At 45.1% G+C, this 69,214-nt stretch overlaps 5 protein-coding genes across 5 annotated transcripts in view; 1 reads left to right on the top strand and 4 right to left on the bottom strand.

Moving 5' to 3' along the window:
• The window catches only part of KLHL8 (kelch like family member 8), a 20,986-nt gene extending 10,196 nt beyond the window's left edge, over positions 1 to 10,790 (bottom strand). Inside the window, exons 1-3 of the mRNA XM_066318011.1 lie at positions 10,759 to 10,790; positions 3,098 to 3,401; positions 1 to 454 (exon numbers count right to left, since the gene is read on the bottom strand). The exon at positions 1 to 454 is cut by the window's left edge and continues 95 nt beyond it. Coding sequence (XP_066174108.1) covers positions 1 to 454; positions 3,098 to 3,322 — 679 coding nt within the window. The 5' untranslated portion in view covers positions 3,323 to 3,401; positions 10,759 to 10,790. The remainder of the gene's footprint in view (positions 455 to 3,097; positions 3,402 to 10,758) is intronic.
• A 7,588-nt stretch (positions 10,791 to 18,378) lies between these two features.
• Positions 18,379 to 24,905, bottom strand: LOC136360618 (17-beta-hydroxysteroid dehydrogenase 13-like). The gene is made up of 7 exons (XM_066318012.1): positions 24,621 to 24,905; positions 22,332 to 22,439; positions 21,609 to 21,740; positions 20,871 to 20,977; positions 20,042 to 20,179; positions 19,673 to 19,789; positions 18,379 to 18,951 (listed from the first exon to the last, which is right to left on the bottom strand). The coding sequence occupies exons 1-7, from the start codon at positions 24,828 to 24,830 to the stop codon at positions 18,864 to 18,866; spliced, it is 900 nt and encodes a 299-aa protein (XP_066174109.1). The 5' UTR covers positions 24,831 to 24,905; the 3' UTR covers positions 18,379 to 18,863.
• Positions 24,906 to 28,298: 3,393 nt separating this feature from the next.
• Positions 28,299 to 37,722, bottom strand: LOC136360621 (estradiol 17-beta-dehydrogenase 11-like). Its single transcript, XM_066318014.1, has 7 exons — positions 37,468 to 37,722; positions 35,570 to 35,677; positions 34,847 to 34,978; positions 34,108 to 34,214; positions 30,351 to 30,488; positions 29,982 to 30,098; positions 28,299 to 29,012 (listed from the first exon to the last, which is right to left on the bottom strand). Exons 1-7 carry the CDS (start codon positions 37,675 to 37,677, stop codon positions 28,925 to 28,927), a joined length of 900 nt encoding a protein of 299 aa, XP_066174111.1. The 5' UTR covers positions 37,678 to 37,722; the 3' UTR covers positions 28,299 to 28,924.
• An 815-nt stretch (positions 37,723 to 38,537) lies between these two features.
• NUDT9 (nudix hydrolase 9) lies at positions 38,538 to 44,497 on the top strand. Its single transcript, XM_066318013.1, has 8 exons — positions 38,538 to 38,715; positions 39,353 to 39,589; positions 40,615 to 40,710; positions 41,229 to 41,315; positions 42,187 to 42,298; positions 42,467 to 42,613; positions 42,848 to 42,932; positions 43,881 to 44,497. Exons 1-8 carry the CDS (start codon positions 38,615 to 38,617, stop codon positions 44,054 to 44,056), a joined length of 1,041 nt encoding a protein of 346 aa, XP_066174110.1. The 5' UTR covers positions 38,538 to 38,614; the 3' UTR covers positions 44,057 to 44,497.
• A 2,106-nt stretch (positions 44,498 to 46,603) lies between these two features.
• SPARCL1 (SPARC like 1) lies at positions 46,604 to 56,118 on the bottom strand. Its single transcript, XM_066316849.1, has 10 exons — positions 56,065 to 56,118; positions 55,885 to 55,938; positions 52,267 to 53,433; positions 51,511 to 51,580; positions 50,740 to 50,867; positions 50,065 to 50,185; positions 49,182 to 49,318; positions 48,611 to 48,759; positions 47,544 to 47,692; positions 46,604 to 47,025 (listed from the first exon to the last, which is right to left on the bottom strand). Exons 1-10 carry the CDS (start codon positions 56,116 to 56,118, stop codon positions 46,997 to 46,999), a joined length of 2,058 nt encoding a protein of 685 aa, XP_066172946.1. The 3' UTR covers positions 46,604 to 46,996.
• Between the last annotated feature and the right edge of the window lie 13,096 nt (positions 56,119 to 69,214).

Here is a 69,214-nt window from a genome sequence, read left to right on the forward strand (position 1 = left end):
TATTCAGGTCACTGGAGGACAGGAGTTTATGGAGGTGCTGCGGTGACACGCTCACGAAGTCCTCGCACTCCATCACTTCTGTGAAATGCTCACAAGCAAACTGATCGGCCATGTCCATCAGGTCGATGCGGTTGTGGCTCTCGGCGAAGGCCCTGACTGCCAGGCAGTTGGAGGGGTGGAAGTGCAGCTTCATGTACTCACAGCAGGCCTTCGCCACCAGTTCCACCTGCAGGATGCAGGCGGCGTAGAGCAGGGGCTGCACGTTGTCCACCGTCAGCGTCAGCCGCGAGCAGTACGCGAACTTCACCAGGTCCTCGATGGCGTCGCCGTCAAAGTCCCGGATCTCGATCAGCTTCTGCTTGGCCTCAGCCATCTCCGAAAGAAACATGGCGCGGAAGTACGGGATGACGCAAGCCAGCACCAGTTTGTGGCAGGAGATTAGCTTGGAACCAACCTGAAAGAGGAGAGAACAAAACCCCCAATGTTTTATACTGGAATGTCAGTTTTGGCTGTGAAAGCAGGAACAGTGAAGCTGATTACTTCAGCTTCAGAATTCTAGACTCCATGTGTTTTGTCTGTGTTTTGTCCACACAAATTAACCCCATCTGTCCTGTACTTCTGACATTACATCCAAGTATCCCAAGGAATTCTAAGCTGTAGCTTGGCCATGAGAGTGGAGCAAAGCTGTCACAGAAGGAAACAACAGCACTTATGCACTGAACTTGCCTTTCTTTAGAACCCTTATGAAGCATCCTTCAAAATATCCTAGATTCACCTTGGAGACAGGAGGAGACTTCTAGACACTTGTTTTATATATACTCAGACACTTTAAGGGGGGGAATAGAAACACATTTTTAGACTATTTCAGATTTCTGGAGTTTTACTACTGTCAAGGAATTGATGTATTGAAGCAAATTTATGTAAAAAACTTAAAATAACAGCTATTTCAGGGCTTACCAGAAGTTACTAATCACTTCAATATTTCAGAGCTTTTACCCACAAATGACAGTGTACTCCCCATAAAGAAAAGGTATTTCTCAAAAATTCTGATCAGAAAACGTAAAATAAGCTTTTCACGTACAAAATTCTAGCATTCCACTACATTAAAAAAAATCACTTAAGTATTGAAGGTAAATGAACAATCTACTGTTTATTTGTGTTCCAAGAGTGCTTTCTTACAGCCTTTGTCACTCTGCACTAACATGAAGCGATGGCTGGCTGACATAAGCAGCCAGTTTCCCTGACAGACCCAAATTACTTGCTTATTTTCAGATGAAAGTGTTACAGAGAGCTGTGCTGCACTTAAAGCATAAAAAAAACCCTAAATTACACAGGATATTTTTGATTTTTTCTAGCTCTGATTCCATACTCAATTGCTCTATTTTTTCAAAGAGTATGATGAACAGAAGTATAACCCATCAGGTGAGCACTGAATTGAGTACAGAAAGCAAACACATAAGCAAGAGAATGCCAATTAAAAAAGAGGAAAAGATGGATGGTTCAGTGTGATTACCTCAGATCATCCCAGAAGGAACAATTCAGACTTACCAAATGAACAAAAAGCAAACCACCAGGAGAAAAGCAGATGGTATTGATCTGCCACTCTCCACCTTCTAACAGCCTTCTCAGGCTGTTCATATGACAGCAGCAGGAGAGTAGGTGAAATTCCAGGATTTAACTCCTTGGAGCAGAGGGAGTCTTCCTGTGTGCTCCCACGGCTTATCACTCTTACAGCATCAGCACTCCAACTAACCACAGTAGTGATACAGAAAGATGCTACCTTTCTGCTCTATCAGGGAAAGTTCTTACCTTTTTACTCTATTCTTACCCTCTTACACTTTTATTCTGCCCATCATCCCACTCTCTAATTAAACCTTTCTTTTGAATTAAGTGGCTTTACTATGTTACCCAAATCTGCTTAATTTTAAATTACAGAATGGTTTGGGTTGGAAGGGACCTTAAAGGTCATCTCATTCCACTCTCTGCCATGGGCAGGGACACCTTCCACCATGTTCTTGCTATTTTAAAAACAGAGTTCCCGTCTAGTTACTAACTATCATATTTTAAGAGCCAGCAGTTAAAACAATAATTGGCCTGAGGACAGCAATGCCAGAATTGCTCACTAACTCAGGTCACACACAAAAGCAAAAGATACGTTTAACTATGTTTATAAAGTAAGACTTTCTGCCTTTTTTTTTTTTTTTTTTTTTTGCAAGGGGAGGTGGAAAGAAAGGAAGGTAAAGAATCAGGCAACAAGAAAAGGGATGAGGAGGGTTGGTAACACCAGGGACATACATCTGTCAAGGATTTTCCCTGTTTATATCTAACAGTCAAAGTAGGTTAACAACTTCTAAAGACATCTGTCATTTGTTCTTGGCTTAGGAACTGTGTTTCATCATTATTCCTTAAATAACTATCTTGCACTAATAAGTTGTTTAGCTAAAAATACTTAATATTCAAAGGTGCTGACACCCACTTCTATGCATGCTAAGTACAAATTTATTGTGGTGAGGATATAATATACAGCTGAGTTACAAACAAAGCTTTAAAGCAATGCTATGCAAGAATCATAAAATTTGCTTCCTCTCTATTCTTTACTCTTTGATCAGCTATAGAACACAACTGTCTAGGTTTGTTTTTTTTTTTTTTTTTTTCTTTCTCTCTTTGAAGAATGCTGGAAGTTAGATTTGTTTCAGAAATCCTGTTTGCTGAGAAGAATCTAGCAAAACAACACAAAATGCAGACATGGAGGTAAATTTGGGGGTGAAAGTATATTGAGAACAAAGAGGCTACAAGGAGCTGGAATTGCACAGTAATTAGTGACCAACTGTGGGAACTTGCTGAGAAGGTAAGCTGGATGAGGTCAAAGCCATGTACTGCCTCTCTCAGATTGCCAATATTTTAAGTGTTCAAATTTCAGCTGTAAACTTCCTAAATAAGGAAAAAAATAGGAGCATCACTAGAGATGCCACAGATCCAAGAGGTACTCTGTGGCTTCCACATCCCTGCCAATATTCACAGCCACCTCCCAACACACTTATCTGCAGCTTAATCATTTTCAGACTGATACATGCAATGGATATGTGACAAGTATCACCTTCAGTGTAACATCACAGAGCTCTCCAGCTTCAAAGAAGTGAAGAAGAGAGCTGTGAAAATCCTTCCAAGCCTCATTTGCCTCAAACACGAAGACATCCTCATCCCCATCACTGTTGGAAGGCCGAGTTTGCTGCTGCTGCCTTCTTTTTCCTTTTACAAGATGTTTTGCCTGCTCAGGGACCATGGATTCTGAAGCCATTGGCTGTTTCTTCTCTCGCTGCATCAATCTTCGAAAACTCCTGCCAAGATAAAATCCAGCCCATTCAGGAGTTAGGTCCTAAAATTCAGTTCTGTTCATCTTCCTGTTTAAAAACAGACACAGAAAAAAAGAAAATAAGACATTAGGTAATGATAGTACATACCACTTTGATTATGTTACCATACTACCTATGATCTTATTTGGGGAAGGTGAGAGGAGAAGAGACAAAAAAAAAGAGACTCACAGCTAAGAATCCTATGTAGGTACCTTTAGGAAAAGCCATTATTTATTAACTTCTTGTCCACAACAACAACAACAACACGTCTTTTCATTCTTGATAAAGACATGAAAATAAAAGGCAAATATGCACCACAGAATCAGAGAATTGTTTGGGTTGGAAGGGACCTTAAAGATTATACAGTTCCAACCTTTCATTAGACCGAGTTGCTCAGAGCCCCACTCACCCTGGCCTTGAACACTTCCAGGGATGGGGCATCTGCAGCTTGTCTGGACATTTTCCAGTGTCTCACCACCCTCACAGCAAAGAACTTATTCCTAACATCTAATCTAAATCTCTTTTCATTGGAACTATTCCCATTCATCCTATGACCACTTGCCTGTGTCAAAAGTAGCTCTCCCTGGTTTTCATAAACCACCTTTAATGCTGGAAGGTACTCCAGAGTATAGTGAGAAGCATGTTCCTCTTACACTGACTACCTTTGGTTTCAGGGTTTTTTTAGTCAACTTATGATGCACTCATTCTTCATTCTATGCTGAGAGCTGATGACTGCTGTAATTCAGAGATTTCTGCTCATGGACTCTGGTGTCGGAGGAAGCAGACTGGCCAAAAGAACAAAAACCTCTTCTGCAATAAAAATTTAAGTCACATGTCTGGGAGCAGAACCAATTTTCCTTTGGGAGATTTTGAAAGCATCCATGCCTCTTACTAAATTTACAGATCCTCAAGCATCAGTACTGGAGAAAAAGAAGGAAGTGACCTGAGGCAACCATACTTGTTCCTGCTGCAGGTCACAGGGTTGCTGCCAGCTCCACATCCTGTGTGGTGACAGAGCTGATGGCTGCACTGGGCCAGGCAGCTTAAAGTGAGATCAAACAGGGAATATTTGCCTGTGATGCTTTAAGCGAGGTAAGTATTCTTCCTTTAAAAGGTAGGTAAGAGAAAGACCTTAATTCTTCCAAAACTACAAACTAGCTCAAAGACATTCTGGATCATGGGATCTTTATACAGTTTATGGCAATGAATACTTTTCTCTGCTGAAAACTTAGCTTCATTACACCAGGTTTGACAAATTACTTAGATATTTTTCTAGTTCATCGTATTTTGGTTCTGAAATTAATCCTCCATGACTGGGACTCATGTTTAACATGCCCTTGAAAGAGCTCACCGAGATCTGAAGCTGACACTGGGCTTCAGACACAATCTCCTGAGGTTATAAAAATTAACATAGACAAACAAGAGGGAAAAGACTGATGTTGAAATGCTGTACAGAGATGTTGAAAGGCATCATGTGTTATTCATTCACATGATAATGTAGGCAAAATATAGCATCTCTAGCCTACACTTGTAGGGAACTCATAGTTATTTTGGTCTTTGACTGACACTTGCTTCACAATTCCCTGCTCACTCACACCCAGCCATTGCTAGAGTAGAGATGCTGCTCTCACACAGAACTGCCACTGACTGCTAAATGAGAGTTCACAGCTCCCAAGTCATAAGGTTTTTCCATCTGACACATATGCTACATTTATCTTCCTGCTTTAACTGCAGCTGCACACAGACTTTCCTCATCTATTCTGTGTCTCAAGGTAAAAAAGGCTGATGTGTACATTTTACCTATTCTGGATATGCCATTGCAAACAGCAACATAAAACCCATGAGTCTTAAGAAAATATCAGTGCTGTTGGGGTGATTTTTTTTATGCTACAAATGAAGTAAGCAATAATACAAAAGCCAGACATAACTGCTTTTAAGCAATGCTCTTCATCCATATCTCATGCTCATAGCAAATAAAGGTCTTGGAGATGTTCTGAGCTTTTGCCTGTAAGAAAAGAAGTTGAGTGCATACTTGGATTTATATATCTGATACACAGTGAGTACCCACTTGATATTGTAGGGGAAGAAACTAGAAATGACACCAGAGGAGACGAATGGCATTACTCGGGCACACAGCCATAGATAAGAAAATCACATCTGTGAGGGAGTGCCCAATACTGTGATATCAAATATGTGTATGGGAACATGAGTACGAGTCAATTATTGTTCCTCAGGAAAAGAGAATGTTAAAAATTAAATGTTAAAAATTAACATATGTCATATAATGTTCAGAAATATTCAGACAGATACAGACTGACATATTTCAGCTTTTTTCTGATGAGACTTGGTAGCACATAGATTTTTATTCTTCCCCCAAAGTCATCAATTCAGGAGCATCTTGTTTCTGTCATACACCTAGGTCATGCAAATCTTTTTAGACATCTATCCCCAAATACTCCATTGGTCTTAATTACAGCACCTCACAATTTGAGTCTTCAAACCAATTGTCATCTGCTACAGAAAGTACCAGCTGTAGCCATGTTTCATTGGTAGAAAATACTGGCTTGGGCTTATCTTTAGTCATGAGCCTTTTCTGTTCTCAGATTTTAATTGAAAAAGAAATTTATTTTAGTAGCACTTGACTCAAGATACTAAGTTTTGAAAATCCAAAGATCATGAAGGTCAGTATACTTCAACTCCACAAACTAAGATTTACTCCGCAAATCAACAGTAATTCAATAACATTCAGCTACTTGAGGTTAGTTTAGTCCTGAGGATCTTTCCTCTCTAGAACAAAACACTGTCATGGCCATTCAGAACATCAATAACATGCTTCCTTTTTCACCTTGGCAATTCCAGCCTCCATAGTCTAATCTTTTGAAAACATAAAGGGTGTAAGTGACCATCACAGCAAGTGACTGCCTCTAAGGAAACTAAAGGAAGCGCCTCGTTCATAACACCATCTATCATTTCTTGTAAACAGTTACTTGACACTTTCCGTGAAGAAGTAGCCGTCTGAATAAAAAAACCCAGACAAACAAACTCCACACATGTTTACAGCTCACCATCGTTTGTCCAGAGCCAGTCAGCAATTTCCTTGCTCAAGGTAAATATTTAGAAATACTGATGATGTCTGCTGTTCTCGAGAGTGTCTCTGTTCCAGATCCCAAAGTCTGTGTTCTAGTCACCAAGGGACTGAGGATGCCCTCCTAGCTGTTCCTCAAACTTATAAAAGTAAGAAGGGGTGGGAGGCCAGAGCACAAACAGGCTATCTTACAACTGCTCTGATTCAGATAACATCTGAATTCAGTAACATCTCAAAGTGACACGATTTTGATTCACACATTCTAGCTAAATCTTCAACTGAATAAAGTGTAAAATTTCTCAAGTCACACTGAGTACTTATGTTCAGTAGAGACAAAATACCTCCATTTTGAAGCAATAAGGAATTGAAGACAATAGGCAGTGGTAGGACATGAATAACATTGCTCTGTTTCCCCCATCATGAAATCAAATCCCAGGAATCCTGGCTGACAAGCCAATCTGGATGTTGGAGTACACGGCCTCCTTTCCCCCCTGGAGAACCTCAGGAGATGGTGTCCCAGAAAGAAGGGATCATCCTTATTCTTCCTCTGACACATGAAGGAAGACACTTCAGTGATACAAAACAAACAAAACCACAAATGCCACTGTAACAAAACCTGGGCAGTGCTCAGATAAGAGGTACTATGATACTTGTAAATCCAATGCTCCTTATGATCAGTGGTACTGAGGCTGGAAAAAAGATGACAGAAGTGCAGGAGAAATCAAGATACAAATGAAGTTTCCCCAAGTATCCTGTATGTAATTCTGACTACCCAACCCCAAGATGAACAAAATCACATCATGATCTGTTCAAAGAAGGGGTGTTCAGCCTCCCTCGGGAGACAAAAAGGCCTTTTAATTGAAGGAGACAAGAAATTTGCCTTTGTACGTGTGGCTATGTAAAACTAACTCGTGCAACACAGGGCCTGGTGAGTCCCTGTGGGTAATGAAAGGCTCTCACTGCTGCCCACAAGACCAAAACAGCAGAGGCAGCAACAAGATTTTATCCAGTTTAATCGAGAGCAATTGCAGTTGTTGTCTTGTGTTGTGCTAAGAAAACTTGAAGGTTTGGAGAAAGGACAGCTGGCAGAGCTAAGGAAGACACAGAGGGAGAGAAGTGGGAAGGGCAGGAGGCAACTGCACTGCAAAGTGCAGACAAGCAGCAGCTTTGGCAGGGACTGTGCCAGCAGCTGTTTCACTGCTCAGTCTGGCTACAGCTGCACCATCGACAAGGAACACGGAGGGGAAAAGAGTGACAGACAAAACAGTGTAGAAAATCCTCAGTTCTCTCCCATTCTCCCTCCTCATCTTTATTAAATATGATGTGGAAACTTTATGCAAAACTGTTCAGATGCCCACACTAATTAGGTCAAATTAGACAAGGCTGGAAAACATGGGAACATTCGAACTACACACTGTATTACAACCCTAAGCCTACAGCACTTTTCAGCAAAAGTTATTTAACAGAAAGCAAAAAAAAAAAAAAAAAGTCAGAAACCACCCATCTAACTGGTTCAGCTTGTTTAAAACCACCAGGATTGCTTTTGCAGAAACACATAGAAAAGTTTCTTACACAACACTAAATATACAATTTCTAAATCCTTTCAGCATTTCCAAGGTTCTTTGCAGCAAAATGTGACATTATAGTTGTGTGTTACTTGTCACACAGGTAGCTCAGCAACAGTGAAATGGGTATAGCTGCCAGCATCTCTCATCTGTTTGCATAATGAAAACCCCATCACTGCTGCAGGCACACAAGCCCTGAATGAGGACTGCTCTTCCTTGGAAAAATGCAACAGAAAAGTTGTTTTGAAGAGCATGAAAAGCACAGTCAGATAAAATTTCATTTTGGAAATAATTCTTCCTGGCAGTTCCTTCATGCTGTTTTGAGACAGCTTCTTCGCAGCTCCCTTTGATTCAATGCTCAGTGAAGTTCTCCTGAGGTTTAATCCCAGTTTCCATGAAACACCAGAAAGGCCACCTGTCTCCTGGGACTTATTAAACGACAGGTTGACAATTTTGTTCTATTTTGCATCATAAAAAACAAACAAAAACCTCTTTTGCCATGATTTATTTATGCTTCATTTGCTTTTAGTTCAGAACAACCAGCAAGATCTCTCAGAAGTCACAAAACAGCAAAGCAGGGCTCTGCTTTGCAGATACAGGGGGAACTAAGGTGTGGTTTATTTACACAATGTAAACTTGGGAAGACCCAAAAAGCAGAACACGAAATAAAAACCACTGAAAAACAGTGCAGTGGGAGCACAGTGGAGTGCTGACGGATAGATACAAAAATTTAACTAGCCTACTACATTCACAAGAACAAAGAACAGTCCCTTATCAAGGAGAGGCACTATTGTCTCCTCTGACAGATGATATTAAAAATAAAAATAGTTTAATAGTCTCCACAGCAGCATTTAGTCCAGCCATTCCGGGGCAGTATTAACAGAGAGTAAAATTATTTCTTAGTCGTTTGACAGCTTTCTTTATCCTTGACACGTAAATCAAGGCATGGTACCCACCAGAGCATCCCAGAACTGTAGCCAAACAATGCACACACCATGCACACACCAGGCCCTTCCTCCCAGGACTCTCTGCCTTAGCTGCCAACCAACATCACATTCTCTCACTCAGAGCAGAGATTCACAAGACAAACGGCACAAACCATAAAGCGGCATGATCTTCCTTTTGTCCCAGAGCTGCAAGGCTCCTTCAAAATCTGAAATCAGGAGGTACCAGAGGTAACACAAGACAAAAAGGCTTCACAACCCAAGACCCTACAACCACTGCAGGAAATGATTATTACAAAATCTGTTTGGTGAAACCTGCTGGGGAAGACCTAAAGCACTGGCTGATGTGGTACTCTGCTGCCTTGCATCAATTTACTGGCAGCCATTACACAATGATCCTGTCTTCGTGTGACCACACTGATCACATTTGCCTTTACAAACAAACGGCCGACTAGAAAATTAGATGCCAGGCTACTGACATCCTACTGACAACTAATAAAATAAATGAGGTCATGAGCACACTGCAGAAACCCCAGGCATAACCTCACCATGTAACAACACAGTCACACATCTTTCACAGCACAAGAGGTTGCAAGACATTACAGGGGACTCACCTCACACTAACTCAAAAACTTCAGACCGCATTGCTTGAAGGTGGCTGAGCATTTTGCAACTTAACCTCCATTTCCAGCAAAGACATATGAGACGTGTCTGTTGTGGTTTTAATCTGACACCACTCGACGGGCTATTTTACTTCTTGTGGTGCTTCTCTACGGTGTGATTTGTTTCTTGACTATCCTTGCAGAACCCTTTGCAACCAGCACAGAAATCACAGAAAGCCAGGTTTCTCCGAGTTTTGTAACTTTTACAAGTGTAGGATATATAGGGATGACTTAGGCAAAGGAGGAAACACAGATACGCTTCCCAGTTGCCGATAAGCAATTGCCTCGAATTGGAGACGGCAAGGAGAAACCAACCCATGAAAGGAGGAAGGAACGCCAAGCAGGCAGTTTCAAGAGCTCGGGGAGCTGTGACACCCTAAATTCTTATTTATTTGAGAAGAAGCTAGGAACTCCTGAGGCTCTCTCCAGTAGCAATGGGCAATTTCATGCTGTTTTTTTTCTTAACAGAAATATTTGTTTTGGGGTAAGCTGACTACTCGTTATCCTTTGCAAGATGCCGACAGCGAGCCGGCTAAGGCACTCTCTTTGGCTCCGGTCTCCACACGGAGCATCCTGAAACGCGTGGAATCCCGGCTCAGTTAATTTGTAGTCAGCATTTATCTCCTTCTCGGCGATAAGGAGAGCGGGGCGGCTGCCGGGGCTCTCTCGGCAGCACAAGCCCCCGATGCCGAGCCCGGGCACGGTGCGGCCTCTGCGCCCTCCGAGCGCAGCCCAGCCCGGGAGCCATCGGCACCGACCCCACCTTCACTCCCCTCACACCGGCGCTCCTCCGGCTCCGTGCTGCGGCCGCGGGCGAGGAGGGAGCCGGGCCGGCCCCGCGGCCCTCCGGGAACGGCTCCGGGGTGCCCCGGGGGTAGGAGCCCACGGCGGCGCTGCGAGCCGGGGCAGACCGCGGCCCCGCCGCCCCCGGGACACCTGAGCGGAACCCGGGCGGGGGGCGCGTTACATAAGGGCGGGGGGGCCGCCATGGCGGCACGGGCGCGGTACGAGGGCGCGGCACGGCGGGGAAAGGGCGCGGAGCGGGATGGAGCCGTCGGGCCGCGGGGGAGGGAAGGGAGGAGTGAGGCCAGAGCCGGGGTGAGCCCCGCGCTGCCCGCCCGGTGCCCGCCCGCTGCCCGCCCCGCTCACCTGCGCTGCCGCTGCCGCCGCCGCGGGTCCGGCGGAGCGCCCGCCGCCCGGCAGGGGGCGCGCGGCGCGCATGCGCGGAGGGGCGGGGGCAAGGCGGGGGGCCGGCCGCGCTTCCCGCGCTCCCGCCGCTGGGATTCCCGCGGGGACGGGCTCCGGAGGCTGCCCTCGGCGGGCTGTCCCCGGCACAATCTACGGGCTCTGGGCGCATGAACGGGCCCACCTGCAGCGGGGAGCAGCAGCGGGCAGCGCAGCTCCCGAGAAACGTCATCACCCTGTCCCCCCGTTAGTGCAATCTCCGCTGGAATAATCTACCCCTGGTTGGGGAGAAGCCGTGTGAGGACTGGCTGAGGTCACTCGGTGTGTTCAGCCTGGAAAAGAGGAGCCTGAGCGGAGACTACGCTGCAGTCACAGCTTCCTCGTGAAGGGGAGCGGAGGGGCAGGCACTGAGCTCCTCACCGCCCTGAGCAGTGACAGGGCCCGAGGAAACACCCCGAAGCTGTTTCGGGAGAGGTTTAGGTTGGATGTTGTACCCCCAGAGGGTGGTTGGGCAACTGGAACAGGCTCCCCAGGGAAGCGGTCACAGCACCAAGCCCGACAGAGCTCAAGAAGCATCTGGACCATGCTCTCAGGCGCAGGGTGTGACTCTAAGGGATGTCCTGTGCAGGGCCAGGAGCTGGACTCCATGATCTTTGTGGGTCCCTTCCACATCAGCCTGTTCTGTGGCTCTTTGATTCTGTAATACAGATCAAAGTGATCCTGCTTCAGATTTTGGAGAAACTGCTGTCCATGAGTTCAGAGAGAAGGATATAATACAGGGAGGAAAAGGCTACCAGCTCCTTCCTCTCCACCTGTCCACCAGCTCTGGTCTCTACAGGAATATTTATATATATATATATATATATATACATATCTCATACGGAGAGATACATACAGCCTCTCCAGTGCAGGAATACTTTTCCCCAATCCACATTTCCCCCCTGGTTTGATTCAGTCTCTTTGTTAGTAGTACCCTTCTCTGCCTGTGGAATAATCAGAGTCAGTCTTGGTCTCATTTGGTCAAAGCTTGACTTCAGAACTTGAAAAGAATTGGCCAGGAAAGTTTTGCAGGCTGTTAGAACTAAAGAAAGACCTTATGAAAGAAATAGATGCCCTGGGGAGTATGGAGTCTTGCTTGCACAAAAGCAGGCCCAGCTTTGCCAGGTGAAAATGCCCATCACCTCCAGCCCCACAGATTAAAAGCCCAGTAAATGTCCCAGTTCCATACTGCAGAGCTGAAGGCTGGACTCACACTGGATGCCAAGTTCACCTCTACAGATGTGCATAATAATTCTAGGATTTCCTTTTTTCCTGAACCCAACACAATTCTGCTGAAAAGCAGGAAGGTGTTTTATAAACCCGTGTTTATCTGAGAATGAGTGGCTGGAGCCTTGCAGTTCCACACAGAGTACACATATACTGTTTTTAGGAGGAGATGCACATCTATTTAGGGATCTTTAAAGGCCAAAATGTCCAACCAAATAAGACTTCCTTTTGAGGCGGCCTGTTTGACAAAGAGACAAAACACTGTCAGTGAAAACATGGGGATCATTGTTATTATCTCAAATGTATCTAATGGGTTTAGGTTGTTATTCCACACTCCTGTGCTGTTTATTCCACAGAGGTCAGAGGCAGTGAAAATTAAGTCTCAAACAGCTGAATTGATTTTATGATGTGCTTATCAAAAAGTTGCACTAGTTTTGATCAACCCAGCACATTTTAGGTTTTGCATAAATACATCTCAGAAAATTCCTGTTCAGCAATGCCTTTTTTTTCTATGGGTTGGTTTGTTTGTTTGTTTAGGCTTTTTTTGGTTTTGGGGTTTTTTACATAAAAACTTCAAGCAATCCTCCTCAAGTTCATCCATGTTTTTGGAAGGTACTTACCTGAATGTACATGCAGAGATGCTGCTGTCCATGTGGAGTTTCCAGAAGGCTGGAATCGGCCAAAGTGACTTGTACAGACCTGTGTTTTGCAGATTTCCCCTTCCCTTCTATCACAGTGTACACTTATATTCTCTGTTGTCCTAAGAGCTTCTACATCACATATCCACAATGTCCAGCCTGGCAGCGGCTTTCCTTCCCCAGACTGCTTCTCATCAAGATGAAAGCCTGACACTTAAGAGGTGCCAAGGCAGGAAATATTACCTCCCAGCTTCCTCATATGACTGCTGGGGATTGAAGCAAGGTCTGTGAAAAGGTAGAAGTCATTAGTGGGCGGACTCTGTTCCAAACGAGGAACTTTGTGCTCTTATTTCTGGCTTTGAGAGTTAGTGATACTGCTTGTAACGTGTTGTGGCTCTCACCCAATGCCCCTGGAAACCACCCAAAAGGCTCAGATTGACTTCAGTCATAGTTTGATCACACCTTCAACCCACAGAGATGCCATTGTTTGGTTTTACTGCCGTTGCAGTGCTTGGCGTAGAGCTGCTCCTGCTCTCATACACTCAGATACATCCACTAAGTCCTCACAAGCAGTGCTTTGCAGGGTGAGGTATGATCCCTGATGACAGAAAGAGGTTACCTTTTCCTGGATGTGGGCAGGCTTTGAGGCTGGATTCCTGGTGATCTGTTGTGACTGTTCTGGTAAATGCTTTACCTCTGTTCTCTTAGTAAATGTAAAGTATTTGTCTGGATTCTCTTAAAGCCTTGAGTTTAAAACTGTAGTAGCTTTTTTGAATTAGCAACTGCAGAGACCTGTAAGGCTTCCATAGTTTATCTTGCTTCTCTAAAGGCAGAAAATTTAAAAATATTGCTATTCCCTGATAGTAACAATTCGCACAAGAAAAAAAAAAAAAAAAAGCCAACTGTGAAAAATTAAATAGCTGGATTTTTTTTGTGTGTGTGTTTTGTTTTTTCAGCTGTTTCAGAGGGGAAAAAAGGAAGTTCATTTGGTCCAAAAGACAAATCATGACCTGGCAGCTCTGAGACAGGGCATAACCTTGGGTGATAAAGATGTTTGGGTGTCGAGTGACTGTGGCTTTGTGTGCTAATCTCAGCTACATCAGCATGTGACAGATATGCCTACAAAGTGAAAACCCACAGGAGCATAAACACCTTCCTTGAGGAGGCTTTGGAGTGAAAATGAATGCCAGGTAGCTGTGTCTTGCCAAGAACGTGTCACACACTGAGTATAGCTTTGCACCACATCACTTGACATCTTCCAGACATCCTGGATTACTGGATGAAGAAAAATCCCTTTCTCAAATTTGTTAGTCCGCCACAGGACTAACACAGCCATACCCACTGCCAGAGTCCAAGGTTTTCGTGGGGCTACATATACATGCAAAACATCTCTTTGTTAGTGCCCTGCACAGCACAGGCATTATCTAAAACAGCCTTTAGACTATCGAGGGTCATGCTTCAGGATTTGTCTGCCTGTGATCCATGTTTGTAAGCACTTGGGAAGGTCTGTGTTTAATGTAACTGTGTATGGAGCATCCCAAGTGTCAGGACTTCCAAGGCTTCAGGTGTGTTGTGTGTGACAGGACAAAATTGAAACAATCTTGAAAAAAGTCTTGAAAAACAACTTTCTGAAAAAGCTGTGCTGCTGCTTCCTTACCTATAGGCCTGTGGCATACATGGAATTTTGTCATCCTGCTGAAGGAGGCTACACCTCTCTTTGGCATGTTTCTTCCCTTTTATCTGTTCCCTGCTCCTGAGGAGAAAGAGCATGGAGTGAGCTCCAGCCTCTCCTGCCCCTAAATTGGTTACTGATTAACCATATGGACTAGGCACAAATCCTTCTGAGTCAGGAATGCTTTAGCTAGAAAATGAACATATGAACAGTGAGTGTAAGCTGTGTTCATAAAATGTTGCTTTTTAATGATTCTCAGTGCTTATTCCTAGTGTCATATCCATTACAACTGAACCATATAAAAGTAGTCCCCTTTCCAAGGGGTCTCCATAGTCCTGTGCAGAAAATCTCAGTATCTCAGAAGCTGTTAGCTCTGTCTCTCTGTTAATTAGTGTCCTGATTGATTTTGATTGGTTGGGTTTTGGTTTGTTTGGTTTTTTTTTTTTTTTTTTTTTGGCTGAAAGTATTTATTAAATACACAAGAACTGACCATATCTCCGAGTGACCTAAAAGGGCACTTCTAAGGAAATAACTAATTAATCTAAAATTTTTTAGCTTTTTCTGGCCTATACTACATTGCCTGCTGTAAATCATGATGTAGCCTTCTTCCAGACAAGTTCATTAAAATCCCCTTAAAATTATACTTGTGTTTAAAAGGGCTTTGGGTACAGTTTAATGTCTAAGAAAGAGAGGAGGATGGAAGTGGAAATGTACCACATGAGCAGATGTTCAGTTGGGAAGACAACATTAATGATAAGGCTGTGCAGCCAGAACTGTTGTTAACAGCACATGCATACTTTAAGGACTTAGACAACTGAGCTACACATAAATACTGGGGTTTTCCCTTTCCTTGTTTTTCATGCCAGAGAAACTTGAACCTTGTCTTTTGCCAGTAAAATTCCAGTGTAACTACAGAGAAATCACAAAATGAAAATAAATGCAGAACACCACAGCTGCATAATACTAAAGCCAGCTATTACATGATTTTCAATTTTTCACCTCTCTTACAGTGCAGGTGTCAGTTCTGTGAGGCTCAAAAAAGTCCTTATGTACTGTATTCCAGGTCAGTGCTTCAGAGGGAAGCAGCAACACCTCATCCTGGAAAAGCTATGTGGCCACCAAAGGATTAGTGCAAGCTCCTGCTCAGGGTTTGGGTTTTTTCTCCCATTAGAGATTACCTCATGATTAGCAGGCTGGGAGGCACTGGTGAACATGAGTGTCTGGAATTCCTTTATATAAAAATACTGCCACTATTGTCACCAGATTATTTTTGAGCATTGAGTGCATCTTCCTGTTGCAGCACTGGTTTAACTAGAATGTTTCTTGAAAATCAGTTTAATTGTGATGTTTTAGAATATGAGCTACTAGCTGTGAACATTAAAAGGCTGAGAACACAGAGAGGAAATAGTTTGCACAAGAACAAGTTTAATCCTAGAAACACCTGGCCTCTTGGATAAATGTAAGCTTATTCGTACTCTGTAGAAGTTCTGCAGTAAAGCTACAATCCTCTTGGTGATGAGCTCAAACAAAGCAAGAGACCTGCTTGGAAAAGGAAAAAAAAAATGCATGGTCAGATACTAGATGAGAATGAAAGGATCTGAGAGATTGAAGGTACCAGAAAGTTGAGTCAGAATTTTTTGCAGACAGATTTGCAACACTGTGAACCACCAGTGATCTCAGATGCTTAATTTCAGTGGAGAAGTAGTAAAAAAACCACAAAACAATACAAAACCCCCTTCCTGAACTGCTGGGTTTAGGAGATTCGGTGCATTTAGAGATCCATGTTCTGAAATGCTACGTGAAATTGCCTGGATTTTTATGCATACTGGTACTACCTGCAAACATTAAAAGTATTGCCCCAGTCAATACACTGGGGCCTTGGTGCTAGCAGACAGTGGCACTAAGAGGAACAGCCCTGATTTTCTCCTGTAAGTGGCCTAGGTTTGTGCCAAGAAATAAATGATTGAGATTATTCCCCTGACATTGAGTGGGATTAAAGGACTTTGGAAAAATGTGGCAGAGCCAGTCTTTGAAGAAGTACCATGAGACTTTGCTAAAGGGACAGGCCAGGTGGCAGTGCCGTGGGGAGCTTTAATCCATGCCATCAGAGGTTCTGTAAGTAGCCCACCTTCATGCCTCTTGCTCTGGGGACCAGAGCCCTGTCACTGGGCAGGGCAGTCCCAGCAGTGGCATCTGCCTGCTGGCTGCAGCCCCTCAGGGAGTACACAGAGAACCTGGCACATGAAATCCCTGTGGGACCCTCACTCTCCTGAGCTTTCTTAAAGCTGGAAGAGCTGAGGAAGGAGCTTCACAGACCCTTAGGCAAAATCATGGTGCTTTTAACTGAGCTGATGCTCATCATGTCCGAGGGAGACTGGGCTGATTGCAGTGCAAAGATTAAGACCTAGGCACTTCTTACTTCTCTCTTGGAACTTGGTTCTCTGCCTAATTAACACATCAGTGTTTGGGCCAGACCCCAATTGCACGGCTCAGCAGTGCTGTCATTTTCCTGGCACAGTGCTCCAGTCAGTGCTGGGGCCAAGGAAGAGGAGGCAGGGAGGGCATGGAAGTGCCCACTCCCAGAGACACCCCAGCAGGAGCAGAGCACAGGGCCACAGTCACTAACCTGACTCAGGAGGAGTCCTAGACCAGGGTGGCAGCTACTGCTCTTCAAATTTGGGACTCAGCTGTAGGTGGGTGCACAAAAGCTGCTCACATGGACTCCTGCTGGGCACCCACGTGTGACCAGAGTTTGGGCTAAGCTTCAGCTGCGTGTTGTGGCCAGAAAGAGAACTGAGGAGCCTGGGAGGCTTGGTGACTCAGTTCTGTCACTGGTGTTTAGGAGGTGAAGGCTGAAATCCTTGCTTTTTGTTCGGTTCTTATGCCAAGCAGACTTGGAATCTCAAGCAACATGGAGAAGAGCACGTAGCTCTCAGTCCTGACAGGCCTGTCCTCTTAGAAACAGCTGAATATGTAGCTCAAATAGAAGCAGGAAAAAACAACTTCTTTCAGAGCAGACAAAAGTCACTACGTCACTCTTCTCAGATTTGGGAGATGCCACTGAGGCAGGGAAAATAGACTTACAAAATAGCTTACTGAAAATGCATACAAATTGTACTCCTTTATCCTTCAGGACTTAAAGCATGCTTCTCTCAAATGGTTTGAGGGTTGGAGGGTCTTGGTTTTAAATACTAACCACATCTAACACTCCTTAATTGGCTCTTAACTTTTTGGATTTTTTAAAATTCTCTGAAATTTGCTTACCCTTTCTTTCTTGTCTGTTTGCTTTCTCTATGAAGCAAAAAAATCTAAAGCTGGGAACTTGAGCTTCACTTGCCTTGAGTGTCCTGTTACATGAATGTTCCATGAGCAAAAAGGAAACTATTTTTGTGTCATTTAGCTCATCTAGCAACTATTTGTGCTGATGGCAGCAAAACATTTCCTGGTTGCCAGCTAAGAGCAGGAAGAGCTGGGTGGTGAGGGCTCTCTCTTTTCTGAAGAAAAAGAACCTTGGTTTACAGAACAACTCAGGTGAACAGGACAGACTCCAAGTGTGCCTGCCTGGGATGGCTGTGGGCTGGCAGTGCCTGCAGCAGGTGGGAGTTGCACAAGTGGGTGCACAGATCCTTTGTGCTCTGGAGGGGTCTTTGACCCGTGTGTCAGCAGCTGCTGCTCTCTTGGACCCCAGGCCAAAGACCTTGAGGGGTGTCACCTGCTGTGCCATCAGAGCAGGCCCCTGGCTTGTGATGAGGAGCCTCATCTGGAGCCTTCCCTGCACCTGGACCCTTCCCCTGCCTTGGCCCTGTGCCTGCGTGGGCTGCACTTGTGGCACCCAGTCATTTGTAGAGAAATACTGCACTGTTTTCATGAGAAGGTGTTTTAAAGATGTCTGGAGAGTGCAGAAGAGCAGTGTGAGAAATGATACAGGGAAAGGTGGATTCCTTGATACCGTACCTTAAATGCATCTCCAGGACCTGATTATGACTTTCACGGCCAAGAGACACTGTGTTCTTTGTGTTAAAGAACTGTATTTATTAATATAAAGGCATAAATTGATGGCGCAAATGATGCAATTGATAATCAAAGTAATTAGGTATATCACATATACACCTGTATTATTTCAGATATTTCCTACAAAAATGTGGGAAATTCAGTGTTCATTAGAGCATTTTATAATTCAAAAATATAAATTGAGGTGAAAACAGGCCACCCACCTTTGTGTGAATTCCTGCCTGCCTCAGCACAACGAGATGGAGATGGTGGGATGTACATTCAGTGCAGCCCCTCTGGAGCTGCATCACTGCTTTGCCAACACTCCCTGTTATGCAGGTGTGTTCCAGCTGCAGCTGTGGGATTAGCCCTTAGGTGTGCCTGGGAATGGTGGCCTGGAAGCACCTGCCTGTGCTCTGTTTGAATCAAGCCAGCTGAACTACACTCAGCACTTGTTCTGTTTTCACTGGTGCCTCTGGGAAATGAGAATCAGTCCTTGCTTTTCACTGGGTGCTTCTCTGCCCAATGACTGCATCAAACTTGACCTCAGACATCTTCTTCAGGAAGTTCAGAGCACGTTCTGGAAACACCCTGAAAGAGACAATAACATGAAATTAAAACTGGGATCGAAGGTTAAATTATGGGGAAAAGTGGCACTGCAGGTGAGGGAAGAGCTGGTCTGGGACAGAATGCATGCTCACACATGGACTGAGACTAAGGCTGAAACAGAGTCTTAAACTGGGCATTATTTCCCAAGGACATGTAGCCCTCATCAATCTCTTTCCAGTCTTTAATCCAATCCCACTCATCTCTTTTTATGATAGTTCCAGGACAGGAATGTACCAACCATAATTTAGGCTGCAATATTGCTGCAGAATCCAAAAAGTTTTCATACTGAACATAGACACAAGCATTTGCTCTCGCTTTGCAACAGAGCCCTTTTAAAGCAATTTTCCAGTCTCCATGGCCTGAATCTTTGGTGTTGAAGTGGAGAAACAAACACTCAGGTCCTCATCTCATTCTGGGACTATGCTGGAGCTGCTGTTTTAAAGAATGTGGTGGCCTCTAGAGCAGTGGAGTTCTGCACTGGCACCAGTCAGCTGCAGCAAGTGGTTCTATGCAAGGCCCAGTGAGAGTGCTCAAAAAAAATCTCTGGATTATGTCAGCTGTTGTCACTGGAAAGAACCATGGCATATTAACTACTTTGTGATATGTTCTAAAATAAAAGTTAATCTTGAATCAGATTTTACAAGTTTGAGGGTGGTACACTCAGCAGGTTACAAGTTTGATATATTTTTTTTGCCCTACTCACCTTTCAAGCAGTAAAGCAACGCTCTGATTTGGTGGAACAAAAACCATTTTCTGGTTGGTCACTATTCCTTCCATCAGAGTCTCTACAACTTCTTCAATCTCCAAAATCTTCCCAAGCCTACACAGGAAAGCAAACACACAAGAGCTGCAGTGGGAAAAAGGGGTAGTACCAGCTGATCTAGGAGGCACAAACTCAGGTAATTCAAATGCAGCAATTACATGGGTTAAAGGACACTGCAGAATGTCTTTAGCCAATGATACACAGTTTGTTGTTCCACAGCCAGTTGGAACAGAGACCTAAAGCTAGGGATCAAATGCAGTGCCTTGATGCAAAGAAGGAAGCACAGGAATGCAGAGTATTGAGAGTTACCTTGTACTGGGGTTTTTGACAAATCCAGTGTTTATAAAAACCGGACAAAGGCACGTGGTTTTTATTCCATCCTTTCCCAGGGCAGACAGCTCCTCTGTCAGAGCTTTATGGAATCCAACTGCAGCAAACTTGCTTGAGCTGCAGGAGGGGAAAAAGTACAAATGAGAAGGCAGAAATCCTATTTCCACCTTTCTAAAACTGCAAATTTCCTGAACAATCACATACATACAGTAAAGACTAGGCTGCAAAAACCACCAAATAATATAATCCAGCTGAGAGGAAGAGGAAGGACTATACTAACTTTGCTTGTGCCACAATGTAGTGGTGGATTAGATATTGAAACTTGTGAAGTAATTGTGGAAGGCAGACAGGAAGACAAAACAGACAGGAAAACATCAGGAAATCTTAGAAATCGTTGAAAACATTAACTGTGTATAACTGTCAATCAATGCACATCCCATTTTTCCCATGAGAGAAGATTCTTGGAAGGAATGCATCCTGAATGTCTGAAATTAGGAAGGATGGGCAGGGAAATGGAGGATAATCCTCAACTATTTATTGTACCACACATGAGCATGTCAAATCAATTGTGTGGGCTTTGAAATAGAAGGACATTATGTAAGCAAAACTGAGGAACAAGTTTTGCCATGGAAATAAGTGTGAGCCTTAGGTTTAAATTAATTCCAAAGAAAACAGATGCCACATGACAATTCTTTCATACAAACATTGCTCAGGATTCACTCAGACCTAGTAACTCGGTACTTTCTGATGGGAAAGACAAAATTAATTTTTTTTTTAAATTAAGCAAGCTGATTTCAAAATCACTTACCAGTAAGTCACCATGTAAGGAATCACAAAATGACCTGCTGCTGAAGCCACCGTGACAATGTGCCCGTAGTTGTTGTCCATCATGACTGGCAGAAAAGCTCTCGTGGTCTTGGAAGTCATTTAAACCAAGAGGCAAAATGCAGGGGGCAGGAAGGAGGAAAAGAACATTGTTTTCTCAGGCATACTCAGCACTGACCCTCAGTGCCATTCACTAGGTGGCCAAAGCTATCCCTAAAGCTATGAGCTGCACAGCTCAAATCCTGATTCCCAGAGCCACGGGGAGACCTGCTCTCTGAGCAGTGGTACAGCTGGCAACCTGCTCTCCAAAGCTTTCAGCAGCTGGCTACAAACAGGAGCTGGTTTTCACCTCTTTCCTTTGCTGCTTTTGAGGTTTCAAGTGAAATGCTGGCAGGGTCTCAGCCCCAGCACATACAATAAACCACTTGCCAACCTAGGGCTTCTCTTTTCTTCTGCCACAAAGAAGTACTGCTGAAAGCCTCCCACCCTGTCAGCCCCAGGACACCTCTGACAGAGGCCAGTGTGTGCTGCAGATGAGGCTGGCACCAGGCAGCTCACATCTGCCAGAAGCCATTCCAGTTTCCCAGCACACAGTGTGCTTGGGTGCCCCTGGGCTATACAGTTCATTTGGTAATTCACTGCTAATCAGGGTTGGTCTGAATATGCCTCCTCAATGACACTCCCAACAAACTGTGGCTGTGCAGATGGTAGTGGCCCTTACCCACATGTGACCCAGAATGTTGATATCAAACATCCTTTCTATCTGGTGGTCCTGAGTCGAGAGGAAGTCAGCAGCTGTAATCACACCAACATTGTTCACCAGGATGGTCACATCCCCAATATCCTTCTTCACCTTTTGGAGAGAAGAAAAAAGCCCCAAATTGTGTCTGTCACTCAGGGGAAAAAAAACAAGATATGCAAGGGTGGGGAAGATGAGTCGTAATTAATTTAATTCTTAACACGGCATCTCTAAGGGGGAGGGAGATCATGCCACATTTCCAGATGTGGCAGGAACTCTGCAATAGTAGAGCCATGCAATCTGGTTTAGGTCTGATTCTTTTCCTTTAAGTAATTCCAGTATTTACTGGGTTCCACAAACTGTGCACAGTTTGGCCCAGGGAGGTACAGACTGTTTTGAGGCAGCTGGAGCACAGCCATTACAATAAAATGTTCCATATGTCCTCAGTGCTATGTTCCTCCAGAGGCTGGAACCCTAGAGGACAAACTTGGCAACAGGATGTGACGTGCTGGAGCCTCCCAAATAGGATGGGACTGGACTGATCTTGGAAGAGCTGCAGCACTCTGTGTCCAGAGAGCAGCGAGGAGTGGGGAGCTTCCAAGGGCTTGCAGGATTTGTGTACAACACCTCTTCTCTAGTTTTCCTGCCTTCCATGGGAATCCAGCATGGCTGGGAAAGCCTTTGGCCGTGCCCCTGCTGCCCCACCTTGTCTGCAGTGCTGTAGATGTCCTCCCGTTTGCTGCAGTCCACCACGAAGGTTTGAACGGTGGCTCCCAGCTTCTGGCATTCTGCTGCCGTCTCCTCAACGCTGTGCTGGAAAGGGGCAAAGAGAAAGACACTGCACAGCTGTCCCTCACATGGCTGGGCAGCACAGGCTGAATATACCCCTGGATTGGGCAACCACTGCCCAGCCCCAGAGCAGTTCCTGGGTACCCAGGGAAAGAGCTGGAGGTGGGGTTGTTCAGAGTATAGGTATTCCAGCTGGAAAATGTGGATCTGTGTAGAATGACTACCAGAAAGGAAATAGCAGAATCATGGAATGGTTTGGGTTGGAAGGGACCCTAAAGATTATATAGCTCCAACTCCTCCTTACAATGGGCACGATTTTAGACCAAGTTCTCAGAGCTCCATTTAGTCTGTCCTTGAACATTTCCAGGGATGAGGCATCTGTAACTTCTCTGGGCTGTCTGTTCAAGTACCTTGACTCCCTCACAGTAAAGAATTTCTTCCTAATATCCACCTCCTCTCTTTCGATTTGAAACCATTTCCTTCTGTCCTGTCACTACAAGGTCTTGGAAATACTCTCTCTCCATCTTTTTGTAAGCCTCCTTCACATGCTCAAAGGTTGCAATTAACTCTGAAGCTATCAGTTTTCCAGGCTGAACAATCCCAATTCTCTTAGCCTCAGGAATGTGGCAAGAAGAGTGAGTTTGGCTCGGTAAGACAGAGGGCACACGGTGCCTATCGCAGCACAGCAGGCAGCACTGAGTGTAAACAGAGCTCCTGCTGTAAACAGGCCTGGCTGACACCCTGAGGTGTGGAGAGGGGCTCTGTGTGTTTCTGTGTTCACATGCTGGCTGTGAGAAGAGCCACAGTTTGTATAGGATCTGGCTGAGATGGAATTCATTTTCCCATAGCATTGTCACAGTGCTGCACTTTGCACTGGTCACTAGGAAGGGGTTGATAACACACCCGTTTTTTGGCTGCTGCTGAGCAGTGCTGGCACAGCACCAGTGCTGTGTTCCCAACATTCCTCACCTCATCAGTAGACCCTGGGTGTGGACATGATTAGGAAAGCAGATCAAAAGTGACCAAAGGGATATTTCATATCATATGATGACTTCAGATATAAAAGCCAAGAAAAGGAGGAAGAAGAGGAGGGGCATCCGGTATTTACAATGTTTGCCTTCCAGAGCAAGCACTTCCCAGCACATGGGCTGATCCCAGCTGATGGGAAGTAGAGACCGAAATATTTTTAAAATATTTTTTGTCTCTTTGCTTCTGTGTGCACAGCCTTTCAGCTTTGCTTTAGCAAACTGCTTTATCTCAACCTAAAGTCATTGTTTCCCATGTTATTTCCTCTACCCAGTCCAGCTGAGAAGAGGGGGTGATAGAGCAGCTTGGTGGGCACCTGGCCTGCAGCCAAGGTCAACCCACCACAACAGTGCACAGTGCAGGGAGACTTCCCTTACAGAACAGCACCTGACTAGAAGAACAGAATCTTCCCTCTGTCACTGTATCAGCTCACAGAGCCAAGCCATGAGTGTTTTTGCTGTCGTCTTGTCCCCCAGGTGCCAGAACACTGTGCCAGTGGGGCCCTGTGCTGGGGGCTATTTTGCAACTTCAAGATGGCACAATTAACTTCTTTGCTGACCCAATGTGTGAGAAACAGGAAGCACAGCCTTTCACCCTCCCTGTTGCCCCTACACTCAGCACTTTGTCCTTGATCCCTTCTGAATGTCATGCTGCATGTTTGTATCTGCCCATCCCCTCCTTGCCCAGGTCCTCTACACGTGCAGCTCACACACAGCCCGGCACGGCGATGCTGCTGATGGGAGTGCGGAGAAAACACATCTCCCAGCAAGGCACACACAGCACCCGAGGCCACAGAGAGAACGAGGGAAGGCAGACCCGCTCCTCTCTGCAAACAGCCTTCTGCTCTCCGCCGGCTTTCTCTGCCAGCCCGGGCAGCGGCTCCACCAGCAGCTCCCGGAGCGCTGCTTTCCCTCTCGCAGGTGCTCTGCCGCCCGCTGCTGCTCCCTCCCGACCAGCACCGAGCGGGAGCAGAGCCCCGCACCCTCCGCTGCCGGCGGGGCCAAAGCCTGTCCCGGCGCTCGGCATCCAGCCCAGGAGCCGAGCGGGAGCCGACGGCAGCGGGCTGCGAGGGGGCGATGGGGCTGCAGCGTGGGGCTGCCCTCCTCCCGCCCCTCAATCCCCCGTGCACTCGGAGGTGACGGAGCGAGGAGCCGTGTCCCTCCTGACGCGACCAGTTACCTTATTGATGTCCCACAGAACCAGCCTGCTCTGGCGCTTGGCGAACTCCAAGGCGGTCGCTCTCCCGACGCCATGGCCAGCGCCCGTGATGAGCACCAGCTCCCCGCTGAGGGACTTTCTCCTCGCAGGCACGAAGAGCTTCACAAAAGCCTCCAGGTAGGAGTAGAGAAGCGTCACCAGGAACAGGAGAAGCTCCAGGAACAGATTCATTGTTTGCCCGGAGCTCTTTTGAGGACCGAACTGAACTTTAATCTCTTTCGAGGGGACGCGGGTTGTTGATTTAACACCGCCCGTCTCAGTGCGCGCCGCTGATCCCGTCCGCTCCCGCAGGATCCACCCCGCACCGGCCGCTGCTCCGCCCCGCTGTCCCACCCTGAGCTCCCGCTGTCCCTGCGCTGATGTCCATGTGCTGGTGTCCCTATGCTGGTGTCCCTTTGCGGGTGTTCCTGTGCTGGTGTCCCTGTGCTGATGTCCATGTGCTGGTGTCCCTGTGCTGATGTCCCTGTCCTGGTGTCCCTGTGCGGGTGTCCCTGTGCCGGCGCTGGGTGAGCGGTGCGGAGGAGCTGCGGTCTGCACGCCAACCTGCCCTCGTGGAACCGTGTTCGCCCTGCAGCTGACAGGCGATGCCGGGCGTGGATAAAGAAATGTGGCTTTTAGAGCGTTTTCTGTGCCCTCCTGTTCCTCTCTCAGGTCCTTGTATCAAGGAAGTGGCAAAACATGTTCTTTTTTTCTCCTTTGCTGCAGGTGGAAAAGGGACGGAACTGGCAATAAAATTGCTCATCCACTTACAAAAGCATCTTAAGATCCATTAAATTCTGTATTGTAATTATTCTCAACGTTTTCAACGTTTTGCTGTCGAGTTGCTCAGTGCCATGAGGTCCTTGAGCAGTTTTCTTCAATGTTCTTCTTTCCATTGCATCTCTGTGCATTGTCAGCAGGCTTTGTCCTCCACCCATCCTTTTCCAAGTCCTCTGGAAAGCTGAATGAGACAAGTCCTTTAAACTTCTGGAACCACAGAAGCTGTTTGTCTTACTATGTCTTATATTTAGTTATCCATACTCAAACCTTCCATCTTATGCTGCAGCTGCTTAGTTACCATAAGTCCTTTGAAAAATGGCATTATATTGCATAAATTGGGTAATTTTAATCTAATTTAGTCTAAATTACACTTGGACTCACTTGTCTATAATGGAGTATCCGAAACCTTAACCAGAACAGGAACGATTATAGGAAATAGAAGAAAAGTACTTTCAGCTGTTTCTTCCAGCTCTATCAATATAACTGTATGGCTTTTCGTGGAAAGGATTGCTGTCCTTAATCCTTTGTTTTTTAGTTAAAAAATCTGATGTACCAGATGTTAATGTAGGTGTAAAAAATCAGATGTACCAAATGTTAATCATTTCGTTTAAGGATATTTTTGAGCTGCTTGGGAAAGTGTGATAGGTTTACAAACATCTAACAACTGGCCAAAATCATGTCTAGTTAAGATTACAGTTTTTGAAAAGTATTATTTTTGTCCTGGTGGTTTGGCTGCATCTCACCTTGTCTGTGAGAGACCGGGTCAGTCCCAGCACAGAGACTCCAAGCTAAGCGTTCCTACTTTTCCTTTTTCTCTTGGAACTTGGTTCTCTGCTTAATTAACACATCAGTGTTTGGGCCAGACCCCAATTGCACAGCTCAGCAGTGCTGTCATTTTCCTGGCACACGGCTCCAGTCAGTGCTGGGGCCAAGGAAGAGGAGGCAGGGAGGGCATGGAAGTGCCCACTCCCAGAGACACCCCAGCAGGAGCAGAGCACAGGGCCACAGTCACTAACCTGACTCAGGAGGAGTCCTAGACCAGGGTGGCAGCTACTGCTCTTCAAATTTGGGACTCAGCTGTAGGTGGGTGCACGAAAGCTGTTCACATGGACTCCTGCTGGGCACCCACGTGTGACCAGAGTTTGGGCTAAGCTTCAGCTGAGTGTTGTGGCCAGAAAGAGAACTGAGGAGCCTGGGAAGCTTGATGACTCAGTTCTGTCACTGGTGTTCAGGAGATGAAGGCTGAAATCTTTGCTTTTGCATATGTTTCTTGATGCCAAGCAGATTTGCAGCCATAGAAGACACAGAACCACAGCCACACACAGAGTACTGCACAAGTTGCCTTGCCCAGTAATTCCTCTGGGCTCTGGGACCCTGGACTAGATCCAGAAAAGTAGGAATCAATAGTGCCCCCTTCCTCAGGAGCAAGTGTGCTAAGAATCAGACTCTGCAGAAGAGTGCTGTCATCCCCTGGGTGGATTTTTGACTTCCAGTTTAATGCTGCCATCAGAATCTGAATGATACACGTGACTAGTGGGAATGGTGTGCCAGGAGAAGCCAAACACCTTGTCTGGTGTGTCCTACTGATGCCAGTCCTTCCCCAGTCTAAGAAAAGGGCCAAGTCATCCAATGTTGAAATTTCTCCAGGGTCTTTTTAAGCTTTTTTTCCTGTGGAGTCACTGGACTGTGACCTTCCTTGGGGCAAGGATTCAAGTAATGAAATAGAAGAAATGTGGAAGGTGGGTACTAGGAGAGGCTAAGTTGGGTGGGAAGGTAAGGACGCTTGCCAGCCATACAAGAGAAAACTGTCAAGTACCCACAAATCAGTTAACTACTGATTTAGCCCTTACGTTCCAGTTCTAGTGAGTGCTAAGCGCAAATATTTTGGCTGGTATGCTGCTTGCTCTGACAGGTCTTTTGAACTTTTGATGCATCTGTCATTTTAGGCTTTTTGACTCCTCACTAGGTAAGAATAGGTGGAAGTGAACATAACCAAAAAGCCACACAGATATGGCTTCAGGTGTCTCACATGTGTGACAGGACTGTCATGGTGGCAAGAGGGCAATATGCAGCTCATAAAGAAGCAGGGATACAACCCCACACATTTTGGCTTGGTTTGCAAATGGAAACCAAATGGAAACCAAGTATTCCCGTTTTTCCCTTCCTGTCTCAGCTGCAGGAATCTTGCACTGTGAAGCACAAGACCTGAAGCTGGGAAGTGTCCTGTTACATGGATGTTCCGTGGGCAAAATGGAAAACAGTTGCGTGTTTATTTAAGCTGTCAACAGTGCTTCTACCTCTTGCCAGCTAGGAGCAGGAGAGGCTGGGTGGTGAGGGCTCTCCCTTTTCTGAAGAACCTTTTTACAGAACAACTTGAAAGGCTCAGGTGAAGAGGACAGACTCCAACTGTGCCAAAGGTGGCAGCGCCTTCAGGCCTGCCTGGGATGGCTGTGGGCTGGCAGTGGCTGCAGCAGGTGGGAGTTGCACAAGTGGGTGCGCAGATCCTCTGTGCTCTGGAGGGGTCTTTGACCCGTGTGTCAGCAGCTGCTGCTCTCTTGGACCCCAGGCCAAAGACCTTGAGGGGTGTCACCTGCTGTTCCATCAGAGCAGGCCCCTGGCTTGTGATGAGGAGCTGTGTGCAGCCTTCCCTTGCACGCCCAACCCTGGCACTGCCTTTTAGCCCTGGCCCGTGCATGGGCTGCAGTGCCTGGCCCTGTACCTCATGGTCCTGATGTGGCTTCCCTGTGTGCCCAGGGACTGCCTCATCCCTGCAGCCTGGGCTGGTGTTTGGCAGACTCTGGCTGATCCTTTCAGCACTGCAGCACCTGCTCCGCTCTCCTTGCCTGGACCTGGTTACCACTTTCATTGCTGAGAGATACCTTTGGGTTAGAAAAATGTATTTATTTATAATATGGAGTGTTGACGGTGCTAATGCATCACTGATAAATGTTGTAATTAGGCATTACATTACAAACAAGGCTGTATTATTTCAATAATACAAATAATTAATTCAATAATGCTCATTACAAATGCACACAAACCTTTAGGTGTTCATTAGAGCACATTCTTTTAAACTTAAAATTTTTAAGTGAGATGAAACAGGCCACCCACCTCCTCTATAAGTTGCTTCTTGCACGATGCTTTTGCTCAGGGATGAGTCCAGATTAACATGTTCTCAGGCAATCCCTTTGCACTCAACTAGGCAGCTGTGCTGTCCCAAACACAGGCTTTGTGGGAATTCCTGCCTGCCTCAGCACAACGAGATGGAGATGGTGGGATGTACATTCAGTGCAGCCCCTCTGGAGCTGCATCACTGCTTTGCCAACACTCCCTGTTATGCAGGTGTGTTCCAGCTGCAGCTGTGGGATTAGCCCTTAGGTGTGCCTGGGAATGGTGGCCTGGAAGCACCTGCCTGTGCTCTGTTTGAATCAAGCCAGCTGAACTACACTCAGCACTTGTTCTGTTTTCACTGGTGCCTCTGGGAAATGAGAATCAGTCCTTGCTTTTCACTGGGTGCTTCTCTGCCCAATGACTGCATCAAACTTTGGAAGGGTCATCTTCTTCAGGAAGTTCAGAGCACGTTCTGGAAACACCCTGAAAGAGACAATAACATGAAACTGAAAGTGGGATAGAAACCTAAATTATGGGGAAAAGTGGCACTGCAGGTGAGGGAAGAGCTGGTCAGGGAGGAAAATGTATGCTCACATGAACTGAGACTGAGTCTTAAACTGGGCATTATTTCCATAGCTCTCATCAATTTCTGCCTAATTAACCTCCAATCCTGGCCTTTTAGGACAGTTTGAATGCCAGGTGTCTCTGGGCACTATGTGAACTGCAATATTGCTGCAGGATTCAGGAAGGTTCAATATTGTACAGATGTAGATGTGTATTACATTTCATGCTCTGAAAACCAGCAGGCCTGTGGAAGGATGAGATGTTAAAACAAAGGTGCAGTTTCCTCTCTTTAAGATTCCTTCTCCTAAAGACTTTTGTCTCTTTATCCCCGTCGTAAACTATGACAAAAAAACCCACCAAAGTTCACCTCGTATTCTGAGTGCTTTGACAGCATCAGTTTTGACTTGCCTATGCTTCTGCAGACGTGCACTCTCAACAAGAAGCTCTTGGAGTTGTTGCTAAAAGATTTAAAATATTCTTCCCAATTGTCTGTTGTTTCGTTTAGCAAACAAGAAACTACCAAGTGTTTTGTGAGATACTACAGGATTTGACTGAGAAGCTAACTGAGTTGTTTGGATGTGAATTCCAGATTTGGAACTGGAGCTCTGGTAAAAACTACTCCTCAGCACAGCAGCTGCACTGGATAATTAAGTTGTGTGAGAGGATAAATCTTTCTTTACATAGCAAGTAAGCAGTAGAGCCCTTTTGGAGGAACATTCTCAGCTTCTGTGGCCTCAGTGCTGACATGAAGAAACAAACAGTAATAAGCAGCAGGTCCTCAGCTCTTTCTGGAATTTCTGCTGACTCAGAAGTTACAAGTTTGAACCTTGTATACTCAGGTAGTATTGTTGTTTCCACACCCATTGTTTAATTTTCCTTTGTACTTACATTTCAGAAAGCAAAGCAATGTTTAGCTGTGGTGGAACGAAAACCATTTTCTGGTTGGTCACTATTCCTTCCATCAAAGCCTCTACAACTTCTTCAACCTCCAAAATCTTTCCAAGCCTGCACAGGAAAGCAAACACACAAGAGCTGCAGTGGGAAAAAGGGGTAGTACCAGCTGATCTAGGAGGCACAAACTCAGGTCATTCAAACGCAGCAATTACATGGGTTAAAGGACACTGCAGAATGTCTTTAGCCAATGATACACAGTTTGTTGTTCCACAGCCAGTTGGAACAGAGGCCTAAAGCTAGGGATCAAATGCAGTGCCTTGATGCAAAGAAGGAAGCACAGGAATGCAGAGTATTGAGAGTTACCTTGTACTGGGGTTTTTGACAAATCCAGTGTTTATAAAAACCGGACTAAGGCACGTGGTTTTTATTCCATCCTTTCCCAGGGCAGACAGCTCCTCTGTCAGAGCTTTATGGAATCCAACTGCAGCAAACTTGCTTGAGCTGCAGGAGGGGAAAAAGTACAAATGAGAAGGCAGAAATCCTATTCCACCTTTCTAAAACTGCAAATGGCCTAAACCATCATATAGAGGAAAGGCTAGGCTGCAAAAACCACCAAATAATATAATCCAGTTGAGAGACAGGCCAGAGCGTAGAGGTGGATTAGATATTGAAACTAGTGGAGTAACTGTGTAATGCATAGCAGGTGTCTCAAAAATGGCACTTTAGTTCCAAACAGACGGACAAACATCAGGAATTCTTAGAAAACTGCAACTGAAGCCTATCAATCAATGGACATCCTATTCTTTTGCATGAGAGAAGACTCCTAAAAGGAATGCAGGCAGGAATCTCTAAATTTAAGAAGGATGGGCAGGGTAGAAATGGAGATTAACCCTTTACTGTTTATTGTACCACACAGGAGCATCTTGTAACAGTTTTGTGTGACTTTTGAAATAGGGGAGCATTATGCAAGCAGAACTGAGGAACAGCCTGCCATGGAAACAGGTGTGGGCCTGAGGTTTAAATCAGTTCCAAAGAAAGGAAAGCCACAGAATCAGTTTATTTACTGTTATGGATTTGGCAGTGTAATTCCAGTGAAATCCCTGGCTGGAGAGCTCTCACACTGCCGACACTGAGTCACTCTCTAAGGAGGAGTATTCCTGGGAAAAGATTGCTCCAAGAAGGAATGTTCCCAGGAGAAGACTCCTGCAGCTGGAGCTGCCTTTATGGAAGGCTGGTTGTGATGCAAGATGGCAATATGCAGTCTAACAGGTTTTCGGTGCCTGCACCATGATTTTCCTGACATGTTTCAAGTAGAAAAGTAGTTTGATGCCATGATGGCAGAAGGTCAGGGATGAGGTCAGCAGGGAGGACCTCATGGTGGGAGGCTGTTATAGAACATCCAGCCACGACAACCAGCAGATGAGGTGTTCTGCAAGCATCTGGCAGAAGTCTCATGGTTTCTAGCCCATCAACTGGCCAAATGTCTGCTGGAAATACAACACAGCAGAGAGGAAGCAGCCTAGGAGGTTCCTGGAGTGTTTGGAAGACAACCTCCTAACACAACTGGTAAGAGAGCCTACTGGAGGAGGCTCCTTGGTACATGTGTTGTTTGTGAACAGAGGAGTGGTGGGTGATGTGGTGGTTGGTGGCAGTCTTGGGCAAAGGGACCACAAAATGTCAGTGTTTTCAATAGTGTGTGAGGTAAAGAAGGGCACAAGAACTTCCAGCTTGGACTTCCAATGGGCAAACCTTGGCCTTGTTTAGGACACTGATTGACAGAGTCAGTCCTGAAGGGCAAAGGGGCCCAGGAAGAAAAGTGGTCCATGCTTTAAACGGGAATTGTGAAATACTCAAGACCAGCCCATCTTCATGTGGTTGAAAGACAAATGGTCAGGGAAAAAGACCAGCCTGATTAAACAGAGAACTTAGGCTGGAACTGTGGGGGGAAAAAGCAATGTATTCTCTCCAGATGGAGGGTCAGATAACTTGGGAGGACTATAAAGATGTTGTGAGGTCACATGGGGAGATTAGAAGGACATAACCCCAACTAGACCTTGGCCTTGGAGACAACAAAAAACTTTACTATAAATATAGCAAAAGGAGGGTCAAGGAATGTCTCCATCATTTGTTGAATGCAGAAGGTAGCGTAGTGACAGAAGACGAGGAAAAGGCAGAGGAACTTAATGCCTTCTTTGTCTCAGTCTTTAATATTGTCCAGTTGTCCCTCAGGATTCTCAGCTCCCAGAGCTAGAAGTTAGGGACAGAGAGCTGAGGGAAGGGCCCATAATCCAGGAGGAGATGGTTAGTGACCTGCTGTGCCAATTAAACACTCACAAGTCTATGACCTCTGATGGGATCCATGCCAGAGTAATGAAGGAGCTGTTGCAAGAACTTGCCAAACCACTTTCAATCACCTATCAGCAGTCCTGCTTAACTGGACAAGTTTCATCTGGCTGGAAATTAGCAAATGTAACACCCATCTACAAGAAGGGCTGGAAGGATTATCTGGGGAATTACAGGCCTGTAAGCCTAACCTTGGTTCTGGGCAAGGTTATGGAAGAGAACATCCTGAGTTCTCTCAGGACATGTCCACATGCAGGACAACCAGGGGATCAAGCCCAGCCAATGTGGATTTACAAAAGGAAGGCCCTGCTTGACCAACCTGATCTCCTCGTATGACAAAGTGGCCCACCTAGTAGGTGAGAGGAAGGCTGTGGATGTGTCTATCCAGGATCTATCTAGACTTTAGTAAAGTGTCTGACACCATCTGCCACAGCATCCTCCTAGAAAAACTGGCTGCTTTCAGGCTGGTGGGTGGACTCTCCAATGGGTAAAAATCAGGCTGATGGCTGGGCCCAGAGAGCTGTGCAGAATGGAGATAACTCCAGCTGGCAGCTGGTCACCAGTGGTGCTCCCCAGGGCTCTGCTTTGGGCTGTCCTGTTTGACCTCTCCATGGATGGCCTGGACACGGGGATGGAGGGCACCCTCAGGGACTGTGCAGGACACTGAGCTGGGTGGAAGTGCTGGTGTGCTCAAGGCTCTGCTGGAGACCTGGACAGACTCCATCAGTGGGCTGAGGACACAACTGCGGGAGGCTCAAGAAGGTGAAGTGTCAGGTTCTGCCCCTGAGCCATGCAATGACACGGGCTGGGTGAGGAGTGGCTTGGGACAGAAAGGGACACCTGGGCTGCTGGCTGACAGCGGCTGAACCTGGGCCAGTGTGTGCCCACGGGGCCAAGAGGGCCAGTGGCACCCTGGCCTGGATCAGCCAGCAGGACAGGGCTGTTCCCTGTCACACCTGAGTGCTGCGTGCAGTTCCAGACCCCTCACTTCAAAAAAGACATGGAGGTGCTGCAGCATGTCCAGAGAAGGGAAACAAGGCCCATGAAGGGTCTAGAAAACATGTCTGATGGCGGGGGGAGCTAGGTTTGTTCAGTCAGGAGAAGAGTAGGCTCAGGGGAGACTTCATGGCTGTCTACAACTCCCTGAAAGGAGGTGGAGGGAGATGGGGTCATCTCTTCTGCCATGCCTGCACTGAGAGGAAGAGAGGAAGTGGCCTTAGGCTGAGACAAGGAAAATTCAGATGAGATATTAGAAAAAAGTTTTTTCACTGTTAGGGTGGTCAGGGACTGGAATAGGCTCCTCAGGGAGGTGGGGGAGTCACTGTCCTGCAGGTGTTTGGAAGGCATTTGGATCTGGCACTGGATGATGTGGTTTAGGGGTCACAGTGGCAGTGCTGGTTGAATGGTTGGACAGGATGATCTTAAAGGTCTCTTCCAACCTTGATGATTCTATTTTTATACTCTACAGTCAATGCCACAATGGAAAAAGATCAAAAGCTACACACTAAGGGTTTACTTGACAACACTATAAAAAATCACAGAGGAACTACATTCTAAGAAGAAGAAGGGAAGAGGATACCTTTTTTGCTAAGCAAAAGTCTGCATCGGTGGGGAGAGAAAAGAGGAGAGTCTTTCATTAGTAGATGTATCACATGACAACTCTTTCATACAAACACTACTCAGGATTCACTCAGACCTAGTAAATCGGTACTTTCTGATGGACAAGATGCAATTAAAATATAAAAAAATGAAGAAAGCTGATTTCAAAAACACTTACCAATATGCCACCATGAAAGGAGTCACAAAATGACCTGCTGCTGAAGCCACCGTGACAATGTGCCCGTAGTTGTTGTCCATCATGACTGGCAGAAAAGCTCTCGTCGTCTTGGAAGTCATTTAAACCAAGAGGCAAAATGCAGGGGGCAGGAAGGAGGAAAAGAACATTGTTTTCTTAGGCATACTCAGCACTGACCCTCAATGCCATTCACTAGGTGGCCAAAGCTATCCCTAAAGCTACGAGCTGCACAGCTCAAATCCAGATTCCCAGAGCCACGGGGAGACCTGCTCTCTGAGCAGTGGTACAGCTGGCAACCTGCTCTCCAAAGCTTTCAGCAGCTGGCTAGAAACAGGAGCTGGTTTTCACATCTTTCCTTTGCTGCTTTTTGAGGTTTCAAGTGAAATGCTGGCAGGGTCTCAGCCCCAGCACATACAATAAACCACTTGCCAACCTAGGGCTTCTCTTTTCTTCTGCCACAAACAAGTATTGCTGAAAGCCTCCCACCCTGTCAGCCCCAGGACACCTCTGACAGAGGCCAGTGTATGCTGCAGATGAGGCTGGCACCAGGCAGCTCACATCTGCCAGAGGCCATTCCAGTTTCCCAGCACACAGTGTGCTTGGGTGCCCCTGGGCTATACAGTCCATTTGGTAATTCACTGCTAATCAGGGTTGGTCTGAATATGCCTCCTCAATGACACTCCCAACAAACTGTGTCTGTGCAGATGGTAGTGGCCCTTACCCACATGTGACCCAGAATGTTGATTTCAAACATCTTTTCTATCTGGTGGTCCTGAGTCGAGAGGAAGTCAGCAGCTGTAATCACACCAACATTGTTCACCAGGATGGTCACATCCCCAATATCCTTCTTCACCTTTTGGAGAGAAGAAAAAAGCCCCAAATTGTGTCTGTCAGTCAGGGGAAAAAAACCAAGATATGCAAGGGTGGGGAAGATGAGCATTAACTAATTTAATTCTTAACACGGCATCTCTAAGGGGGAGGGAGATCATGCCACATTTCCAGATGTGGCAGGAACTCTGCAATAGTAGAGCCATGCAATCTGGTTTAGATCTGATTCTTTTCCTTTAAGTAATTCCAGTATTTACTGGGTTCTACAAACTGTGCACAGTTTGGACCAGGGAGGTACAGACTGTTTTGAGGCAGCTGGAGCACAGCCATTACAATAAAATGTTCCATATGTCCTCAGTGCTATGTTCCTCCAGAGGCTGGAACCCTAGAGAGCACACTTGGCAACAGGATGTGACGTGCTGGAGCCTCCCAAATAGGATGGGACTGGACTGATCTTGGAAGAGCTGCAGCACTCTGTGTCCAGAGAGCAGCGAGGAGTGGGGAGCTTCCACGGGCTTGCAGGATTTGTGTACAACACCTCTTCTCTAGTTTTCCTGCCTTCCATGGGAATCCAGCATGGCTGGGAAAGCCTTTGGCCGTGCCCCTGCTGCCCCACCTTGTCTGCAGTGCTGTAGATGTCCTCCCGTTTGCTGCAGTCCACCACGAAGGTTTGAACGGTGGCTCCCAGCTTCTGGCATTCTGCTGCCGTCTCCTCAACGCTGTGCTGGAAAGGGGAAAAGAGAAAGACACTGCACAGCTGTCCCCTCACATGGCTGGGCAGCACAGGCTGAATATACCCCTGGATTGGGCAACCACTGCCCGGCCCCAGAGCAGTTCCTGGGTACCCAGGGAAAGAGCTGGAGGTGGGGTTGCTGTGAGGACAGGCATTCTGGCCTTAAATTCAGGATCTCTTTGTAACCTGAAAGGCAGGCTGGCAACAAGAGTGTGTTTGGCTTGGTAAGGCACACAGAGCAAGGCTGCAGAAAGGGGGCCCACGGTGCCTATCACAGCACAGCAGGCAGCACTGTGAGTGTAAAGAGCTCGTAAAACACAGGCTTGGCTGACACCCTGAAAGATGAAAACCGGCTCTGTGTGTTTCTGTATTTACATACTGGGTGTGATAAGAGCGGTGTCCTTCACAATGCACAATGTAGAAAGTTTTTAATTTCAGAATGACCTTTGATAGGTCAGAAGCTCCCAGAGCAGAAGTGACTTGGTTGTATCTCTGTTCCCATGTGCCAGAAGGCCATGCCAGTGGGAACCTGTGCAGTGAAAAGCTCTAGGTCACAAATAGCATGGGACAGCTGAGCAGTCCCTGTGGTGGGTGACTGGGCACCTGTCCTCAACACCAGCTGCTGTTTAATGCTGAGAGTCCCCAAAAGGGAGGCCTTGTCAAAGCAGTTGGGTGGGAAGAGCATACTCCTACATCCTCTGGAATCCACCATCTCCCTTGGCACTGTATTTCAGTTCCTGCTGACACCCACGCTTACAATCTATTTCCCAGCACTAAAGCCAGGTGTCGCTCGCTACTAAATTTATACCATAATCCCTCCATTCCATCCAGGGATCATGAACAATTCTCTGCTTCACTGCAACCCTGTACACTTTGTGAGAGCAGTGCCGTGCCTCCTCCCACCCCTCCAATGTCTGGTCATAGGCATAATGGGTACCACAAACAGACAATGAAAATGTTCAACACTATCTTCCCTGTTTATCCATCCTCTCCCTCAGTTTGTCTCCGGTTTGGTGTATTTTTGTTTGTGGTGGGCTGGGTTCTGTTTGGGGGCCTCATGATGAACTCCTTTGCTGAGCCAATGTGTCAGAAACAGGAGGCACAGCCTCTCACCCAACCTGTTGTACCTACACCCAGCACTTGGCCCGGATCCCTTCTGAACGCCATGCTGCATGTTTGTATCTGCCCATCCTCCACTTGCCACGGCTCTTTTGCATTCCAGTCAAATCATCTGAAATAAAGAGCCTGGGCCAGTGTAAACATTTATAGAGGTGCCATCTACCAGCGTGCAGCTGCGCAGAGGGCAGCCGGGCTCACACACGGCGATGCTGCTGATGGGAGTGCAGAGAAAACACATCTCCCAGCAAGGCACACACAGCACCCGAGGCCACAGAGAGAACGAGGGAAGGCAGACCCGCTCCTCTCTGCAAACAGCCTTCTGCTCTCCGCCGGCTTTCTCTGCCAGCCCAGGCAGCGGCTCCACCAGCAGCTCCCGGAGCGCTGCTTTCCCTCTCGCAGGTGCTCTGCCGCCCGCTGCTGCTCCCTCCCGACCAGCACCGAGCGGGAGCAGAGCCCCGCACCCTCCGCTGCCGGCGGGGCCAAAGCCTGTCCCGGCGCTCGGCATCCAGCCCAGGAGCCGAGCGGGAGCCGACGGCAGCGGGCTGCGAGGGGGCGATGGGGCTGCAGCGTGGGGCTGCCCTTCTGCCGCCCCTCAATCCCCCGTGCACTCGGAGGTGACGGAGCGAGGAGCCGAGCGTGTCCCTCCTGACGCGACCAGTTACCTTATTGATGTCCCACAGAACCAGCCTGCTCTGGCGCTTGGCGAACTCCAAGGCGGTCGCTCTCCCGACGCCATGGCCAGCGCCCGTGATGAGCACCAGCTCCCCGCTGAGGGACTTTCTCCTCGCAGGCACGAAGAGCTTCACAAAAGCCTCCAGGTAGGAGTAGAGAAGCGTCACCAGGAACAGGAGAAGCTCCAGGAACAGATTCATTGTTTGCCCGGTTCTCCTGTGCGCGAACTGCGCCCGGAGCCCCCCCGCCGCCCCGGCCCCACAACCTGCCGAGGCCACGCCCCCGGGGTTCGGCGCCCAATCAGAGAGCGGCTGAGCGCGGGGGGCGCGTCTGTGGGCGGGGCCAGCCGGGGGCGTGCGGGGGCCCGGGCGCGCTGCCGGGTGCGCGCCGAGCCGCGCTGTCGGCCACTCTTCCCTGCTCCGCGGGGAAGGGAGAATAACGGGGAAAATGGCCAGTCCTAGGTTGGGATAAGGCAGTTGATTAAAGTAAAAGATCTCAAAGAGAAATGGTTATTCCCCGCGGGAAGCAGTGCTTCCGCATGCACATCGGTCGCTCCGGAAGACAAACGCTGTAAATAACGAACGCCCGCCCTCCCCTTCCTCCTCCTCCTTTCCTTATGTTTTATGTCTGACTGACGTCATGTGGCATGGAATAACCCTTTGGTCGCTTCGGGTCGGCTGGCCTGCTTGTGTCCCGTCCCGTGATCTTGCCCGCCGATGTGGCTGGGAATGCTGGGGACACAGCGCTGATGCCGCGGGAGCGGTGCCCCGCGGCAGCCAAAACACGGGCGTGTCACCGGCCCCTCACGGGTGTGTCACCGGCCCCTCACGGGCGTGTCACCGGCCCCTCACGGGTGTGTCACCGGCCCCTTCCGGAGCGCCGCGCACGGCCCGGCGCCGCGGGGCTGCGGCGAGCACGGAGCTCCGCCCCGGCCAGAGCCGGCCCCGGGCGCTGCCATTGGCGCCGCTGCCGCCAATGCGGGCCCGGCTTGTACAGCGCGGGGCAAGGAGCGGGATCCCGGAGCGGGATCAGGAGGCGGCATCCCGGGGCGGGCTGCCTCGCATCGCCGGCCCGGCGCCCCGGCCCCGGCGCTGAGGCGGAGGCGGCGTCGCTCGCGGTGCGGTGGCGGCGGGGCCCATGCCGCTGCCGGCCGGAGCTCTGCCTCGGGCGGTGGCCGTGCTCTCCTTCTCCGTCCTGCTGAGCGCCCGGGGCGCTGCCCAGCGCCGCCCGGCCCACAGGTACGGCGGCCGTGGCGCTGGCGGAGCCGCAGGAGCCCGGGCAGGGCCCCGGTGTCGCTGCCGGCGGTCGGCGGCCTGTTCCGCCGGGAGCAGCCGCCTGACGGCCCGGCCGCGATCCCGGGGCTGCCGTGCCCGCCGAGGGGAGCCCGGCGGAGTGTGCGGGTCCTTCAGGGGCTCCCTCTGGGGCGGGACAGGGCAAGCGGGGCTGTCCCTTAAGGTGATGCAATGACTGAAAAGAGCGCTTTTGCCCTTTCCCACGTCACTGTTAAAACGGGTTGGGTTTTTTTTTTTTTTTGTGAACTTCAGGCGTTTCTTGAGTTGAATATTATGAGGAATTTCTTATAATTTCGTTAGAGGTTGGAATGGGCTGCCCCGGGAGGTGGTGGGATCACCATCCCCAGAGGTGTTTAGGGAAAGGCTGGCGCTCAGTGCCGTGGCCGAGGTGACACGGTGGTATTTGGTCATAGGTTGGGTGCCATGATCTCAAAAGTCTTTTTAATCTTAATGATTCTGTGATTCTGTGAAAGAGCTGAAACTATTCCACTTGCTAAAATGTACTTTGCAGACCGGGGATTATAGAGCAGGTTAAAACCTAATCAGTGAGATGGGTTTTGTTTGGGTTTTTTTTTTCTTTTAGCAATTTATCTGCAAGCTGTTGGTCCCGTCTTCATTCTGTCAACATGTTCAACAGTTACAATGTGAAGTACCACCACAGCAAAGCTCTCACCTCCCCGTATCCAGGATCACACATTGAGCGTAGCCAAGTTCCTGAAGATAAAGTGGGCTGGCTGACTGAGTGGAAAGATTATAATCCTGTGGAGTACACTGCAAAGTCTGTTTTGGCCGGACCCAGTTGGGCAGATCCCCAAATCAAGTGAGTGGAAATGGCGGGTCCTTTCCCCTGTGAATGCGAAAGCAGGAAGTGGTCAGGAATTGAGTTAACAAGATCATCTTAAGTGATGTGTGATTCTGCAGTGATGTGTGAAAGTCAAGCTAAAGGACAGTGGTGGTTAGAGAACTGAGTCGTTTCGGTTTGTTGTGAAGGTCTTTGACACATAATTTTACTGAGCTGGTGATCAAGATTGGAATAATGAACCGCTGTTGATGCTGTGCAAGTGTTTCTGTGTGTTGTGAGCTAAATAAAACTCTAATGCTCCTTATGAATTTGGATCAACATTTTAGCGATAGGCGTGTTTGTTTGTTCATAGTTGAAATGCAACACGAACAAAGAAAGTGTAATTGTAGTTTTTGAAGGGAGCACTCTACCTCAGGAAATGTGAAAGGTTGATGTAATTACAGAAATTTTTTTGTGTAACAATGGGGGTGTCAGTTCTGTCTCAAGTCACAAGGGATAGGACAAGAGGAAATAGTCTTACATTGTGCCAGGGGTTGTTTAGGCTGGATATTAGGAAAACCTTCTCCACCAAAAAGTTTGGCAGGCACTGGAACAGGCTGCCAAAGGAAGTGGTGGAGTCACCATTCCCAGAGGTATTTAAAAGACATCTGAATGTGGCACGTGGGGGCATGGTTTAGGGCTTGGCAGTGCTACGTTGAATTTGTTGATTTTAAGGGTCTTTTCCAACCAAAATGATTCTGTGATTCTACAACTCTAATCTTAACAACAATACCTTTGAAAACACTTTGTCTAAATGAAGATTGAAAAAGATGGAATATTAAATACTTTAATTCTGCCCTTTTGTCTGCAGAACAAAATACAGAGGGACTGTAATCAGAAAAGGTTAAGACTTTATAGCTCCTTTAGGAAAGGGAGGGCCTGCAACTCCAGGTCTGGTAAAAACTGCTCATCAGCACACTCAAAGGGATGTTGCTGGTCTGATGGCTGCCATACAAGCTTTTGTGTTTTATAATTTGTCTCTTAAATTCTTATTTGCCACGCAGTGATGAAGGTTTTTCTCCCAAATTCAATGAGAGAGATGGAGAAGTGGAGAGGAAGAGTCTGAATGGCTTGTACGTGGTCGAAAACGGGAGACCCCGGTGAGTGTGGGGTTTTTGTTTGCATATTCACTTCAGTGATGTATTTTCAGTGCTCTTATAAGTCTGTCAATTCTGATACATGGTACCTCCTAGGACAAAGCCAAGAGAGAAAAAAGGAATTCAGTTTGATGAATCTACGTTGATGAAGGAGAGAAACATGTTGTGTCTCGTGCCCTTTAAAGCACATATGTGCTTTAATACCAAACGTGTGTTGCTGTCCTTCCCTTTTTTGTTATTTAGTCTCGATTTTTTTGAGCTTGTTTTGTTTGTTTGTTTTTTGTGGGTTTTTTGTTTGGTTGATTGTTTTTGGGGTTTTTTGTGGTAGAATATTTTGAATGTGGGGATATAAATACATTTAATGTACTGCTGTGTTAACGGTTTGGAAATTTAGCAGAAAATAAAATCCCTTTTGTTTCAGCTGGTCCTCACAGATCAGAGGAATTGGGTGTGGCTGGCCTAATTTCCAATTGCAACCAGTTCAGGACTGTATGAGTCATGTACTCTGGCATTTATTTCAGCAATCCAGCGGGAAGGACTGGCCTCACCGGCAGAGGATTGTTGGGGCGCTGGGGACCAAACCATGCTGCTGACCCTGTTGTAACTAGGTAAGGGACAGGTGACTGCCAGGTACCCTGCAGTAGAGAAAAAAAACCTCCATTTTGTTTCTTTTCTGCAACTTTGGGCAGTATATTACTTTTCATGGCCCTTTTCTCTGTGTGTAAGCCCATTTTGCTTTTGACTAGCTAGACTAACTTAATCTATGATAGGAAGAGGTGGGATTAGGATGCTCTTTTTGTCACTGTATGCTTTGTTTCGATGTGCTTTTCCCAGCAGGATGTGTGTGTGTGTGCTAACCATTTCACACAAAGCATTCAGAACAGGTTGTTGGTTCACAGAAGCATGAGGTAGAAAGTGCCATGCTGAATGCAGAACCGTTGTGGAAAATCATCTCGATGCATTTTACTTCTTCCCCTTTCTGGAAGGATGCTGATGCTACTGAGTTGCTTCCTTGAAAGTAAATGTTGGCATTGTTTTTGTTTTATGTTTTGTTTAGACAGCTTTTTGCTTTGCCTGTTGGTTGTTCTTAGTTCTTTACTGAAGGCGATGGTGGCTGCTTGTGGCTTTGCCCTGACACTGCTGCAGCCTGCATGACCATTCTGCTCCAGCAGAAACATTCTCATCCTCTTTGTATGGATTGACACAAATGCAGCTTGGAGAGCTTTCAGAGGAGCTGGTGCTACCAGCCTGGCTGCAGAAACCAATGCCTCATGGGCATTTTCTGCCCCTTTGGCTGAGGAAAACCCTCCTTGTTCTGCCTTTGGTTGCTATCCTGCTGGATGGCATCTGTTGGTCACCCCTGGCTGCTCATTTTCTGCTTTGTTTGTCCCCACACAGGTAGCAGTGCCTTGCTGTTCCTCTCTTAGGCCCATGTGTCAAGAAGCAGCAAAACATATTCTTGTTTGTCATTTTCTGCAGGTGGAAACGGGATGGAAGTGGCAATAAAGTTGCTCATCCAGTTTCTGGCAAGAACATACTGCAGTTCGTAGCCATCAAGAGGAGAGACTGTGGAGAGTGGGCCATTCCAGGGGTAAGGGCAAAGCTCCAGAGGCAGCTGGCATTTTCCTGCTGGTGAGGCCATGAGGCAGATATGACACGTGGGTGATGCAGGTGGATGTAATATACTAAGAGCCAGGAGTTAAAATGTGTAGAATCTGACAGATAGGTTTTTTTGTTTGTTTGTTTTCCCCCCTCCAAGGGAATGGTGGACCCAGGGGAGAAGATCACTGCTACCCTGAAGCGAGAATTTGAGGAGGAGGCCTTGAACTCTCTGCAGAAATCCCCTGAGGAGAAAGCAAAATTGGAGAAGCAGCTCCAGAAGCTGTTCAGCCAGGAACACTTAGTGGTGAGCTCTGTGCCTCTTGAATATGTAACTCACAGTTGTATGGAACCTGAAGAAGTGCAGCTGAAATGAAAATAAGTTGTGATGCTCATGTTCTTGGGGTGTAGGACATGGAAGGGACTGTTGAAAACTCTGTAAGGGCAAATGTTTCAGAGGGAAAGAAAATAGTAAGTATGGCTGATTCCACCTTGTTTGTTGTGACACTGAGCTTGTTCTGGTTTGTTTGGGGCCTTGTAGGTGTACAGAGGATATGTGGATGACCCTCGTAACACTGACAATGCCTGGATGGAGACAGAGGCTGTGAACTACCATGATGAAACAGGTAACCATCTCCAGGCCTGCTCTTAGTTGCCTTTTACTCCATGTGTTGGTTTGAAATTGGAATTGTTGTTGAGATGAGAATGGCAATGAAATCAGGGGAGCTTGAAAGTCAGGTGTAAAATATGAGACTAGATTCTTAAATTGATCTATTATCTTGGACTCCCATTTTTCACCTGTAAGATTAATCTATCTACTTAGATGGTTCTGATGTGTTCAAGCCAGAGACTTCATGCAGTGACATTTTCTCTGAATTTTGTGTAGTGGGTGCCAGTTTTGAAGTTTCACATGTCACTGGTCCTAGATTCATTGGTCTCCAGAAGTAGTGGAGATAGTGTATCTTTGGCCTCTGTTTCCAATAAAGAATGGAAAAAAATTTCTTTGGTAGTTGTCTATGAAGTCCTGAGATTCTTTTTAAAAACAGAGTGAAAACTTAGGGGGAAAAGCCAATTCAGAAGCCTTTATGTTTCCCCTCTTAAACTAGTTTTTTTTTCATTTTTGGGGCCTTCAGTAAAATTTTAATTTTTTTTCCTAAGTGTATATAAGTTTCAGAATTCAGTTTATCCTGTAGAATAATATGCAAGAAAAGGAGCAGTCAGATATTAGGCAAAGAAACAAAAACCCATGCAGATGTATTGGCAAAACTTGGGGTGATAAGTACATGTTGCTATGATGATTTCCAGTAACTTTTCATCCTGCTGGTGATACCCTAGCAGTGGTGACAGTGACACTTCTGCCATTCAGATTTGCCTTAAAGTAGTGCAAGAATGAAAAGGGTTTCTGGCACAGAATCAGTGAGAGATTTAGTTGATTATTCTCTGGGAAGCAGTTGAAGACTGTTGCCTGTGAAGGAACACTGTGGAAGGGGCAGAACTGCTAGGATATGATGAGAGGGGGAAAAAGCAGGAAGAAAAGATGCAAAAGCATGTTCTAACTCTTGTTTTGTGGGCAGGTGAGACGATGGATAACTTGCCTCTGGAAGCAGGTGATGATGCTGGAGTGGTGAAGTGGGTTGACATCAGTGAGAAGCTTGAGCTGTACGCGAGTCACAGCTACTTCATCCAGCTGGTGACTGAGAAACGAGGAGCCCACTGGAGTGAGGATCCTGGCTCTGAGTGCCACGAGTGATGGAAACTTGGAACTGGCAGACTCCGAGAGGAGAATACATTTTCCAGCCTTGAAACAGATGTCCTTGTCATCCTCAGTGAACATTATGAGAAATTCAGCTGGGAAAAGCACTGGACAGTGATAAACAGAGGCTTTTTCAGATACTTCAGATTGCTTCTTTTGATTTCTTAGCTAGCTGTGAAATGAGAAGAATGTGGAACTCTCACTTTGCTTTCTTGGCTTCATTATTTGCAGCTGTTTCATAATGTCTGCAGATCTGCATGGCAACACTGGCATTCTGACTGGTGGTAGTTCACAGGCTCTGTATTTTTGCACTGATTCCTTTGCAGAAGTGTGAATCCCTGAGGAATGAGAGACTTGTGGGATAACCTGAATAATGACTTAAATTAAGTGCTGCATAATAAAGTGACATTTCTTTTCTGAGTCATTTCACTTAACATATCTTTGTCTACTTTGAGAGATTACTTTTCACATTTAATTACTTTTTAGTTTACAGTATGGCTGGGATTCAAGTCTGAATGTGTGACTGTGCCTCTGTATCAAAAGAAAATTGTTGGAAGATGAAATTTCGTGACTGATTTGAGGAGCTGAGTTTCGAGGCTCCTTTTCTTCCCACGGTTTATGGCAGTACAGCTGTTGTGGAGACTGCAGCATAAACAAAATCACTAGAAAAAGCAGCTTTAAAATGTAATCCTGTAGATTGTGCCTGGTTTCTTACCTTTCAGGTGATGTGTGTAACCTGATGGTGTCCTGATGGGGGCCTTCTATGGCATTTGTGCTGCTAACGGGCTGCACAACAGTTGCTGACATCTGTCCCTCTGTTTTTAATCAATTGCTGTTACTTGTGTACTGTCAGGAGCTGGTGACAGTGACAGCTGAAAGTTGATGTGGAGACCTGAGGACTTCAGCAATTTTGATCCATGTGTTGAAGTAAGGTGGTGATACATGCCATGGTCTGGAATTGTCTTGTGTAACAGTACAGTGGCACACTCATGCACTGTTGGGACTTTATCCACATCCTGCTTAACTGATGAATGGGTTTAGAGCTTTCTCCTTTTCAACCCTACCCCTGCCTCCCAATTAGCTAATGAAACTTGGAGGAGTCACGGGTGTGTTTATGCAGGAAACCCTGGGAATCTTGCAGAGTTACTAGTATGTTCCTTTCAAAGGAAAAAGTAATGCCAAGAGCTATTAATTTTTTTTCCAATCCTTGCTCACCTCTTCCTGCCCATCTGATTTTTTCTGTGATGTGATCCATTATGCAGAGCAGACTCCCAGCAGTGTAGCTGGGTTTTGAAAGCACGACCCACAAGAGCAGACCCTTCTTACAGAGTCAGGGGATGTGGATCTGCAGTCTCTATATCCAGTTTTTAATACTCTGGCTTGCATCAGAAAACCATAAAATGTCATGAATCATGCCTTCTTCAGATGTTTTGGGTTATTAGTTTACTTCTCAGCTGATAAAAATGACAGGACAGGGTTTTTTTGTAACAACTCCTACTAATCCTTGGAGGATCGACGAGGCTTGGCAGTGGAAGTGTGTTATGAAAGAAATACCTGTTGTTTATTCTTTCGCTGTAGATATTCTGACTGTAGCAATGCTGGAAGAGTACTCAGGTGATAATATGGACAGTAGTACTAAAACCTGCAAACTGAGAGGCAGCATAAATTCTTTTTCCTAAAGAAATGGGAACTTGTGGATCAAAGTCATTACCTTTGGAGGCCAGCTGTGTACTGGCAGTGTACTTGCAGTTTGAGAGCTGTGCTTTCTGCCACCCAACTCTGTGTGGGTAAAACAAAAAGCAGAAAGAGCAAATAATCAATAGGCTGCAGCCAGGCTGGAAAAGTGCTGTCAAAATTACTTTCTCCCTCAAGACATTTGAAGTTCCAGAGAAAGGATCTTTTCCAAATGGAACTAGCATGGAGAATGTGCTTTTGTACATGCCATCCAGGTTGAGTTATTTACACATTGATGTGTAATGTTGCAGAATGTGAAGTGAGCCACAAGTCAGGATTATGGCAAAAAAAAACCCAAAAAGCTGGCAGTGAAGCTGGTTTTGCTGGGAAGTAATCTCTGGCTTGTGTAAGAAGTTCTTGCGTTAAAAATAATCACGTCTTAATTCGTTGTAACCCATGGCATCAGGCTGGCATTGGACTATGATTATCAGCCTTTGCTCATAGTTCAAGGGCAAATTAGCAGGGGTGATGGGGCTTCTAGTATTTAAGCTACCAAAATAGCATTTCTTACTCCCATCTTCTTTTCTTTGGAGAGGTGACATGGTTTGGGTAAAAGGTGTTTGGTGATCATCCTTTATAGGAATAGCATCTGGGGCTTTTTCCTTAAAGCACAACATGCCTGGAGTATTTTCAGTGAAGTGCTTACTTTAAAATCACAAATTTATGGGGATTCAGAAATAATATTCTGTCCTGGGTCTTTTTGTGCTTAAATTGTGCCTCTCTTGAGGAGAGCAAAAGATGGGCAAAAGTGAAAGAAACAGAATTTTCTTTGACAAAGTTGTGACAAAACCCATATATCCAAGTAGACTTCTATTTTATTTGAGACTTCTATGCAGAGTGTTAGGCTGACAATACAGTAAATAAAGGAAACAAGTCCCATTTCAGTGGGTGGCAAAATCTACATTTTGTAATTCTACTGAAGAGTTCTGTGAACAGCTTAGTCATTAGGTTAGTAATATTTATTGGTTCAGAAAGATCATGGATACATGGGGGAGAAAACACTGGTTGTTTAGCTATGAACCATTGAAATAGTTAAATTTTTCTGCTGTTAATAAATGTAGAAATTTTCTGCACTTGGGTTGTTTGATAAGAATTCAGTGAACCTTATTCCACCTTTTTTTTGAAAGCTGTTAAGCTGTTAATTATAGAAGTAAGCAGGATTCACCAATTTTAGTGCAGTACTGGGGGTCTGTTCAGCCAGGCTCAGAAAAGGAGATTTTCATTTATGTCCTCTGCAACGAAGAAGAAAACATTATTAACATTTTATGCCAAAGAGACATTTTTATGCTGTATCACTATCAATAAAGTGACTGATGCTATGAATGAGCAATCACTGGCTCAGAAGTGTATGTGTATTAACTCCTCGCAGCTTTCTTCCTTCATGACTGGCAAATTGTCATTGGAAGAGTTGGAAAAATTCTGGGAAGAGCAAAGGCTCCATGTGTCTGACCTCTGACCAGAATCAGCCTCCACTTAAAATTAGGGACTTGTTAGTAGGATTTTGAACACATTTCTTCAGTCTGCTTGTTGGGCTGAATGCCTTCTGTCCCATGACTTTTCTGGGATTAACCTGTGCTCTGTTGTTAACCCCACTGACCTTTTGCACTCTTGTTTATTAGTGTTCTGTTTTCCTCTCAGCACAGTAGCCAAGGGCTTCTGCTTACAATCTCTTTGCCTTACACTGAGGTCTGGGTGATGCTCTTGGTGAGAACATTCTGTCAGGTACAGCTGCCTGTTCTCTTAGGTTTACCTTCCTTAATCCCAAAGCAGTGACACCATTCCTTCAAAGCTACGAGTTTGTCCTGGTCTCCGTCACACTCTTGGAAGAAGCGGGTTATGCAGTGCTCCATGGGAACGAGGGAGGCTCTCAAGGGTGCGAGCTCCGAGTGTGTTAATGATCTGAAAGAAAGGGCAGGTACGGAGAGTTGCATTTCCTTAAAAAACCAGCAGGGTTGTCAAAGCTGATCTAAGGTGCTAGAAGACAACAATGATGGCTTTATCAGAGATGCCCCAGTGGATTTTGTTACAGTGCTTCTGTAGTGTATCTCTCCAAGGTCACTATAAAGATGTCTGATATCTGATGAACTAACATGCTTTTGCTGCATGTTTGTCTGCTAACATCTTTTTTCCTGGAGTAAGTATTACTTGTGTAGTAATTACAAGTATTGTAAGGAACAACTTGCTCACAAATCATCACTTGTGGAGTTTTGCTGTTAATCCTCAGGATATCAAGCTTGCAAAAGAGCTTAACTGTGCTCTAGAACAGTAGGTGTGATTGTCCTGAGGTGTTGAAGGTCTGAAATTGGAAATAAGGATCCCAGCACCGGGTGATAAGACCAAAAGCTTAAAATCTGAGTCATGTTATCAGAAGCTGGAGGCTTCCTCTGAACTGACTGTATCTGCTCCTTAAACTGAAGGACCTCTCTGGTGTTAGTTGAAAATTATGGATACCTCACTAGTGGATTTTTTTGCTGCCAGGACTCTGTCCTTTGTACTTAGCCTGTCGCTCATAGCTTCAGTAATAACAGGACTTCTTCCTGGCTGAAAACATTTGGAGGTATTAAGACACTGTAGAGCTTACAGTGTAATACATGGTCATGCAAGGCAAGAGGATAGCAGATTCTGACCTGGGGTATGATCAGGAAAAAGAGTGAGGGAAAAAGTTCTGTGTTAGAGAGGGGCTGATACTGGCTTCTAACAGCTGAGGGACTGGTTCTGTATGTAGAGAAACCCTTGAGGTGTTTAGAAAAGTAAAACAGCCTGAGTTTAATCAGCAAATCAGAACTGAACCACTGATTTTTTTAAAATTCTTTTTACCTGTCAACAGGGTGCTGATCGAGCTGGTGAAACTGCCAGTGCACAGGATACACATACATGTGGTAATTTTTCTCAAAGTCATGTAGGAGCAGCTCAACTGGGTGGTCACCAGCCACAAGGCGCTTATCGTTCTGGTAGATCTTTTTGACCTGAACTCAACACAGAAATTGATATTTTTTTGTTTTGGGATGAAGATCTGTCCTGAAGGGAACCATCTGGCAAGAAGGTGTTTTGGAGAAATGAAACTTGATAATAAAATACCACTAGGGATATGTGTTTAATGTTGGTGACCATACGCAGCATGAAAAGCTTGCCTCAGGTAGTCCAGGACATTTTTGCTGCTGGCCATGTCACCTTTGGCAGTAACTAAAAAGGAAGTCAGATTCTTGTGGCTTAATTGTCAGACCCAGCTAAGGAGGGCAGTAGCCTCAGCTTGTGAGGGGATTAAACCAGTTTAATCACATCTTCTGTCCTGAGGCAAGCAGCTCATGTTTTGGTGTGAAATAAGTCATCTCAGAAGTCATCTAATTCATGTCATTTAGTATGGTATTATTTGAAAAGGATTGCTGACCTTATTCCTTTGCTTTTCAGTTAGAATCCCAGAAGTGTTCATGTCACGTTCATAATATTGAACAAGGATGTTCTTGAGCCAGTCTCGCATGCGGAGGGGAAACTGATCCACTTCATAATCAGTACAGGGAGGGATGTCTGTGCCAAAGAGAAAAGCTTTTGTTAACAACTCATCTGTTAAGTCCCCATTCGAGCATTTCTGAGATCTGAGATCTACCTCCAGTTAAAATTAAAATTGATAGAGCTGTAAGCACATGAAATTGTGAATGCACCTAATGTGTTCAGTTATAAATTTACGGTTTTTTGGTGCACGTGCTTAACAAGTTGTGCAAGCCACAACCTTTGTATATCTGCGCAGCTTTTGAGCACCGCTGTGCAGTGAAGCTCAGATGCATGAAAGCAGAGTTTTTGACAGCAAAGGAATATTCTGGCTGGGAATGCACCTTCCTCCTACCATATGCAGCAGTTGAACAGGTTGGAAATCAGTTCTGGCTTTTAGATCCTGACTTCTGCATCTGGCATCTAAGTTTGGTTGATGTTTTTTGGGTTTTTGTTTTCCATGGGGGTTTGAGATGGACATTTTCATTTATTACCTCTCTACAAACACTGTTTTTCTGGTCAAGGATTTACAAAAATCTTCAGAGGCTATAGCAATAGGAACATGGAAGACAGTAAAGTCAACAACAAATTGGAGTAAGCACAGGAAAGGTCTCTAGGTTTCAGATACTTTCTAACCATGTTTAGGGTTTTGAAGATCTTAATTAGCAGATAATTGATACACCAGTGGCAGATTACAGGAGGAAGGGTAATTTAGGGCTGGAAGATGGGTTAAGACTACTGGTTTGTTATACCTTGGTGAATTCTTCAAAGAAAAACATGCTTACATTTGCAGGAGCCCATATAGTCTAGGTGCAGCTGGCGTCCCATTTTTGTCCCTTCCAGTTGACATTTGGTGCCAAAGAGCTGACATGTGCCATCATAAGTCTTGTTATCCGTCCCACAAACCTGGAGGAAGCAAAACCAGCATCCCACCACTGTGTTGAGAAGCATCCTTGCCACTCAGAAGCATTACAGTAATAAAAGCATCATTAACGTGTGGTGAACACCAAAAGGGAGCACACATGATCAGAAGTATCAGAATTATTATTGTTGTGTGCCCACATGAGGATTAGTTGTCTGTACTTGTACACCCGGTTTTGCAACACTTGAGTTTAATTTTGTGTTGTAATATAGCCCTTGAGATGCTGCGGGATTATTTCACTCAGTATGTGCTCTGAAACACCAAATGGATACATAGAACTGTTAGTGACAGGGAAAAGCTACAATCCCTGAGAGACTGAGTGGAGCAAGTCAGTTACTGTGGAGGGTTCACACTGCTCTCAAGCCACGCTTCCTGAGTTTGGGTGCTTTATACTTAATTTTGCAATTACTGGAATCACTCAAACTCACTTGCATGCTTTTTAGGGTGGAATCATTCTCAATAATAGCAGGGGAATATGTTATCTTGTGAATACTTTAGGTGGCTTTTCCCAGTCCTGGGCACCGGGGGAAATACTCACATGCTCATAGTCTTTGGTGGGAGGGCAAGCAGCAGGATCTTGGCAAATGCAGTGGGGTTTCCCTTGTTTGTCTGAGTGGCAGACTTTGCCTCTTTTGCAGTGGAAGTTCCGACAGGTGTCTGGCAATCCTAGCAGGAAAGAAGGACTCTTAGAGGTGATGGCATAAAGCCAAGGGTTTGTTAGATGCAACTGACAGCCAGAGCAAAACACAGCCCAATATTCGTCAAGAAGTTTAAATGCATTTTAAAGTTTGTTATGAGGCTGGATCTTGTATTGAATAAAACAAGCCAAACTTTAAATGAGGAATTTTTTTGAGACTTCTGGCAGTAGCAGTCCCAGGTTTGAATTGGGTGGGGAATTTTTTTTTTTTTTAGAAAAAGCTGTTTGTTCTGTAGGAACTGACATTCACTTCCAGCTTCCTTTGGTGAAACATATCCCCATCTGTCTTTGCTGAATCAAGCACTGGCCTTTGTCCCACTCCTGTTTGAATTAAAGCTACTGTTTTGAAAGTGAAAGGTCTCAGTCCAAAGTAATCCCCATTTCTGTATAAGTGACACAAAAATTTGTGCACTGCCTACAAATGTTTTTCACAAACAAATTACTAAATCCAAGGCAGTGTGGAAGGGATTCTCTGGGAACACAGGATTAGGCACAAGCACAGTTCAGTCACGTGAAATCCTGTGCTGCAAAAGGCAGAAGAGAAATGCAGACCAGCAGATTCCCCAGCTGCAGAGAGCTGGGAGTTACATGAGAACTTTGCTTGGGGCTTACCAAGGAGAGCCTCTTCATTCCTGGTGCTGCCACTTTCCATCTCACCATGGGAACTGCCTGTGGTCTTAACCTGCACAGTCACAGAGGCATAAGCAGAAAGCTGTTGTAAATCTTGGGAAGAAAAAAAATACTTGGACTTTTTTTTTTTTTTTTTTTTGAGTCCAAATATAGAGCTGACTGAAGTGCAGTTTGCTTTCAGCAGAGAGAAGCTGCCATGCAAAATGTGTGAGAAAAGCATAAAGCCTCTGGTAGTATTCTCATGCTCTTCTTATCTGGGGAAAAAATAGAGTAGGAGGTGGAGAGAGAAAGAGAGGAATGGGAGCTCAGTAAGGCCTGAGTTTCTCATGATTATTCTGTGGACTGTAGTCCTGCCTTTCCAAGCTGTTTACTTTTATGTAGTTGCATTTAAAATCTTTGTGAGAGAGGAGTGAACAGGCTGGCCTAGTAAGCTGGAGACTGGGTTTCAGGCTTTGTATCTGTGTATCTGTATTTATTTGTGTGTTTTATTCCACACCCCACTGGGGCTGGAGCCCTAATGTGAATGGTGTTCATGTCCAATTCACCTAAATGCTCTGGGTGCAGTGACACAGCATGAACCAGAGGAATAGTGAATAGAAGTGGAGATGAGACTTCTGCATATTAAGAAGTTAATTGTTTTTCTCCAACAGGTCATTTCAATCATCAGGAATTAAAATTTGGAACTGGTCCCTCTCCCCTTTTTTGTGGTATTCAAGTTCTATTTTAAGGATAGTTTACCTTATCTTCACTGTCCATTGAATTCATGTTCTGAACAGAGCTACTCGTTTTCAGTTGTTGCTTGTTATCAGAATCAGGTGGCTCATGAGCATAATAATCTTGTTCAGAGTGAGCAAGGCCTTTAATCTTGACAATTTGGTAATCCTCAGTCTCTCTGTGAACTGCAGTGTCGTCTTCAGTGGTTCCTTCCCCTCCAGGCTCAGTGCTGGTGCTCTCCTGGTCATTACTCTGGATTCTCTCCTCTTCCTCATAGGCTGCTTCTTTCCAGGTATTGCTGAGATATTCCTCACCATCAGTGTCACCACTGTCGTGACCATCATCATCATCATTACTGTCTTCCCTACCTTGTACTTTCACCACTGTGCCATGATCACTCTGATAGTTCACTTGGATGTTGTCTTTTCTCTCTAGACTTTGCTGTTTGCCATCCTGATAGTCATTACGGGTTTTTTGAGAGAGGGACATTTCTTCTTCATACGACTTCTTCTTCCTCTTCTCCCTCTCTTCTTCCTCTAGGTCAAATTTCTCGCTGTGTCTCTTGGTTTTCCAGGTTGGTTGGCTGGAATCTCTCAGCAGTTCATCCGACTGCATGCTGTTCTCCTGTTGCTGTCTTTTGTGTCGGTCGCCTTGCCGTGCCTGGTGGCCTTGGTGCTTTGTGTCTCCGTAGTCAGCTTCTTCACCCCACTCCTCGTCCTCTTCTTCCGTGCTTTCCTCTCCGTCGCTTTCACCGCTTTTTTCAGACAGGCCAACAGCATTTTTGTTGTATTTCCACATGTTATGCTCCTGGTGAAGGCTGAAGGCACCCCCTGGGTGTTCCGCGTGGCCTGGCAGGTGTCGGTTTGCCGTGTTCCCGTGTTTGTCGTGCTTCCTGAGCTGGTCGTGCTCAGAGCTGGACTGTTCTCTGCTGCTGCTCCCAGAGTCACTGTCCTGGTTATCTGAAGCCAAGCTTATTTTATTGTGCAGAGCAAGGAAATCGATGCTTTTCAGGCTGTTTTTGACTTGATGCTCGCTCCCAGTTCTTCGTTGTTTCCTCATGGTTTGGGGCTCACCCCTGTCTTCAGTGCCTGGTACCTCTGGTTTTAAGTTTCTGTGAGTGGGCAGCAAATCCCCCTTGTCTACATACCCTGTGTTCTCTTCCTTTGAGGCTTCAGGATGAATATATTCACTCTTCAAAAAAAAACCATAATAACACATTAATAAATCTTAGGATTTATTTGAAGTTGATGCAGTGTTATTTTTGCCTTGTATTGCAAAGCATGGCACTGGCTTTATTTGGGGTTTTTTTGTATGTGCTCCTCTTAAAGTAGCCCAGAGCATGTAATTCACAGCTGGTGTCCCCTCTCTTTCTCAGAAAATAGGTTTATCTGTCCCTTCTTTTATTGCTGGGGTTTCTGGAGAGGTCTATGCAATTCTGGTTTGGAGACAGATGCATATGGGTGTCTTGTGAAATCTCAAAATGCTTAATTAGTATTTTAGTCATAACTACAGGCACTGGTAGGCTGCAGTAATTATCACTTACCTCAGAGAAGGGGGATGCAAAACCTAACTTCCTACACAGATAAGGGAAAAGTAAGGGACTTGGGAAAAGAGGAGCAGGTGAAGAGAGGGCACCTTTCACAAGGTGTCCTGACAGTAATTCTTGAGGAGTGCCCTGCATTGATTTCATAATCCATATATTCATCTACTTTGAGTCGGATACATCATTGCTTACTGCCTGAAGTCACCAGGAACTACTGTGTGCAGTGACAATTATAAGATCAACAATAGATGTTGGACTGCTTTTTTTCCCCTGATTTGTGAAGCAAATAGCAAAAGTAGGACCTTCAGTGGAAATGGTTCAAATGCTTGAGGAGAAAGCAGGTACTAAAAATCACTGTCAGGTCTTGCTGAAGCAATTACCTTCTGCTGCTGTGTGTATTTCTGAACAACTCCTAAGGATGTTCAGTGTTGCTTATCACTTACAGCAACATAGCACCTGATGCTGAAGTTTCATTTGGAAGAATGCTCCTTCTCAGCATCCAGGTTGCTGGAATAGCTTTTTCCTTTGGTTTGGGCAGTGTCATGACTGCTTGGAAGCAAGCACTCTACTCACAAACACTTGCATGTTTTTAAAGTAGGATTGGAAATACTAATTTGGTTCTTGTTGATCAGCTATCTCCTATTCCCTAATGTCAACGTGGTATCTTAATGTTTTGCACTTTTGTCTTTTGCCTGGTGTCCTTGCTAATCTGGGAATAGTACTGGGAACTATATTTACTGTATCAGTTCCAACTCCAACTTTTTCAGGGGAAGTTTGTATGTTTGCTCCAATGTAACAGAAATTCACTGTGGAGCTTTTCCAAAGGTCTACAGATTCAGAAAACACAAGGCCAAACAGTCTTTAAGGTTTTCTGTTGCAGGTGCCTGCGTTTGGAGCAGCAGTTTGAGAAAAAGCTGGCACATGTCTTGACAGGAAACCTTGTCCTACACCTGTCCTGCAGAGATGTGCCTGGACAGGGCTTCCAGATGCTGCTGTCTGTTCTACCTTTGTCCCCCAGCTAAAATCAACTCCTACAACTCAGGTGCCTGTGAAGGAGCTTGGGCAAATTTCAGTCACTATCTGTGATTAGATACTGTGGGGGAGAACTGGCCTTTGGTAGATGATGCACACACTTGGGACTGATGATTCATTGGCTATTACAAGGTTTTGTTTTGATGCAAGTGTCTTCTGTGTGTTATTTCTGGTAGACAGCCTTATAATCTTTATACCATTTCCTCTGCTGGATACTTCGTTAGGAAAAATTATTTTTTTTGTTTTTCATAGTGCAGAGCACCATCCAGATCGATATGAAATGTATCTGGAAAGCTGTACAGAGTGGGATATAGTTTATAATTAAAAATTAAAAAATGGTTAGCGTAAGAGTTGGGATTTTTAATCTCTTACTACAGAGCATGATCTGAGTTTAGTAGCCCTGAAACACACAGTGGCTTGGAGCCAAGATCCATTGTGTCTGAGCCACAAAGGCTCACCAAAACAGTGCAATGAAAAGGAACTTTTATTTGGGTCAGCCATGAATGCAGAACTGTGGGCTCTGTCATTAGCATACACATATGTGGCATAGGGAGGGCTGGTGAAATCCTCTGTCTCGTTGCCATCAGGGCATCTGGCCCACCAGCCACAGAGTGCTCTGAGTACACAGGACAAGCTGTGTCTATGCCTGCACTGTGAATAATGAAACCTATGATGGCTAAAATTCTTACTTATTTGAGACTGCATACAAACCCCTGGTCTGATAAATCGAGGATTTCATCCTCCTCCTGTACTGGAGCTATGATAACAAGAATTTTGACTGTCGCTGGAGCTTACTGCTTGTACAAATGTGGGTAATGGTGATTCATTTAAGGTAATTTTGGCAATAAGTGAAACTTCTATTTTGAGCTTTAGATTTTGTCCTGTTTGCAATTGTTTATTATGCAAGGCATGAGATACTTGGCACCAATTCTTGGGGTGAGAGGACCTAACGTTTTTAACATAAATCAGTTTGCCAACCAGTATGTATGTCCTAATGTGTTTTTTTTTTTTTAATTTAGGATGAATATTTAAGTTACTTCCTATTGTTTAAAGAACAAGAAGAGTACCTTTTCTGGCGTTTTCTGTCTGTGAGCTCTGAGCTTGTGATTTACAGGATGGGTCTAAAAAAGACAAATATATGAATATCTGCATGTCCACAAAAATCTTCTGTATGTCAATGTGATAACATAGAATATTCTCAGTATGGAAAATTAAGTGCCTGGTAATAATAGCATGATGAGACTTACTGGAATAGCAAGAACTGGTCCTACAAGACAAATGAAGAGAGCTACAGCCTTCATGTTTTCCAGATCTTGTAGAGGACAATAGTTAATGGTGCAGGAGCAGGGCTTAGAGGTTTCCTTTCTGCAAGAAACATGAAAACAAAACAAGTTAGGATTTGGGTATAATGACCTAAGAATGACTAATGGAAGCACTGGAGTGGCTGCCATAACTTGTTAAGTCCGGAGACCCACAAAATTGCTATGCAGTGTCCTGTAAACTCAGATGTGAGACCAGCTTAACTAGAGGACACTTTAGTCTCAGTGCTTTGACAGTGATTAAGCGTAGGCTGCGTTCACAGACTCCAGTGGGTGCTACTGAGAGGCAGAGCTGTGAATGGACAGAGGTGCAGTATTTAAATACTTACAAATACTTGTAAGTATTTATCCTCTCCTCTGAGATACCACTTTGTGAAAAACTGCCTCTTTTTTACTGAACTCTGAGGCAGTGCCTGCTTGTGGCATCTCTGTGGCTGGGGTGTCTCCTGGCCGCTCCTCTCTGTGTCTGGTAGGAAGAATTAAGTGGTGAAATTCTGCCCAAGCACAGAAGTGCTGCCCAGGCTGCTTGAAGAATGGGTGCAGTCCTGCTTTGGATGTAGCCTTGCTTCTGTGTTTCCTGGGAAATTGTCACCCCGAGTGTACACTTTTGGAAGATCCCTCTGTTAAACATTGTTTAATGTCATTATCTTTCCGTTAATGAAGATCAAAATACTCATTAGTGGGCCATATCTAGTATGCAATCCATTTTTTCTTGCAGTTAGTCTCCAAATTACCTCTTGCCTAATTATCTATTATCTCTTTGGCATTCACAGTTAGTTGTCCAAGATGTTTTTGGAGGGAAAAGCAGAATACAACAAAAGCCATTAATGAGCATATGCAAAATGCCTCGCTGGGCTGGATAGGGGCAGTCACTTCACATCAAGGCAAGTGTTGTTAGACTGAGGGTTATGCAGAACCCAGCTTGTCAGAAATGCAGGGCAACAATCCAATTTCATGTAAAGCCCTAAAAACCGCATACTGTGCTTTTTGAAGGTCTGGAAAATGACTGAGAAAAGGATTTGAATGGCAGGTAGGCTTGATTTCCTTTTCTTTCTGTTGTTGGTGAGCAACACAGATCTGGGCATATCACTCAACTGAGTTGCCTTTTTTAAAACTCTCATTTGTCATATTTGTTTTGGTAAACTGGTTTGAAAGTTATAAACGAAAAGTTCTGCATGTTGTACTTTATTTATAATTGTAGTTTTCTGATTTGGCTTGTCTCTGTCTGTAAAAATTGCCTCTACTGCCTTTGCTCGAATAATGAAAAAGTACTTGAAATGAATCTGAGCTAAGGTGGCAGGACAGGGCTTTTGTATTTTCTTTTCTTATTAACACCAAGCCCACAGCAGCCCATAGGAAGCATTAGTCTTGAATTAAATGTTTAGTCTTGAATAAGTATTGAATTATTAGGGAAGCCTTACGACACTGATTACAGGATCCAATGATGGATTATGAGATTTTTTTTTTTACACTAATTGGGAAGGCATTTCATTCTTGCTTTAATTTCCAAATATGTCCTACAGAAAAAAAATTTTAAAAGCAAGCTTTTGTAACACGTAAGTTTTGTAAAGCTATCAGAAAGGAAAAAATTACACAAGAAGCTATTTTTTTAAAAATTTGAGCAGGGCAACATCCTCCTGGAAAAATGAAATCATTACACTCTGCAGGAGAATCTGTAGGAAAACTTAGCCAAAAGGTGAAATTTCTTCAGTACATTGGGGTTTTTGAGCAAGAAATTAGTAAGTTAACAATATTTCTCCTTGGGATATTGAACAAGCAATGCTAGCTCGGGGTTTGCATGGCAAGGAGGCTACAGGGCTGCCATTCTAATAGTGTCAGCAGTCACTTGAAATACTCATCAGTGACACGAATTTTTAATAAAAGCCCAAGTGTGATACTTTTAAATTACAACTGGTATAGCACATTCCTGTTTCCAGGTCTGTTTCCAAGGTCTTGTGAGAGTATGGGTGCATTATACATGTAGAAGCTGGTTCATGTGTGAACACACATAGAACTAAAAGGCAGATTTTGAGGTAGATTTCTGATCTGAGTAAAAGAAGAGATCACAATAAGAAAGAAATATTAAAGTATTGAAATTATTTCACTCATTCTATACCAATAAATAGCTGTTAATGAGATTTGATCCCTCTGATGCTGCCAGTTTTACAGCTGCAAAAGCCATCAGGCACGAGTCCTTGATGGCAGAATGCAAAAAGATCAAAACCAAACCAAAAATATTTCAGGACAAGTTAAAACATTTTTTAACAAACCATTCACGTTAACTTCATGTAATTGTTTAATCTCTTATGTTTCCTTTTTACCATTTCATTTTATTTTTTACTTGTTTAGATCTGAGTTTCCACAGTTCTGTGTTGCTTTTTTTTTTTTTTTTTTTTTTTTTTTCCCCCCCGAGAGCTCTCTCAGATTTAAGACCAGATCAAGTCAAAATGAGCTGCTTTGATTTAATTTGAGGAGGATCAAAATCAGACTTACTTATTAGGCAGAATTATTTTGATACTAGTCGGTGGGTTTTGTCCTTTCCCAGATCCTCCATTTCTTTTATGTACTCCCTGTTTGGTACATGTTTTCACTAGGTCTACCAACACATTTTTGAAAGGTTCCTCCAAGAGCAGTCAGAGTTTCTCTCTCTTTCTTCTCTAATATGAGGAAAGAAAGAGAATCTGGTTTTTTTGCCTTCTCTATTGGACTAAGGTTCCTAAACTGATATTTCAAGAGACTTTGAAGTGTTGGGAAATTAGGTCACACCATGACTTTCAGCTGGACCACTGTATGGTTCCAAAGGAGGTGTGTACTTTTCTTGGATCTTGTCGGCCATAACCCTTTATTGTTTTGCAGGATCACTGGAAAAAGAATTATTCCAGTGGTAAGATAAGGGTTGTCTTCGTCAACACAGTAACTACACATTGTTTTCTCTTATAAAGGACATTGCCTTCTGTTCTAGACATAAACATCTGAAATGTGTCATCCTTAAAACTGATGACACTCTATGAAAGCTTCAGCTATTTTGCAGTAAAAAAAAAAAAAAAAAAAAAAATTAAAAAATGCAGAGGGTTAGATATAAAGCATTCTAAAGTTTTAATTAGGAATAAAGAAGAAACAGTACCATAGCAGTAAAAGAGGTGCTCCTTCTTGGCCTCCACTGATGTACTGGAAATCCTGGAGCCTTGCAAAATGTTGCTGCTTTTCCTGAGGTGTGTTTTGGTCTCTGAAACAGCCCCTCTCAGCAAGTGCCTTGTGCTGCAAGCTTCAGTGAAGGAAGATGGTACTCTTTGGGTCTTGATGGAACAAGGAATCCTAGACTTCCATGGGACGAGGTGGGGGCAATGGGCTGGTGGAATTCTGGTGGATTAATTGAATCAGAAGGACAATTTAGTGCTCGCGGGCTCCGGGCCAGTGGAGCTCAGCGGCTGTGTGGGAAGGACATGTTTTGCAGGGAGGGGAGCCAAAGGGAGCGTGTGGAAGGGTTTCTGCTGCATCAGCTGCTCCCAGAAAAGCTGAACTAAGGGATCTGCTGGGGCAGATCCATGCTGTGGGCCTGGGGGAAAGCGGCACACAGGGTCCCTGCTGAAATGCCCAGTGTCGTTTCAGCACGCGGCACATGGTGCGTGTAAGCCTGCAAAAAGGTCTAAACTCTAAATTAGGGATTTAAACCCCGGTAAATTAGGGATGTAAACCCCAGTATTGGTTGGAGGCTCTTGCATAACCATGAGGAGTTCACTGTTCGGAGGCTGTTGCCGTAGCTGTGCTGCCTGTCTGCCATAGCAACGGCACAGAGCGAGCTGGTGAGGAGTGTGGAAACCTCCACGAGCCTCTGCAGAGCAGGGCTTTGTGGCTTCTGGTTCTGCAAACGTTCATCAGTTTGGTTTTTTGGTTTGTTTTGTTTGGGTTTTTTCCTCATCCATTAAACACTCCACCTGAACTGGAATACTTTCTGGGAGGTTGTCCAGAAATAGTGGAGGGGATGCACCAATGCAAGAGCAGAGGCATTTCCAGTGATCAAGGCAGCAGACCCAGCCTCAAATTCCCTATTCTGCCAATATCCTCTCTTCCTAAGGAGGACACTTTGCATATTGTGTTGACATGACTGGAAGAGAGGTTGAAGCAAAATGAAATTAAGTGTGTGAATGGCAAGAACTGTAATGCAAGGGCTGAAAGTTCAATCACTTTAGATAATGTTTTGATATGGTTCTTTTTAAAGCTACTGTTTTACTGGCTTCTGTTCTGTTCACAGGTAATAGACATTGGGTGTTGAATAGACTAGATACAGTGAGAAATGTACAAAAATTGACCATGTTTTATGTGGCCAACTGTGAAGTTTATAGTTTAAAAAAAAAAAAAAAAAAAAAAAGACCCTGAAATCAGAGCTGAGCCCTTGCTCTGTAGACCAAGCAGAAAAAAAACCCTTTGACAAAAGCCCATGAGAAATTCTTTAAATCCTTTCCCTTTTATCTCTGCTTCTCTGCCTGGAAACTAATTCATGCCTATTGGAGTTGAAATTCTGCTTGTGTGTCAGCCAGTCAGTGTCTGAAAGGAATGGGCATATTTCACAACTTCCCATTTATTTTTTCTTTTGTTGTGCATGCTGAAAAGATGATTGGTTTTATCTATTCGAAACTTTGTTTTGTGCTGTGCTGTACCATCAGATCAGCTCTACTGAGTTATCAAAGATAAGTGGCTTTGCTGTCATTTTTCAGTGTTCCAGCTGTGGATGGACCCTCAGCTGATAGAAGAAAACTGTTCAGGTGGCTACCTAGAAATTAGGACAAGTACAGACAAGTTAACTTTATGGTAGCCAAATATTAACTCTTTTTGTCATAAGATTTTCTGATAGTGGCTATTAACATTGCCTTGAAGTTCTTAATTCACAATAAAAGGTGCCAGACTGTGAGGAACAGTGCAGAAACTTGAAGTGGAAATTTGTAGGAGTTTGAAGGTTATTATTTGAAAACTGTAAGTGATTTGTAGGTTTTTCCTGTTTCTGTGTCTCAACAGCTTTCTTGGGACCTACAGCACAGTGGGGAGGAAACCTTTTGGTTTGGAGGCTATTGAGGGATTGTAAATAGTTTATCAGAGCTGTTGCCTATTTACGAAATGCTTCATTAAACAAAGTTTTCTAGCTTCGCTTTTGACGACAAAATGCTTTGGTTGAGAAGATCTCTGGTTACTTTCTGATGTTACCAGGAGGCCTGAACTTGTCTTGAAGCCATCAGTCATAGTGCTCCTGTCCTCAGCCAGTCCCACTGTGGCAGGCAAGGTGCTTTTTGGAAACCTCTTCAGCGTGGATTAGTGATTCTCTGGCCATGAAGAGGTGCTGTGCCACCGAGGTGAAGTGTGGGGGGAAGAGGGGAAGCAGGCAGTTGCTGAGCTAAGTGAAAGGGAGGATATGCAGCAAACAATATGGAAAGATTAAACATAGAAGAAAGAAGACAGATGAGTACAGGGAGGTGAAAAATTTTATCAGTCTCACTGTGACAGCTGCTTAACAGACACTTTAAACAAAGGAAGAAGAGCAAAACCTCAGGGGACTTTGATTTATATTTATTGATATGCCTGTCTTGCACTGTGTTCTCTGTCAGCAAAGATCTGTGGGTCTGACTGACTGTGGGGGAGACGGAGTTAGGCTCAAAAGACATTTGTTTTTATTGGAGCTGTCTGCACCTCTGCATGCTCAGTCCAGCCAGAGGGTTCTTATCTCTGCCCACAAGAGAGTGGTGTTGAGCCATCGGCTTCCAGACCACACACCAGGGTTCAGCTTCCAGGTTTTTAAAATATACAGTAAACTTTAACATCAGTGCTCATTCTGATCTACAAATAAAGTTTGGCTGTTCCATCAAATATGCTTTACTCCAAAATGCAAAGGTGTAAGCAAGTTGGAGCTCAAGTGTTTTAGTGTAGATAAAGAAAATGTGCACATCCACTGCTATTACATCAGCAACATAATACCTAGCAATGCGTCTATGTGTTTTGTCTTTTAGCTAGAGAGGGGAAAAACCCCAGCAAAACGAACCACAAAACAACAGACAGACATGAAACAGTTTGAGTCTGATTGCAGTCAGTGCTGATGTGTGTGTGCTGAGGAGTTCCAGGTGGCAAAGGTCACAATCTGCCAGGGGGTGTTGAGACAGCTCTAAGCACATCCCTGGTTGCCTCTTAGCCATTAATTAAGTGATCAGGAAATTTAGGGAAGTCTTGGTGTAACTTCCTTGACAAAAGGTGCATCTGGAGCCTTTCATGAGGCTGTGAAATATCCTTCATTTAGATAACTGTATAAATCATTTAGATTCTCAAAAGATCACAGCCTGTAGCAACTCCCATTGGAAATGTCAGCATGTACTGCTTGTCCTTTCCTACTGGAAATAATTGATACTGTTCATGTGGACCCTTAGAGACATTTCATGAGGAGTTTAGTTTTCTTGAGAAAGGTAGAAAAACTGGTTGGAGACAGTGCTGGGGAAAGGAGGGAGCTGGTGACTCTGAGCAGCTCTCTTCAGTTGTGCCACACCGAAGGAATACTGGAGGTGAGGGGCCTTCTGTGCCTTATTTTTTGGGAGGCAGGAGAAGATCCATTGTGGCTCTTCAGGTATGTTAGAATAGAGATTCTGATCAGGAAGTTTGCCCAAGTATTTTTGCATGCCTCTCTTTCTAAATTAACTTATCTACCGTAAATAAATCACTGATAATTATAGTAAATATAATATATAGATGTGTACATAGACAAATATAAGTTATAACCTCTGGAGGAACTAATATTAGTTACTTACTTGCATTACTCCTTTCTTCTTTCCTCAAAGGACAGAAAGCTTGACTTCCTTCTGGAGGCTCTTTGTGCTCAATTTGGACTGAAGTTTTTATACTCTGAAAAATGAGGTTTTGGCACATCTTTTTTGATTCGAAAGTCAAAAAAAGCTGCCCTTCTCTAGGGTCTTTTTTGACTCCAAAGGCTATGCCCAGAGTCCTTTTGAGATCAGCAAGCATCTCTGGAGCATAATAAAAATGCATGTGAGTGCTGATGAGTATACTGAAACTGAGTTATCACCCAAGAGTTTTTTAGTGAAAAAGCTCACAAAGTGTGGCTTATCATTAAAAACTTGTAAAAAATCACAGAGACACCAAGTTTAAAGTTTTCCTACGTGTTCCTTTTTTAGCCTGTTACTTGCCCAGTTCTGCATCTAAAAGCAGGTTCTCTTGAATACAGACAGTGTAATCACAGTTTATCTTTTGCTCTAATCTGGGAGCCCTCCATCACCAGTGTTTTATTCCATACAGCAGTACTTCTGCCTGCTTCCACATTACAATTCCTTCATTACACAGTTTTCCAACCCTTCAGCAATCTCAGTTATTCAAAACCCTGTTGTGGCTTTCTTATTTCTTGTTCTATGTGCATCAAATGGTGGTCTGGATGCAGTGCTGCCTCTGATTTCCATGGTGCCTGGGAAGACAAGAGGTGCCGGGCAGAACTCCTACTGCCTGGATGTATGGAATGAGCCACGCTTCCTGGTGTGCAGGAAACAACTCCAAACTGCCCCTGTGCTGCTGCTGCTATATCAGGCTTTGTGTGTGATGCAGCCAGGGTGTTAGAGACTCTCATCCTGTCTCCTGAGAGCTGCTGCTCTGGGCTGTGTCATGTTTGACCACAGTGCCTGCATAGGTTGAAATTAAATGTTTAAAAAGGAGGGAGAGAAATAAACATCTTGCCCAGCCGAGGAACATTTCAGTCCCATTGGGGAGGAGCTATTTTGAAGCTCAGACTGAGGGAGGGCTATTTTTGCCCTTCAGCCAGACAGACTCAGCTAATGGTCTATATTGTTCAAACCATTTTCTTGACCAGATTCTTAAAAAGGGGAACGAAGACGAGCAGGAAGAGTCCTTAAGCCAGCAAGAGGTAGACACGGCTCAAACCTGGAAAGATCTTATCTGTCCCCTCCTGTTCTTTGGTACTGCGGAGATGTGCTTCATTATTATTGTTGAAGTGTCCATTTGCTTCAATAAGGAGGCAAAGAGATGAAGCTCAGCATGAGGATTTTAAGAGCAATTCGACTGGAAATATGTTGTACAAGTTGTGCAATCTTCACACATGTCCCAAGAGCAGGTTGTTGTTTCACTTAATCATTTCAGACACGTAGCATGGCCGGAGGCTTTCGGGGAAATGCAACACACCAGGGAACTGCTCATCTTCATCATTTCTGATGTCCTGCTGAGCACTTGCCTTAAACCTGCCTGTGTAGATGGATTTCAATTTAGGGTAGGGGAGAAACAAATTTTATATCCTGCATGGGGGCCATTTCATTGGATTTCCAACTCGACTGCCCCATGAAGCAGCTCTGCAGCTCTTTGGGAGCACCATGAAGAAAATATAAGTGGGGAAAAAAGCCAAGCGTGCTTGTGATGGGGAATCTGTCAAGACTCCTGTCAAGACACACAAAGGAATTTGTCAAGGCTGTTTATTTAGTGAGTGCTGTGATCTTTGGTGATGACAGAAGGGCAATGAAGCTGGCAAAGGGTCTGGAGCACAAGTCTGTTAAGAATGGCTGAGGGAGCTGGGGGTGTTTAACCTGGAAAAAAGAAGGCTCAAAGGGAACCTTTTCAGCCTCTACATTTGTCTGAAAGGAGGGTGTAGCCAGATGGGGGTCAGTCTCTTCTCCCCAGCAACTAGCAACAGGACAAGAAGACACAGCCTCCAGCTGTGCCAGGGGAGGTTTAGGTTGGAAATTAGTAAGAAATTTCTTCAGAAGAAAGGATGATTGGACATTGGAGTGGGCTGCCCAGGGAGGTGATGGAGTCACCATCACTGGAGCAGTTTATGGAAAGAATGGATGTGGCACTCGGTGCCATGGTCTGATTGACATGGTGATGTTTGGTCATGGGTTGGACTTGATGATTGCTGAGGTCTTTTCCAACCTAAGTGATTCTTTGATTCTGTGACAAGCAGCAAAGCCTTGGTCCATAAGGAGACAAGGATTGTGAAACATTAATTAATCTGTTCCTTGTTATTTCAGGAGCAGCATGGTCAGCATGGAGTGTCACCCCCTCCTATCATAGTTCTGATTCTGCTGATACTCCTTATAGTGTGCGACTTGTTTCAGCTCTAATGCTGGCTCTGTCCTCCTCAGGAATCAGGAAAACCCATGTGTGATTTTGTACACCTAAACCATCCCATCCTGCTCCTGAGCCTCTCCAAGTCAGCATTTCAGGGAGCTTCCCTTGCCCCTGGGAGCTTGGGGACAGCAGCTCTCAGGGCATTTTGGCTTGGCTGAGGGCAACTAGACATTTCCCTGAATCAGGCAACTGCTTTTACGATCTTCAGGGCACAGGAGAGTTTTGGTACTCTCCCTGCGGCATCGTGTCCCTGCTCCCCTTTTCCTTCAGGTTTTTCCTCTTGCTGCCTGCATCCTCAACTGCATGCAACTGCCTGTTCCTCAAATAGAAATAACTACTGAGGAGAGTGTTATTGGTGCCAGCGCGAAGGTCAGGCTCCTATCAAACCTGCCATCTGCGTGTGTGATGTCTCGCAGCCTCTCGCAAGACAAAGACGGGGCTGTGGGTGGGTGGGTGTAATGTCTGTAAGGTCTGTCGTTCAGCCAGCCAGGGGTTTAAAAATACCACTCGTGAATGACCTGACGGGAGTAGTTTTAGAAGGCAATCCACGCCCAGCATGTTTCAGTTTTCTGATGGGAAAGGTATTTGAAGAGGTGTTTATTTCAAAACAATATTTACTGAAGCAAGAAGGGAACAGGACACTGAGGGGAGATAAATATCTGTGGTGGGGTGGCTGGTGGCTTTCACTGCAGTCCCAGTGCGTGCTTGGGGTCACTCAGGGCACTGGATTTGTACTGGGGAGAGGGGACCAAAGGGACGATGAGATGGGTGAGCTGGGAGGGCAATAAGCAGGAGCTCTCCTGCTTTCCAGGAGAAGGCAAGGACCTTCTGTCAGGAAGGGAGGAGTGAGGAGAGAGAAACACTCTTGCCATAAAGTACCCCTCATTTCTTGCTCCTCAGCCCCAGGAACACAGAAGGCATTTACATGGGCTCATTTCCTCATCAGGCAAAGGTCTGGGTTTAGAGAAGTCTCTGTGTAGTTGAGCTGGTTTAAAGTTTGTGTCTGATCCTCAGTGAGCTCCTTGGATTTTTATAGAGATCCATCTCACCTCTTTTGTAGGGCTGCCAAATTACTTTTTGAGCAAAGACTTCCTGGATGGCTTCAGATGGTCATATCTGGTTATACTCTGGTATTCAAGATGTGCCTCACATAGTAAAACTTCAATTTCTATTTATTGAATTCTCTTCTTCTTTATTTTTATTTAAAGAACTTAGTTTATTTCTTTGCCATTGCAGAAACTCCTGGTAAATTACACAGTACAGTTATAGAAATGTTCCTATTGTCTTTTGCCTAAATCAAGTGATAGTAAAGGAGTAGAGTATTTTTTTGATGGGCCTTTTTTTTTTAAAATTTTTTTTGATAGTTCTCATTAAAAGAGTTTTTGACATCATTTTTTTAACCAAAGCCTGGTTTTCATTTCCGAGCACCCTTCTCTACTGCTGTAGCAACAACTTCCTGTCTGTATGAGTTATGCTAATTTCAGTGCTGAAAAAATCCAAAAATAGCTGAGGAGAGAGGAATCAAATTATAGTTTTGCCATGGGATGAGGTAGTGGGAAGAAGGATGCTGTACCTTCTCCCTGTGTGGGCACGGGTGTCTGTCTCCCTGTGCTCAGAAGGAAGCAGGACCCAAACTGAGAGTGAGCAAAGCACTTGTGTGGAAGTACCACCTTGCAAAGATCCCTGGCTGTTGCCTGCTTCTCCCCAGAAATTCATCTCCTGAGGTCCCCAGCCATTAAAGAACAGCCTGTCAGCAGCACCTCGCATTGTGTACAGCGAGATCTCCGTGACCACCACTTCAGGATCCAATCATTCCAGACAAGGAAAGAAAGGATAATAGCTTGGGATATTTCTACATGTAAAATTCTCAATAATACAAGATATATTTTCTAGTTTCTTTGTTTTCCCCTCTCTGGAAAAGATCACAACTTGAGTGGGGTATAATGATGCCTCTTTGAGTGCACTCCTTGTGTTACTGCTCAGCCAGCTCACACTGGGTTTTTTTTGGGGTTTTGGTTTCAAAGAAAGGAAAAAAAAATGGGGAAGTGAATCAAACTGAAAGCTCCCTTTATTCCATTTACTTTTCAGCTGGAGGGAATGGAAAGATTTGAGCTTACCTGCTGGAGCACATTAGTCATATAAAGAGATGATGGCTGTGGGCACAGGCGAGATTTGAACGTGGGCTGAGTAGTTATGTGCTTAAGCCCACAGTGCTGAGAGGATTATGGGTGAGATGGATCAGCTTTTGTGATTCTGGCCTGATTTCATCAGAAAGGAGTGCCAAGACCCTGCTGAAGGTAAAGGATGCTCTGGCACATAAGCTGGGGTGACACTTCCAGGGATCCTCCTGCTCCCGCGTGGTTGGGCAGACGAAGGAAGTCCTTTCATGGCTTTGCATTCCCATTTGGGCTGCTTCTGGAGAGGAGCCTGGCGGAAGACAGAGGTGGTGATGCCACTTCCTCATAGAAAGCCACAGAGTGCACCATGTAATTACATCTGGGCAGAGCAGGGCTGCTCCTGCAGCACAGTAACATACGTGACTGGGGCAGGCAGTGCCGGAATTTGCAGACACGTCAGGAGTCACAAATACTAGAAACCCTCAGGAAAGCTTTTGTCAATAAACTGATGCCCTGAAGTTACTAAAAAAAAGTTGGAGGGGAGCTTTGTGCTCCTGCTGTGGGACTGTGAAGGTAGGGAACAGGCAGCACATGTTCTCGACCCTGCTTCCCCAAACAGCACCTTGCTCTCATTTGTTTGCATCAGTCTTCCCTGCTTGCATATCAAACATATTTTCACATCTTTTTCTGTGTGACTGGTTATGCAAAATCGAATTCTGTGTACAAGGGTCAATGCTCATCCAGTAGTCATTTCTTATAAGCTCTTTTTTAAAGATTCTTGCTTCTTATCTACTCTGCAATATTCTTTTGTGCATTCAGCATTCAGAAACAAAAACCACCGAGGAACCAAGAGGGGATTCCAGCAGGAATAGTGAAGAGGAACTAGACTGGGTCAAAAGGTGCTGATTGGCATGTGCAATCACACATATGCAACTGCTTTGAGGTGTACCATTGCATTCTACTGGAAGTTTAACAGACTGTGAATACACTTGTGCAGCAGAATAAGGCTGTTGTGTAACAATTCATCTGTCATTTACAGCTGCTCATTTAAGGTCATTGGTATGAAATTACAAAGAATAGCTGAGTGATGTGGTTAGGAAGTTTCATTTATCAATAGATCAAACAACGAAGAGTGTTATAGTCATCTATATGGTGTTAAGAGTGAAGGCTGGATCCAGCCTTTATGACTGGTATCTGAATTTAGTGAATTGATTACTGAGGGAATAAATGATCTCATAAATGTAGGTCTTAAAAGCAGTCAGCTTCAATTCTTACTGCAGTCCCTGTGAAAGTGGAGCAGAAATGCAGATCCCTGCCTCAGGGTCAGGGGTGGCTGCTGCCAGGTGCTGTGGTGATGTTCCTGAGCTGTATTTCAGGATGCTGGCAGTCAGCTGTGCACAGCTTCCCTGGGAAGTGCACACCAGCGTTTTGGCTGCTGGCTGAGTGCTTATAGAGGTTTGTCACCAACAGGAAAACAACTTCTAGTAAGCAATTCCAGACTTTTCTTTGTTGCTCTGATATTCAGAACAGGCTTCTACTGCTTAAGCTTGGCCTACCCCTCCCTCCAGTATTTAACCACCCTTTTAGGAACAATGGAAAACCAAGAAACATCTCCTTGGATTTAATCCTTGTTTCTTGCTGAAAAGCAGTTGATCATACATACATAAGCATTCCTGCATAAAGTAGAGTAGCTTCTATGGGATTTTTGTTGTATAGACCCTTGTGCAATATGGAACATTGTGGAAAGTGTGGGTACAGCATTCACATAATAATAGTTAATAAAATGTTAGATCGTGAACCAAATGAAAGTCACCTGATGTGTGCTGTGGTGTGCTTTTATTTTC

Source organism: Sylvia atricapilla, chromosome 4 (genome assembly GCF_009819655.1).
Source record: "Sylvia atricapilla isolate bSylAtr1 chromosome 4, bSylAtr1.pri, whole genome shotgun sequence".
NCBI classification, from domain to species: Eukaryota; Metazoa; Chordata; class Aves; order Passeriformes; family Sylviidae; genus Sylvia; species Sylvia atricapilla.

Bases quoted from the DNA above. Each gene is read 5' to 3' on its own strand.
- LOC136360618 (XM_066318012.1), bottom strand. From the start codon at position 24,830: ATGAATCTGTTCCTGGAGCTTCTCCTGTTCCTGGTGACGCTTCTCTAC. The intron at 22,440-24,620 runs GTAACTGGTCGC...GCCCCTTTCCAG, and splicing joins TTCTGTGGGACATCAATAAG to CACAGCGTTGAGGAGACGGC. The intron at 20,180-20,870 runs GTAAGTGATTTT...CCCCTCCTGCAG, and splicing joins CCTTACATGGTGACTTACTG to CTCAAGCAAGTTTGCTGCAG.
- LOC136360621 (XM_066318014.1), bottom strand. From the start codon at position 37,677: ATGAATCTGTTCCTGGAGCTTCTCCTGTTCCTGGTGACGCTTCTCTAC. The intron at 30,099-30,350 runs GTAACTCTCAAT...TTTCCTGTGCAG, and splicing joins GTCAAAAACCCCAGTACAAG to GCTTGGAAAGATTTTGGAGG. The intron at 29,013-29,981 runs GTAAGTACAAAG...TGTCTCTTTCAG, and splicing joins ATTGCTTTGCTTTCTGAAAT to GGTGTTTCCAGAACGTGCTC.
- NUDT9 (XM_066318013.1), top strand. From the start codon at position 38,615: ATGCCGCTGCCGGCCGGAGCTCTGCCTCGGGCGGTGGCCGTGCTCTCC. The intron at 40,711-41,228 runs GTGAGTGTGGGG...CATTTATTTCAG, and splicing joins GTCGAAAACGGGAGACCCCG to CAATCCAGCGGGAAGGACTG. The intron at 42,933-43,880 runs GTAACCATCTCC...TTTTGTGGGCAG, and splicing joins GAACTACCATGATGAAACAG to GTGAGACGATGGATAACTTG.
- SPARCL1 (XM_066316849.1), bottom strand. From the start codon at position 56,118: ATGAAGGCTGTAGCTCTCTTCATTTGTCTTGTAGGACCAGTTCTTGCT. The intron at 53,434-55,884 runs GTACTCTTCTTG...TTTTTTTTGAAG, and splicing joins GACAGAAAACGCCAGAAAAG to AGTGAATATATTCATCCTGA. The intron at 50,868-51,510 runs GTAAGCCCCAAG...CTTTCCTGCTAG, and splicing joins GAATGAAGAGGCTCTCCTTG to GATTGCCAGACACCTGTCGG.